General features: G+C 45.5%; 2 protein-coding genes across 3 annotated transcripts; both read right to left on the bottom strand.

Moving 5' to 3' along the window:
• Positions 1–1,589: 1,589 nt before the first annotated feature.
• LOC125521768 (patatin-like protein 2) lies at positions 1,590–15,289 on the bottom strand. Of its 2 annotated transcripts, XM_048686832.1 has the most exons (5): positions 14,904–15,289; positions 14,262–14,811; positions 13,991–14,161; positions 13,593–13,861; positions 1,590–2,113 (listed from the first exon to the last, which is right to left on the bottom strand). In XM_048686832.1, exons 1-5 carry the CDS (start codon positions 15,215–15,217, stop codon positions 1,768–1,770), a joined length of 1,650 nt encoding a protein of 549 aa, XP_048542789.1. In that variant the 5' UTR covers positions 15,218–15,289; the 3' UTR covers positions 1,590–1,767. The 2 variants fall into 2 exon arrangements, with proteins under 2 accessions (XP_048542789.1, XP_048542788.1); XM_048686831.1 differs by lacking the exon at positions 1,590–2,113 and having other exon boundaries at positions 13,020–13,861.
• A 25,597-nt stretch (positions 15,290–40,886) lies between these two features.
• On the bottom strand, positions 40,887–55,389 carry LOC125518043. Its single transcript, XM_048683006.1, has 4 exons — positions 54,781–55,389; positions 43,246–43,503; positions 41,466–42,397; positions 40,887–41,372 (listed from the first exon to the last, which is right to left on the bottom strand). Exons 1-4 carry the CDS (start codon positions 55,034–55,036, stop codon positions 40,887–40,889), a joined length of 1,932 nt encoding a protein of 643 aa, XP_048538963.1. The 5' UTR covers positions 55,037–55,389.
• Between the last annotated feature and the right edge of the window lie 5,888 nt (positions 55,390–61,277).

Here is a 61,277-nt window from a genome sequence, read left to right as displayed (position 1 = left end):
AAGACAGGTGCTTCAGAATTGGCGTTGTGGCTCGTCCCAGTTTGTGTATGTACCACTGCCCGACCCATCTATGCTTCACCGATTCATTCAATGTCCGTGTACAGTACTACATGACACATATATTATCTGCATGCAACTTTCAATGCACTGAACATGTCATCGAGGCACAACCAAACATACGCATGTGCCAAAATGTTCCAGGCATTCTCACGAGCATGCAACATATGGTTCCACAAACAATTCCCGGGTGTACATGTTTGCATAACCGTAACAGGAAGGCTTGCACGCGTCATGTTAGAAACAAGTAGTTTCTATTCTTTCTTCTGGATCAGGCACCGGCTTGTTGATGCCACGTAATACACCCATGCAGGCATCACACAGCACCAACGAGGGTTCTTGATAAAGTGCGCCAATAGCGCCGTGCGCTCAAAATCCGCTCCGTCCCTTCCTGCCCTTATATAACCGGGGAGCAGGGTTACAGGGTAGTTGTTTTACAAGTGTACTAGTTGGATTCGACTGCAGAGTCCTACTCCAAATAGGTAGAGTAGTTTCCTTGACTTCGACTAATTCCCTGGAGTCCATGTAGACTAGGCCACCCTGTACCGTAGTCTCCATGTCTTGGTAGGTTTCGGTGTACTTCTCCGTATGTGGATCCGTACAGACCTTCTGATGGGCCCATGGATGTATGCCCGACACTCGTCCCCGCTCCGGTCGCCCCTCACCTCGTGCCCGGGGCGAGGAGCGCCGGTGGGGCGAGGCATGGCGGCGGCGGCGGCTTGGTGGCGCGGCTCGGGCGGGCAATGGGCGCCGGTGGGGCAAGGCATGGCGGCGGCGGCGGCTTGGTGGCGCGGCTCGGGCGGGCAATGGGCGCCGGCGGCGGCGACTTGGTGGCTCGGGCGGGTGAAGGTTGGTAGCAGCGACTTGGTTTATTGCTTTTGTCTAAGGTTTGTTGCGTTCGTGCTGTTGTGCCTGTAGCGGCGGCAGTGGGGCCAAGAGGCAGGAGCGGCGGCGGGAGCTAAGAGGCAGGATCCCCCTCTAGTACCGGATTGCCAGTACCGGTTGGGCAACCAGTACTAGATGGGGTTACGGACCGGTACTAGAGGCAATTTCTCTAGTAGTGTAATTTTAAAAAGATTTCTTATAATTATTTAAAACTTAGGAAATAGTAAATCACTTCCAAACAATTTTGAACTCCTGCACAACAATACATATCTAATGCATATTAAAAATATATTACAAAATGTAGATAAAATTGTTGACTAGGTAAGTACTTTTGGTCCTTCCCATCGATGTAAATTGACAAAAAGCATTTGTGTTGACCGCACAGATGGAGGTTATTGAACACCATAAGATATTCCGACGCATAAAGGATTCTGAGCTATTTTACCATAAAAAATTCAATATAAATGCTAGCGGGTGGTGTAACCATCCGTGAGCACGTACAATCTATTTGTGTTGGCGGATGACATCATCGCCCGCAACCGCAAGCAGAAACCAAATGCAAGTAGATCAGTTCAAAAATTATTGAAACTTGTACACAAACATTCATACAAACGGCAGTGAGCGCTGCATGATACATTTATTCATGACCCTACACACTATAAGTAGCATGCACCCATTAATTCATCAATACTGAGTGCAGCTACACTTTTATTCAGTTACAATATAAATGTTTGTCTGTGTGCGCGCGCGTAGATAGATAGATAGATAGATAGATAGATAGATAGATGAGACCAAGACACACAACATGTAGGTGCAGGGTAGCTCTTACTGCATGGCGTAGGTAGGCTTGAGGCTTTTGGGCCTTGGCTCGACGACGGTGGTAATCTCGGTGATGCTCATCAGCAACATCGGCGGCGCAGTAGCCTCCCTTCGGCGCCTCTCTGCGATCAGCTGCTCAGCGAGCTTGGTGAGCGCCTCCTTATTGGTTCCCGCGCCCTTCACCGGCCGGTACTCCCTCGTCTCGCAGTCCGTCCGGTAGACCTGCCTGTCCAGGAGGTTCTCCCCGGTCTCGATGAGCTTCTCCATGCTGCTGGTGTCGTCCATGGCTGCAAGAGAAGGGTCCAGGTGATCCTCCTGGATGCGCAAGTAGTGGTCCTCGTAGCCCTGGGACCTGAAGAGCAGGGCGGCGTTGTAGTCGATGAGGGAGCCGGTGGCGTACATGAGCATGTCGACCATTGCCCCCTGCTGCTCGCGGATGCAGTCGGGCCGATCAGGCCGAAGACTTTTCGATTTGAGAACTTTTGGGCCTCCCTCCCGGGATTCAATGAAATTGTCTCGGGGGCTTGGGAGGAGCATTCGGAGCACTCTGAGCCTTTCCAGGTGCTGCACCACAAGCTGAAAAAAACAAGCGTCCGCCTCAGTGCTTGGAGCCGCAGACTGCTCTCCAACGCCAAGGTTCAGCACCACGCCGCCCTTCGGGTTATTCTCCACCTTGACATTGCTCAGGAGAGCAGGCCCTTATCCCAGGATGAATGTGACCTCAGGAAGCGGCTCAAAAGGAGGGTCATGAGTTTGGCTGTTCTTGCAAGGGCGCGAAAAAAGCAATGTGCTAGGCTTTCTAACCTCAAGGAGGGGGATGCGAATACCAAGTTTTTTCATCGTCGTGTCAATGCGAGGCGTCGCAAGAACCACATCCACCGGCTCAAACACAACCAAGGGTGGGTCACCGACCATGACCACAAAGCGCAAATTATTCACTCGCACTTCTCCGATGTCATGGGCAGAGATAAAGCGAGGGACTATGATTTTAACTGGGATGAGCTTGACTTGGGCTCTCATGACCTCTCGGCGCTGGGGGAGCCCATCTCGGTGGAGGACGTCCAGGAGGCGATCAATCAATGCCAAGTGACAAAGCGCCCGGACCTGATGGGTTCACAGGGCTTTTCTTCAAGAAATGTTGGGACACCATCAAGGATGACGTCATGAAAGCCATCTCTCTCTTCAGCAACCTCCGAACCGCAAATCTGCAATGGCTAAACTCCGCTAATGTTGTTCTTCTCCCGAAGAAGGAGGGAGCCGAGGGCATCCTGGACTATCGCGCCATCAGCCTCATCCACGCGGTAGCCAAGATCATTGCGAAAGTTCTGGCCATCCGGCTTGCTAGCCATATGCACTCCCTTGTCTCCCATGCCCAGAGCGCCTTGATCAAGACGAGGAGCATCCACGACAACTTCATGTATGTCAGGAGTTTTGCCCGCCGGCTTCACAAGCGCAAGATGCCTGCGCTTCTCTTTAAGCTGGACATCTGTAAGGCTTTCGACTCGGTGAGGTGGGAGTACCTGCTGGACCTCCTTCAGAAACGAGGATTCCCTAGCATCTTTCGGAATTGGGTCGCCGCCCTGCTATGCTCCTCCTCGTCGTGCATCCTGCTGAATGGGGTTGCTGGTAAGCCAATCGTCCATGGTTGTGGCCTTCGGCAAGGCGACCCCCTGTCTCCGCTTCTCTTCATCCTCGCGATCGACCCTCTCCAGAAGTTGCTTGAGGTTGCCACTCGGAAAGGGCTATTGCACAAAATCCGTGGCCAAGGTGTGGCGCTGCGCACCTCCATCTACGCCGATGATGTTGTTGGCCCCAATCAAAAGCGACGTCGACAACCTCTCCAACATCTTGCGTCTATTTGGGAACGTCACTGGTCTGTGCACAAACTTCCTGAAGAGTTCGGTCGTCCCAATCCGATGGGGGAACATCAACTTGCCGCACGTCACCCAAAGTTTACCTGCTATGGCTGCTTCCTTCCCCATCAAATACTTGGGCCTGCCCTTATTTGTTTGGCAACTCAAAACAGTGGACTTCCAGTTCCTCTTGGACAAGGCGGCAGCAAAGCTAGGCGGCTGGGACGGCCAAAATATTACCGCCATTGGGAGTGCGGCCTTGGTCAAGTCCATGCTCTCCTCCTTGGCAGTCTACTTCATCACCCCACTCATTGTGCCGACGGGCACTCTACGGCAGCTCACAAAGCTTCAGAGGGCCTTCCTTTGGGCAGGATCGGATAAGACAACCGGTGCCAAATGCAAGGTGAACTGGGATATCGTGTGTAGGCCTTCCGAGTTTGGGGGCCTTGGCATACTCAACACGGAAAAATTTGCGAGTGCACTAAGGCTGCGTTGGCTTTAGTTTGAGTGGAAGGAGCCGTCCAAGATGTGGGTTGGTTTGGGGAACCCGTGCGACGACAAGGACTATGATCCTTTTTACGCCTTCTCCACCATCACTGTTGGCAATGGTGCCCGCACACCTTTTTGGGATGCTCCTTGGGTGCATGGGAGAAAGCCCAAAGACATATTGCTCCGCTCATTTATGGTGCCGCCACAAGGAAGAATTGGAAAATCAGCGAGGCTCTATTGGACAATGCGTGGATATCCAAAATAAAGGTGTCACACAATTTCTTGATTCAGCATTTCAGCCAATTCCTCCTGCTCGGGTCTAGCATTCAGGGCTTCCAACTGCAACACGACGCGGAGGATGAGATTGTGTGGAAGCATACTGACAGTGGACTCTACACCGCGGCTTCTGCCTACAAGGCGCAATTTCATGGCATGATCCGCTCACCTCTGGAGCATGTTATTTGGAAAGTTTGGGCCCCTCCCAAAGTGAAGTTCTTCGCTTGGTTGGCCGCCCAAAACAGAGTGTGGACCGCTGACCGATTGGCCAAACGTGGATGGCCAAACTGTAGCCTTTGCCCCCTCTGTATGCGTGAGCAGGAAACAGTGGATCACCTTCTCTTCCGATGTCGGTTCACCATCCGGGTATGGAATATGATCAAGGGGTGGCTGCAGATTGAAAGCATTGATACCGCAATCTGGCAGCACTTTGAATCCGCCAAGGAGTGGTGGATCGCGCTCTCCGACTACTCCGTCCCCAACAAGAAGGCGGTGGCCTCCCTCACATTACTCACCTCTTGGGCCATCTGGAACGAACATAATGCGAGGGTGTTCCGCCACAAAAGTGCCCCGCCATTTGTTATTCTAGCCCTAATCAAAGAGGAGGCGACACTCACTACACCACAACACTTGTTGGGGGCAATTAACTGCCGGGAGAAATATCCGACCAAGGGAAAAATAACTGCCGGGAAATTTGTTTCTGCCGGTACAAGCATCTCGAGGCAGGAAAACTGCCGGGAGAACTTGAGCAATGATGGCACATGAACTGCCGGTACATTGTAGGGTGTATTGTCTGCCGAGACAACTAAACGACGACACATAATCTGCCGGGGATCAACTTTGGCGCGAGGCCAAAATATCGGGCCCAAGGGCGCGCTAGTGGGAAAAGCGCGCGGTTGACCAAAATTCTGGCCCAAAACAAGACGTGCACGCGCCGGCCCTCCACCAGATAAAAGCGCCTCAAAAAAAGATAATAGCGCCGCCCCCAAATCGACGCCCAAATCCTTCGTGCCCTCGACCAGACCGCTGCCGCCGCCGTCGCCACCCATCGTACCACCGGCCCCAACCATCCCACCGCCGCCGACCGCCCTCCATCCCGAGGACTGACACCGTCGCCCCAACCACTCCAGAGCCACGGGGGCAGCCGCCCTCCATCCCGAGCACTGCCGCCATCGCCCCAACCACTCCAGATCGCAGTGGCGTCCGGCCTCCACCCAGACCACTGCCGCCGGCGTCCGCCCACCACCGTCCCCTACCTCTCCAGACCACAAGCGGCGAACACCCTCCTCCGGCGAATGCTTTCCCTCGTCACCACTCAGGGTGGACGACACGAGCAAGCTTTTCGGCCCGCTCGTGGCCCGTTCAGGACCGGACCGTACGGTCCAGGACCGGTAGAAAATCTGGTCGGTTCGGGCTGCAATTTTCGGCCCGAGAAACTGTCGGTCCGGTCCGGTCTTTAACCGAGCCGCTCGGTCGGACCGAGAAAACGTAGTCACCGCCGCTGCCGTGCCTCGTCGTCGTGGCCACCGGCAGCCCCCGTGTGAACCATCATGTCCCCGAGCTTCCCCTCTCATCCCTTCCTCACTTTCGAGTGCGCCATAGCCTCTTGGCGCTGCTCGCCATCGCTGCCGTGCGTGCACCGGCGCCGATCTGAAGTTCTCGACCATGGAGTCAACCCCAAACCTGGCACCAATCCTGCCATGGCGACAACACGTACACCGGTTACCAACTGCCCCAGGTATGAAAACGCGTCGCCGGCACAACCAGGAATAACTGGACATGATCCGAACGCTCTGAAGGTGAAGCCACCGCTGCTGTTTGAGGAATCCCTCTGTGCTCGTGGGGATTTCTCACGCACTTCAGTTTCGTCAGTGTAAGAAGGAGCAATAGGAGAGAAGCAGGTCGTATGTTCATGTATCTGTCGAGTGTTACAAATGTACAGAGAAGAGGAGGATGCAGGTGCGGCTACTACGCTAACAAACTCCGTAACAAACTCATCTAGATAAGCTCGTGCGATCATGCATTAGAGACTAGGACTTGTTGTTACGGAGAGAGAGAGCTACGTTGGTTCAGTTTCAACAGGTTCAAAAAATTCAGTTTGTTGGTTTTGCCCAAGTTTCAGTTGTTAGCTAATTTCTCGCGCACGTAGGCGCTCGCGCACGTCGTCCACTTCGTCCCATCAGTCATGCACGTACCCCACCTCGCCGCTGCACTTGCACACATCGACGCCGGTAGTTGTTGGCCGGTCCATTCGGTCCAGTCGGTCTGGCTCGGGCTTCGTCAGCATCGGTCCGGTCCCCCAAAACAGGACCGCTCGCCTCCTCGGTCCGGTCCGGTCCGGCCCGCCGGCAGCCGGTCCAAACGACGGCTCGGACCGGGACCGGACCGGCCCGGACCGTGTCCACCCTGAGTCACCACCCATCTCGCGAGCTTCCTCCCCGAGCAGGCTTCTTCCCCCCACAAGCTTCACCCGAGCACCAATCGGGGCTGCCTCCTACGTCCTCTACCCCAAGCAGCGGAGTGTCGACCATCCTCTCCCGTGAGCAGCTCTGCCTCCTCAACATCCCGTAACCATGAGATTTGACAGGTGAGATTTCTTAGATCACTGTAGAAAAGCCTACCGTTCAAGCAACTTGAGTTCTTAGATCTAGGTCTTAAGCGACGAGATGTTGAGGACATGCCTTGTGACAGCATTCAAGCACATGAATGTGTGTAGCTCTAAAAGATGTGTATATAGTCTATTAGTTAATCTGGGAAGGGTTCCTCAAAAAGAACTGAAGATTAAAATTATTGTAGCTTGATACACTTTGTTCATTTCAGGTATCAGTTAATTGGTTGTTTCTGCTTCACACTGCTCTAAGATTGGCGAAACAGTTTAATGTGTTCTGTAGGGATGGTATGCATCTCCTCCAGTAGCACCATGCAATACTTTCTGTAGGGTTGCGTTAGCTGCATGAACAAATCAAACACCAGTAAGTCAACAGTTTGCAGTTTGAAAGAGACTTTACATATTTTTCTTTATGCTGCTCCATGTTAGCGAACAGAATAGTTTATATTTGTATGGATAGGATTTCGATCTCTTATTTATACTAGCTTCCTATATTTATCAAAATCATGTCCAATAGTGTTTATAACCTTTCTTATAGAGATCTGTACTTAAACTTTAAAACTGTTGTCGATCCAAAAGAAGCTAGCTTCATATGGATTACTGGAGATACACTAATTTTATTTAAAGATTCCCTTTGTTGTACTCCCTCCTTTCAAGATAGGCGGCACACAGTTTGAAATAGAAATCCTAATTTAGGTCGAGTGAGTGGAAGGACTCAAGCTTGACATTTTTTCATATACCATAGTTAGAAAAAGGTTTCTTACAATTGTAACCACAAAATACTTATTTGTTCGGTTTACTTCTAATAGTAAATATGATATTTCCTTAGCATCTCGAATATTGAGATTCTAAAATTTGCAGCTAACATGTACTCCCTCCGTTCCTAAATATTAATCTTTCTAGAGATTTCAATATAGACTACATAAGGAGCAAAATGAGTGAATCTACACTCTAAACTACGTCTACATACATCCATATGTAATCCCTATTAAATCTCTAAAAAAAACTTATATTTATGAATGGAGGAAGTAGTAAGGTATTCTAAGCTATAGATGACCTACCTAAGTGTACCCTTTTAGTGATTTTCACATTTAGACCAATGGATTATGTACATTGATAAAAGTCAACATATTGCTGATTAAATCTGTTTCACCAAAATAGTAGAATTATGTGTGCTTAAGGACATGGGAGAAATCAAGTGTAATTTTAACAGGAGAATTTATGAGATTGAGCAGCTGTATGATTTCGCAATGCAAATTTACATGCTCCTAGCTGTGTTTGTGCACTGATTCTTCCATTATATTCTTAGGATATGGCGAAATACAGTTTTGTTTCATGGATTCGTCCTTATTTTGTTATCCAACTCACTTGAATGGAAGGTCATGCAAAGTAATGGCTCAGAAGAAAGGTCATGTGAACTTAATTTGTTTATCCGTTTATGTTACTGACTTGACCTTTTGCTGAATGTATTAGGTTTCAGTTTGTCCATCTTTTATGAAATATAAAAAATGCAGAAATGTTGCAACAAAATGGATCCGATTCCCCAATATTTTTTATACATCATTCTCAAATTTATGATGTAGATTATTATGTTATAGTTTGAAATTCAAATATAAATATCATTACAATTGTGATCTGACACAACACCTATATACAGGAACCTGCATCCATTTTAGTCCATTTAAGTATACAATAAAATTAGGCGAAATGGGAATATAGAGGAGAAATGAAATATCACACCTAAAGATTTTCACGTATGCAGATACTGTGACTTCACTTATGATAGGAGATCTCAGGCTCCTTAAGCAAGCCCTTGATAGACATGAAGACCAATAAGTTTAACATATTTGTGTGCTGAACAAGTTTCAACCCGCTGCTGTCACTGATTGCTTCCTACTCCTACTTTTTTGTACGGGGACACTGATTGCTTTGCGTGGACACCAATCCTTTTTTTCACTTTGGTTTCTTTTGCAGCCATATCATCCAGAGGGAGAAGGAACCATCTAAGGCGCATCAAATCAAGCTAGAGGTCTCTGCATACATTTTAGTTCAGTAGCAGCTTTTCCAAAGGTGACAGTGACAACCATTTTATCCTGTTACAAGCACATTATTTGAATGAGATGCGTTTATTGTTGGTGGCTTATTTGTATGCCTAACAAGTTGGGTGCTTTTCTTCGTGGGTAGGTCATAATCTCAACCTTTAGGTTACTATAAACAAGTTTGAACGACAAGAATATCAAATTATATTTTTACTATTTTGTTACTATTAGTTGAATGGAACGAGCTGTGTATACATCGGCCTGGTTCAAATCCTTTTCATCACCAATGAACGAGCTGTGTACAACTTTAGCCTTCATTCAAATTCCATGTACTGAATAAGTTCACAGCGTGTGCTGCTACAGCCAACGCCCAACAGCAAGGCAAACAAAGAAGGCATTAGAATACTTGTCCTTATGTGATGTAAAAATTGCATTTTTATTGTGCTATCTTGTGCTTCCGTACTAGTTGCATGTTCATGTTACAACAGGTTTATTGTGCTATGAGAGCTCCATTTTGAGTTTTTGCAGGTTTCCCAAGGATACACTAGTTGATGGATGTTTGGATGATCTACAAGCTGCTGAAGGTTTGCAAGACCTGCAATTAAGTTGGTGGAGTGATAATGTAATGCGCCTTGTTTGTCGAACCTGGAGACTTTGGCAAGTTCTGCTCATTTTGGTGCTTGTTTTGGCACATAGGCCACTGTATGCTCATTTTGGTTGTGTGACACATCTAGAAACATATATACTTCTCCCTTTGTAGCACTACTTCATTGTAGTTGTGTGGCACATCCAAAAACATATATGTACTCTTTTTGTGGCAGAACTTGCTTATATATGTTCTATGTTTATCAACCAAAAGGTTTTTGATGAGGCCTATATGTTACTTTTAAGTGTATGTATAAATTGTATGATATGTCCTGATTGCATCAACATAATGGATGAATATTACATTAGGGATGCCTACAATAGTTTGCTGAAATAAAAGTACTGGCAGAATAACTGCCGGGTCAACATGCTTGTGCAGGCAATTGAACTGCCGGTAAATTTAGTTTCATGCACATGACCAATCTGCCGGGAGAAAATAGACTGCCGGCATATATATGGGCCAGGGCAGAGAAACTGCCAGCAAAAGTTTATCTGCCGGGAGAAGTGATCCCCGGCAGCCGTTCTCGTGGCGGTTCTATCTGCCGGGAGAAATACTATCCCGACAGTTTGTCTGCCCTTGTAAGTGCGTTCTCCCGGCAGTTTTCCTGTCCTTACATCAGTGTTGTGGTGTAGTGACTTTGGGTCGCCGCAGGTGCTAAGAAGTTGAGTTCAATCATGCCGGGAGAGTAGTCCCTTTGTAAGGCGGTGTTGTAATCCCTCAAACTCTTTCTTCTCTCTTAATTAATATATGAGGAAAATCTTTTGCCTCCTTTCAAAAAAAATAGGTAGAGTAGTTTCCTTGACTTCGACTAGTTCCTTGGAGTCCATGTAGACTACGCCACCCAGTACCGTAGTCTCCATGTCGGGTTTCGGTGTACTTCTCCGCATGTGCATCCGTATAGACCTTCTGATGGGCCCACAGATGTATGCCCGACACTGGTCCCCCCTCCGGTCGCCCCTCACCTCGTGTCTGGGGCGAGGAGCGCCGGTGGGGCGAGACGTGGCGGCGGCGGCTTGGTGGCGCGGCTCGGGCGGGCAATGGGCGGCGGCGGCGGCGACTTGGTGGCTCGGGCGGGCGAAGGTTGGTAGCAGCGACTTGGTTTATTGCTTTTGTCTATGGTTTGTTGCGTTCGTGCTGTTGTGCCTGTAGCGGCGGTAGTGGGAGCCAAGAGGCAGGAGCGGCGGTGGGAGCTAAGAGGCAGGATCCCCCTCTAGTACCGCATTGCCAGTACCGGTTGGGCAACCAGTACTAGAGGGGGTTGCGGACCGGTACTAGAGGCAAATTCTCTAGTAGTGTAATTTTAAAAAGATTTCTTATAATTATTTAAAACTGAGAAAATAGTAAATCACTTCCAAAAAAATTGAACTCTTGCACAACAATACATATCTAATGCATTTTAAAAATATATTGCAATATGTAGATAAAATTGTTGACTAGGTAAGTACTTTTGGTCCTTCCCATCGATGTAAATTGAAAAAAGCATTTGTGTTGACCGGCGATATAAGCGCCCACGAGCACAAATGGAGGTTATTGAACACCATAAGATATTCCGATGCATAAAGGATTCTGAGCTGTTTTACCTTAAAAAATTCAATATAAATGCTAGCGGGTGGTGTAACCATCCGTGAGCACGTACAGATCCATCTGTGTTGGCGGATGACATCATCGCCCACAAGCAGGGGCGGAGCCAGAAAGTTTTGCCAATGGGTTCACTAAGGATTTGAACATGAACTAATGATTGTCTGCAGTGGCAGAGTGTGCTAATAAATCCAGGTAAGCTCTCCCAAAATCTTCCCAACTTATCAAGGTGGGGGCTAACCCCCCCCCCCCCCCCCCCCCCCCCGGGCGTGGGATGATATGTACATAGATCTACCTTTACAACCTCATACTAACACTGAAAGGACAACATAAGGAACTGAAATAGCATAGCACATATAATTGTTACATAAAACTACATGATGAATAATTACCAGTTGAATGTAAACATAAACCCCTTTTCAAACGTTTCATAGTCAAACGCACAACTTTGTACTTTCATAGGTAGTTAGATAAGGTATTCCTTGTAAAAAAAAGCAAAATGACATGTTAATTTCTTAAGTTGTAAATAAGTACTATTAAGCGGAGCATGTAGAGTCATTGTCATTTCCAAGTTTCTTTGATCTTTCATCGTTACTACTTATTAATGGTAAGAAAACTCTCATCCATTAGCAAATTAGAAAACCACTCTTTGATTTGACCCATTTTATTACATATTTTGTTGACAACAATCATATATCAAAAGCACAGGTCAATTAATTCCATGGAAACCGGCAATATCAGTACTAGCTTTACAGGTTAATAGACCAAAGTAAAAGCAGTGTGTTTACCTGCCTTGCACCATTAATTTAGCAATATCGGTAATTCCATCAGGACCAACATCATGCAGTTTATCTGAATCAAAATCATCTCGGTAAAACTCAGCCAGTTTAGTAAGCTCCTCACATTATAGACAACACATGACTCTTCTCCTAATCTCCTAATCCCAATCTTACTTTATTAAAACTTTTTATGTACTCTGGAATTCCCTTCGGATTAGTCGTAATATGACAATTAACTTAAACTAGATTCTATCTGAATAAAAGGCTATGTGGGACTAGGAGTAGTGCATCATTTGTTTGCTTGCCTATAAGGGTGGCCTTGAAGTACATGCTTTATTATATTTATCATGATATAATGACCGTCCTTTTTGCAAAATGTTGTTCCATACTAGATCAAGGTTTGAACAAAAGAGCAATCATATAATTAAGGTTGGATAAGACTTGTACAAGCGGGACAGGATATGCTATCGCGTGTAATAATATTTTGAATAGGGATTGTCGGCTTGCCGCTGCCGTGAGGGCGGTGAGAGAAATAATACAAATATTTTCTATGCCGGCTTGCCGCTGACATATGCCGTATGTCAGCGTGAGGGCGATGAAGGTGACAAGAGTATTCAGATTTATTTTCCATTAGCGAAAATAGATTTATTTGCTTCTGTCCATTGCGGCGGTAAGCAACTCAATCTGAAGATCATGCGTCTAGCCAGCTGCAAGCTACCAAATTGATTTATTTTATTTGGGCTCGCACACTTGCACTGAATATATGGACTAAAATGCTTTTTGTCTAATGCAGCTAGGTAGTCAATGGGTTCAAATATGATTTTTTGTTGGGTTCAAGCATCAAGTACATGTAAAGCGCTACATTATCACCTAAAATTTTGTTGGTGTCATTTGCACCCAATGCTTCTATGCTAGCTACGCCTCTGCCCGCAAGCATAAACCAAATGCAAGTAGATCAGTTCAAAAATTATTGAAGCTTGTACACAAACATTCATACAAACGGCAGTGAGCGCTGCGTGATACATTTATTCATGACCCATCACACTATATGTAGCATGCACCCATTAATTCATCAATACTGAGTGCAGCTACACTTTTATTCAGTTACAATATAAATGTTTGTCTGTGTGCGCGCGCGTAGATAGATAGATAGATAGATAGATAGATAGATAGATAGATGAGACCAAGACACACAACATGTAGGTGCAGGGTAGCTCTTACTGCATGGCGTAGGTAGGCTTGAGCCTTTTGGGCCTTGGCTCGACGACGGTGGTAATCTCGGTGATGCTCATCAGCAACATCGGCGGCGCAGTAGCCTCCCTTCGGCGCCTCTCTGCGATCAGCTGCTCAGCGAGCTTGGTGAGCGCCTCCTTATTGGTTCCGGCGCCCTTCACCGGCCGGTACTCCCTCGTCTCGCAGTCCGTCCGGTAGACCTGCCTGTCCAGGAGGTTCTCCCCGGTCTCGATGAGCTTCTCCATGCTGCTGGTGTCGTCCATGGCTCCAAGAGAAGGGTCCAGGTGATCCTCCTGGATGCGCAAGTAGTGGTCCTCGTAGCCCTGGGACTTGAAGAGCAGGGCGGCGTTGTAGTCGACGAGGGAGCCGGTGGCGTACATGAGCGTGTCGACCAGCGGCTGGGTTTTGTTGCGGACGTTGTACATCCACGGGAGGACACCCCACCAGTTGCACTCGTCGGCCGTGTAGGAGTGGTTCACCACGCCGGTGCCGACGGAGAGGATGCGCAGCTTGCTGCAGTCCATGGCCGATAACCCCTCCACCGGCAGGTGCTCGCCCCTGTCGATCATCCTCCAAACCTCGTTCATCGCCACCGTGGTCTGCGTCGTCGTCCCGGGTAGTTTGCATTGTTTCAGCCAATACATAGAACGTTCGGTTCAAGTGATCAATCGAATTACATAGATAGAATAACATTCAGTTCAAGTGAATTATAATCACATATACCGTACCGGATTGTTCGCGAAGACGCCGGCGTCAATTAGGTTAAACTCCTCGAATTCGAAATTTAGTGGACAGAAGTTTATAATGTTGAACTTGTGGGCAGGGAAGAATGTTGGTGCGGCAGTTGCGGCGATGCAAATGTCCGAGAGGTAGGGGTTCATCACCCGATCCTGTCGCGCCTGTCGTACGTGATCAATGGTTCAGCAGCTCGATCAGTACATCCGATGACGATCAGTTAACTCGTTCAGAAGCAGCGCAGTAAGTAGCTAGCTAGGGTACCTTAGAGGTGGAGAAGACCACAGGCTGATTGCGCTTGATGTCGAACGTTGGCACGACGACGTTGGTGACGGTTTCCTTAAGCTCGCGGTCGCCGAGTTTCCCTCTGACCACCTTGCGGAGCCCCTCGCCGTCGTACTTGGGGCGGAGCAGCGCGTACCTGACGAAATCCGGGTTCAGCAGCGTCCTGCGCAGGCCCTCCGCGAACTCCTTGATGCCCTCCTGGAACGGCGTCGAGTCCAGCACCAGACCCTGCGCACGGCACATCGCCTGCAGGATGGCTCCAGCATGTTCCTGGATGTAGTCCTCCATATTCGCCGGCGGCGCCTCGTTGCTGTTGCTCCCTGCATCGTCAGGGTCATGGGGTGCTGCGGCTAGCTGCTGCATGCCGCCACCGTTGGCGTGGATCAGCGCGTCGAGGATGGGGCGGAGCAAGGGCTCGATGGCCAAACCGAGTGCGAGCATGTCGTGCAAGGACCGCAGGGTCTCGTTGTCGCCATCATAGTACTTGATGTAGAGGAGCACGGCCTCCAGCACCACCTGAGCCCATGTCCTGCATGCACGTACGTATAAGGTCTAGGGTTTACCTTATCACACCGATCGACATGTGTACGCGTGTATCTAAGTCGAGATGCATGTGCTTACGCATTGTGCTCGTTTCTGAAGATTCTGGCACCCTCTTCGAGGTAGAGGTCGATGATCTCCTTGGCCGTGCAGAGCGGGCGGTTGTCCTTGTCGGGGCCGGCCAGCATGGTGGTGACGAGGGCGCCTGTGCTGGTGCCGACGATGTAGTCGAAGTAGTCGGCGAGCCTCGCCGTCGACGACCCCTCAATCCTCTGGAGCTCGGCTTCGAGGTACTCCAGGATCTTGGCCGGGATGAGGCCGCGGATGCCACCACCGTCGATGCAGAGGATCCTCAGCTCCCCATCTTGCTTCGTTGCTGCAGCAGCAGGCGCCATTTGGATCGATCGCTCAAGCTGTGCTAGCTGTGTTCCTTGTGTGTTGCTGCTAGCTAGCTCTGCAAGTGTGGATGTGCTTGTTGCATTTGGTAGCTGCGGTCTCGAGCCTTTATGTAGCCTCGCGGCAGGGTGGTCGAGGCATGCAAACCTCGTTCTTGGCCGTGTAGACGTTGATGGGAACGAAGCTAGGTGCATGTGAACTAGCCTAACTCCATCTAGCACGCGGTGCGAACAGCCGCGACAGCATGCATGCAGTGTGAACGGCCGCGGCTACTGCACGCATATAATAGCCTACAGAGTCCAACCTAATCTGATGGTAACACCTTGGTCCCAAGCCAATTAGTTGATGATGGGACGTGGGGGGGGGGGGGGGGGGGGGGGGGGGGGGGGGGGGGGGGGGGGGGTGAGGCTAGCTGGGCGTTTCCACATGTTGAAATTGTCCCCACTGACTACAATTCAGTTTAGCCACACAATCGTTTCGTGTTATAGTCATAAAATTTAATTATATGGATTTTTGTCAAATTAGTACGTGGATATGTTTTGATGTTGTATGAACATTTTCAATGTAGCTTAGTTTATTCATATGTACTCCCTCGGTTCCTAAATATATGTCTTTTTAGAGATTTCAACAAAAAACTACGTACGGAGCAAAATGAGTGAATCTACACTCTAAAATATGTCTATATACATCCGTATGTTGTAGTCCATTTGAAACCTCTAAAAAGACTTATATTTAGGAACGGAGGGAGTATATTATTGATAACACATGATTATAGTTTACATAGATTTTACAAAATTTAAAAAATGCAAAAATTTAAAATGTTGAAAATGGTTGCGCTGACCGCAATTCAGTTTAGTCACACGATCGCATTGTGTTATATTCATAAAGTGTAAATTACACAAAATAAGTTGCCTTGTCAGTTGTGGTGGAATACCGGGGCACTTATTTACCCTGATGAGGCTCCTAGTTTGAATGACCGTTCATGCACTGATTTTTGGGATTAAAATTGTTCAGTCGAAATATATAAAGGATATGTATCCTTAGGTGACAATAAGTTTGCCTAGGTGTTCTGGCTAGAACTTGCTAACGCAACCAGCAGGTCGCCGGTTCAAACCTCTGGCGGACCATTTAAGTCAGAGCTGCAGGCGTATACAACACTGTACACGCACCATCAAGCCAAGTTTTTGAATCACTTATATGTACACCACAAGTTCTAGCACTAAAGCGATTATTTGTGTCAAGTTTTAGCACCAGTGATGTAATTGACTCAACCTAATTTGATGGTAACACCTTGGTCCCAAGCCAATTAGTTGATGGGACCGGGGGGGGGGGGGCTAGCTGGGCGTTTCCACATGACAAACATGCACACCTATTCATATCTCAGCTTCTATGTCCAACTTGGACGCCATGTCCGTCAACCCGTGATAAAGTAACGATGAGAGATGGGCAACTTATGTATATATCTCATGGTTCCAAGGCTAACACGTACAATGCCTTGTAGTCTTCTGACTACGGGTAGAAACGACGGAGATGTTCGATGTTGCATGAGTTCTCGACGTTTCACCAGAGAGGTGTTGTGGCGTGTACGATCCTAGGCCTGTGACCTTGGATATGATGTATGGCGCTTCCCATGGCACAACTGAGCTTGTGCAACCCCTTGGTATCATGAATATGCTTTGTTGGGATTCCTCACAGGATCGATCACATCAAATTAGAAGAACACACACAAGCGGAAGGACTTTGCCAAGGACATGTATCGCGCCCGTTTATTTTTCTGTTTATTTCTCTTGTCAACTCACGGGACAAAGTTATGTTACAAAACTCATGTCCATGATGATGCTTATATACACGCACGGCCCGGACGATTGACTAAACCGACTCGAACTGTAACTCATGTATCCTTGCCGACTTAAGACACGACCGATCCTAGATGAACTAGGAAACTCATCTTAAGTAGACACGTACAAAACTTCTCACTAGAAAACTAACAACTCATATCCGACTATACTAGGACACGTTGATTGGACCAAATACTAATCCACTAACTAGGCAAGATTATACTAACAATCTCTCTCTAATCTTGACTCGTGTACTCTCCCTAACCTTTATTTCCGTAGACTAAGTATGACCACGCAGGAAACATGCAGTGCACCTCCTTTGCTCTGCTATGCTTTGCCACCGCCATTGCTTGGCCTCTGCCTTGCACTTGGTTCGCACCTTTGTGCCACCGCTATTGCTAGGCATCCTCGCATTCGGTTCGCACCATACTTCTCTGTACTTGCTTGCAGTAGCCTTCTACTGGTCGCAGACCTCCTTGCTTTTCGGTACCTTCACCTAGCACCGTCCGCCTTCGGCATCGCACCGAATCCACACTGGCCGCAGCCAGGTCGCTTCACGAGGACATGGACATAACTCACGGAACACCGTGCACTCCTTCGACACTTGACTTGACGCCAACCACACGTGCAAACATGCACACACTTCGACACATCTAACACTCCGGTTGACGATCTTGATGACACTCCCGGCACCGCACCTCGGCACCACCGCTCCATCAACGATCGTCCACTTCCACCGCCTTGCCGACGACAGCTTCCCGCCGTCTCCTCCATGCCGCTCCGTAGAACGATGACCGCCCGCCGCAAGGCGCTAGTACGGGTCGCCTCCCCGGGGCAAGCGTGGCTAGAAATCCTCGACCTCGCTCTGATACCAATTCTTGGGATTCCCCACAGGATCGATCACATCAAATTAGAAGAACACACGCAAGCGGAAAGACTTTGCCAAGGGCACGTATCGCACATGTCTATTTTTCTGTTTATTTCTCTTTTCAACTCACGGTACAAGCTTATGTTACAAAACTCACGTCCATGATGGTGCTTATATACACGCACGGCCGGACGATTGATTAAACCAACTCGAACTAGAACTCATGTATCCTTGCCGACTTATGACACGACCGATCCAATCTGAACTAGGAAACTCATCTTAAGTAGACACGTACAAACCTCTCACTAGGAAACTACTATACTAGGACACATTGAAGGAAATATATCCTAGAGGCAATAATAAAGTTATTATTTATTTCCTTATATCATGATAAATGTTTATTATTCATGCTAGAATTGTATTAACCGAAAACATAATACATGTGTGAATACATAGACAAACTTAGTGTCACTAGTATGCCTCTACTTGACTAGCTCGTTAATCAAAGATGGTTATGTTTCCTAACCATAAACAAAGTGTTGTTATTTGATGAACGAGGTCACATCATTAGTTGAATGATCTGATTGACATGACCCATTCCATTAGCTTAGCACCCGATCGTTTAGTATGTTGCTATTGCTTTCTTCATGACTTATACATGTTCCTATGACTATGAGATTATGCAACTCCCGTTTACCGGAGGAACACTTTGTGTGCTACCAAACGTCACAACGTAACTGGGTGATTATAAAGGAGCTCTACAGGTGTCTCCAAAGGTAGATGTTGGGTTGGCGTATTTCGAGATTAGGATTTGTCACTCCGATTGTCGGAGAGGTATCTCTGGGCCCTCTCGGTAATGCACATCACATAAGCCTTGCAAGCATTGCAACTAATGAGTTAGTTGCAGGATGATGTATTACAGAACGAGTAAAGAGACTTGCCGGTAACGAGATTGAACTAGGTATTGGATACCGACGATCGAATCTCGGGCAAGTAACATACCGATGACAAAGGGAACAACGTATGTTGTTATGCGGTCTGACCGATAAAGATCTTCGTAGAATATGTAGGAGCCAATATGGGCATCCAGGTCCCGCTATTGGTTATTGACCGGAGACGTGTCTCGGTCATGTCTACATTGTTCTCGAACCATAGGGTCCGCACGCTTAACGTTACGATGACAGTTATTATGAGTTTATGCATTTTGATGTACCGAAGTTAGTTCGGAGTCCCGGATGTGATCACGGACATGACGAGGAGTCTCGAAATGGTCGAGACATAAAGAATGATATATTGGACGGCTATATTCGGACAACGGAAGTGTTCCGGGTGATTTCGGAGAAAACCGGAGTACCGGAAGGGTTACCGGAACCCTCCGGGGAAGTAATGGGCCTTATTGGGCCTTAGGGGAGAGAGAGGGCTGCGGCGTAGGAGGTGGCGCCCCCCCCCCCCCACATGGGGAGTACGAATTGGACTAGGGAGGGGGGCGCGGCCCCCCTTTCCCTCTCCCTCTCCCCCTCTTTCCTTCCCCCTTAGGGTTTCCTAATTGGATTAGCAAAGGGGAGTCCTACTCCCACTAGGAGGAGGACTCCCCCTCCCCTTGGCGCGCCCCATAGGGCCGGCCGGCCTCCCCCTTGCTCCTTTATATACGGGGGCAGGGGGGCACCCTAGAACACACAAGTTGATCATTGAGATCGTTCCTTAGCCGTGTGCGGTGCCCCCTGCCACCATATTCCACCTCGATCATATCGTTGTAGTGCTTAGGCGAAGCCCTGCGCCGGTAGAACATCAAGATCGTCACCACGCCGTCGTGCTGACGGAACTCCTCCCCGAAGCTTTGCTGGATCGGAGCCCGGGGATCGTCATCGAGCTGTACGTGTGCTAAGAACTCGGAGGTGCCGGAGTAACGGTGCTTGGATCGGTCAGATCGGGAAGAAGACGTACGACTACTTCCTCTACGTTGTGTCAACGCTTCCGTTGCGATCTACAAGGGTACGTTGCTATGCATCACCATGATCTTGCGTGTGCGTAGGAAATTTTTTGAAATTACTACGTTCCCCAACAGTGGCATCCGAGCCTAGGTTTTATGGTTTGATGTTATTTGCACGAGTAGAACACAAGTGAGTTGTGGGCGATATAAGTCATACTGCCTACCAGCATGTCATACTTTGGTTCGGCGGTATTGTTGGATGAAGCGGCCCGGACCGACATTACGCGTACGCTTACGCGAGACTGGTTCTACCGCCGTGCTTTGCACACAGGTGGCTGGCGGGTGTCAGTTTCTCCAACTTTAGTTGAACCGAGTATGGCTACGCCCGGTCCTTGCGAAGGTTAAAACGGAGTCTATTTGACAAACTATCGTTGTGGTTTTGATGCGTAGGTGAGATTGGTTCTTACTTAAGCCCGTAGCAGCCACGTAAAACTTGCAACAACAAAGTAGAGGACGTCTAACTTGTTTTTGCAGGGCATGTTGTGATGTGATATGGCCAAGACATGATGCTAAATTTTATTGTATGAGATGATCATGTTTTGTAACCGAGTTATCGGCAACTGGCAGGAGCCATATGGTTGTCGCTTTATTGTATGCAATGCAATCGCGATGTAATGCTTTACTTTATCACTAAGCGGTAGCGATAGTCGTGGAAGCATAAGATTGGCGAGACGACAACGATGCTACGATGGAGATCAAGGTGTCGCGCTGGTGACGATGGTGATCATGACGGTGCTTCGGAGATGGAGATCACAAGCACAAGATGATGATGGCCATATCATATCACTTATATTGATTGCATGTGATGTTTATCTTTTTATGCATCTTATCTTGCTTTCATTGACGGTAGCATTATAAGATGATCTCTCACTAAATTATCAAGAAGTGTTCTCCCTGAGTATGAACCGTTGCCAAAGTTCGTCGTGCCCAGACACCACGTGATGATCGGGTGTGATAAGCTCTACGTCCATCTACAACGGGTGCAAGCCAGTTTTTGCACACGCAGAATACTCAGGTTAAACTTGACGAGCCTAGCATATGCAGATATGGCCTCGGAACACGGAGACCGAAAGGTTGAGCGTGAATCATATAGTAGATATGATCAACATAGCGATGTTCACCATTGAAAACTACTCCATCTCACGTGATGATCGGTTATGGTTTAGTTGATTTGGATCACGTGATCACTTAGAGGATTAGAGAGATGTCTATCTAAGTGGGAGTTCTTAAGTAATTTGATTAATTGAACTTAAACTTATCATGAACTTAGTACCTGATAGTATCTTGCTTGTTTATGTTGATTGTAGATAGATGGCTCGTGCTGTTGTTCCATTGAATTTTAATGCGTTCCTTGAGAAAGCAAAGTTGAAAGATGATGGTAGCAATTACACGGACTGGGTCCGTAACTTGAGGATTATCCTCATTGCTGCTCAGAAGAATTACGTCCTGGAAGCACCGCTGGGTGCCAGGCCTGCTGCTGGAGCAACACCAGATGTTATGAACGTCTGGCAGAGCAAAGCTGATGACTACTCGATAGTTCAGTGTGCCATGCTTTACGACTTAGAATCGGGACTTCAACGACGTTTTGAACGTCATGGAGCATATGGGATGTTCCAGGAGTTGAAGTTAATATTTCAAGCAAATGCCCGGATTGAGAGATATGATGTCTCCAATAAATTCTATAGCTGCAAGATGGAGGAGAACAGTTCTGTCAGTGAGCATATACTCAAAATGTCTGGGTATAATAATCACTTGATTCAGATGGGAGTTAATCTTCCAGATGATTGCGTCATTGACAGAATTCTCCAATCACTGCCACCAAGCTACAAGAGCTTCATGATGAACTATAATATGCAAGGGATGAACAAGACTATTCCCGAGCTCTTTGCAATGCTGAAAGCTGCGGAGGTAGAAATCAAAAAGGAGCATCAAGTGTTGATGGTCAGCAAGACCACTAGTTTCAAGAAAAAGGGCAAAGGGAAGAAGAAGGGGAACTTCAAGAAGAACGGCAAGCAAGTTGCTGCTCAAGAGAAGAAACCCAAGTCTGGACCTAAGCCTGAAACTGAGTGCTTCTACTGCAAGCAGACTGGTCACTGGAAGCGGAACTGCCCCAAGTATTTGGCGGATAAGAAGGATGGCAAGGTGAACAAAGGTATATGTGATATACATGTTATTGATGTGTACCTTACTAGAGCTCGCAGTAGCACCTGGGTATTTGATAATGGTTCTGTTGCTAATATTTGCAACTGGAAACAGGGACTACGGATTAAGCGAACACTAGCAAAGGACGAGGTGACGATGCGCGTGGGAAACGGTTCCAAAGTCGATTTGATCGCGGTCGGCACGCTACCTCTACATCTACCTTCGAGATTAATATTAGACCTAAATAATTGTTATTTGGTGCCAGCGTTGAGCATGAACATTATATCTGGATCTTGTTTGATGCGAGACGATTATTCATTTAAATCAGAGAATAATGGTTGTTCTATTTATATGAGTAATATCTTTTATCGTCATGCACCTTTGAGGAGTGGTCTATTTTTGATGAATCTCGATAGTAGTAACACACATATTCATAATGCTGAAACCAAAAGATGCAGAGTTGATAATGACAGTGCAACTTATTTGTGGCACTGCCGTTTAGGTCATATCGGTATAAAGCGCATGAAGAAACTCCATACTGATGGACTTTTGGAACCACTTGATTATGAATCACTTGGTACTTGCGAACCGTGCCTCATGGGCAAGATGACTAAAACACCGTTCTCTGGTACTATGGAGAGAGCAACAGATTTATTGGAAATCATACATACCAATGTATGTGGTCCGATGAATATTGAGGCTCATGGCGGATATCGTTATTTTCTCACCTTCACAGATGACTTAAGCAGATATGGGTATATCTACTTAATGAAACATAAGTCTGAAACATTTGAAAAGTTCAAAGAATTTCAGAGTGAAGTTGAAAATCATCGTAACAAGAAAATAAAGTTTCTACAATCTGATCATGGAGGAGAATATTTGAGTTACGAGTTTGGTGTACATTTAAAAAATTGTGGAATAGTTTCGCAACTCACGCCACCCGGAACACCACAGCGTAATGGTGTGTCCGAACGTCGTAATCGTACTTTACTAGATATGGTACGATCTATGATGTCTCTTACTGATTTACCGCTATCGTTTTGGGGTTATCCTTTAGAGACGGCCGCATTCACGTTAAATAGGGCACCATCAAAATCCGTTGAGACGTCCCCTTATGAACTATGGTTTGGCAAGAAACCAAAGTTGTCGTTTCTTAAAGTTTGGGGCTGCGATGCTTATGTGAAAAAGCCTCAACCTGATAAGCTCGAACCCAAATCGGAGAAATGTGTCTTCATAGGATACCCGAAGGAGACTGTTGGGTACACCTTCTATCACAGATCCGAAGGCAAGATATTTGTTGCTAAGAATGGATCCTTTCTAGAGAAGGAGTTTCTCTCGAAAGAAGTGAGTGGGAGGAAAGTAGAACTTGACGAGGTAACTGTACCTGCTCCCTTATTGGAAAATAGTACATCACAGAAAACTATTTCTGCGACATCTATACCAATTAGTGAGGAAGCTAATGATGATGATCATGAAACTTCAGGACAAGATACTACTGAACCTCGTAGATCAACCAGAGTGAGATCCGCACCAGAGTGGTACGGTAATCCAGTTCTGGAAATCATGCTACTAGATCATGATGAACCTACGAACTATGAAGAAGCGATGGTGAGCCCAGATTCCGCAAAGTGGCTTGAAGCCATGAAATCTGAGATGGGATCCATGTATGAGAACAAAGTATGGACTTTGGTTGACTTGCCCGATGATCGGCAAGCAATTGAGAATAAATGGATCTTCAAGAAGAAGACTGACGCTGACGGTAATGTTACTGTCTACAAAGCTCGACTTGTAGTAAAAGGTTTTCGACAAGTTCAAGGGGTTGACTACGATGAGACCTTCTCACCCGTAGCGATGCTTAAGTCTGTCCGAATCATGTTAGCAATTGCCGCATTTTATGATTATGAAATTTGGCAAATGGATGTCAAAACTGCATTCCTGAATGGATTTCTGGAAGAAGAGTTGTATATGATGCAACCGAAAGGTTTTGTCGATCCAAAGGGAGCTAACAAAGTGTGCAAGCTCCAGCGATCCATTTATGGACTGGTGCAAGCCTCTCGGAGTTGGAATAAACGCTTTGATAGTGTGATTAAAGCATTTGGTTTTATACAGACTTTCGGAGAAGCCTGTATTTACAAGAAAGTGAGTGGGAGCTCTGTAGCATTTCTGATATTATATGTGGATGACATATTACTGATTGGAAATGACATAGAATTTCTGGATAGCATAAAGGGATACTTGAATAAGAGTTTTTCAATGAAAGACCTTGGTGAAGCTGCTTACATATTAGGCATAAAGATCTATAGAGATAGATCAAGACGCTTAATTGGACTTTCACAAAGCACATACCTTGACAAGATTTTGAAGAAGTTCAAAATGGATGAAGCAAAGAAAGGGTTCTTGCCTGTGTTACAAGGTGTGAAGTTGAGTCAGACTCAATGCCCGACCACTGCAGAAGATAGAGAGAAAATGAAAGATGTTCCCTATGCTTCAGCCATAGGCTCTATCATGTATGCAATGCTGTGTACCAGAACTGATGTGTGCCTTGCTATAAGTTTAGCAGGGAGGTACCAAAGTAATCCAGGAGTGGATCACTGGACAGCGGTCAAGAACATCCTGAAATACCTGAAAAGGACTAAGGATATGTTTCTCGTATATGGAGGTGACAAAGAGCTCACCGTAAGAGGTTACGTTGATGCAAGCTTTGACACAGATCCGGACGATTCTAAATCGCAAACCGGATACGTGTTTATATTAAACGGTGGAGCTGTCAGCTGGTGCAGTTCTAAACAAAGCGTCATAGCGGGATCTACATGTGAAGCGGAGTACATAGCTGCTTCGGAAGCAGCGAATAAAGGAGTCTGGATGAAGGAGTTCATATCCGATCTAGGTGTTATACCTAGTGCATCGGGTCCAATGAAAATCTTTTGTGACAATACTGGTGCAATTGCCTTGGCAAAGGAATCCAGATTTCACAAGAGGACCAAGCACATCAAGAGACGCTTCAATTCCATCCGGGATCTAGTCCAGGTGGGAGACATAGAGATTTGCAAGATACATACGGATCTGAATGTTGCAAACCCGTTAACTAAGCCTCTTCCACGAGCAAAACATGATCAGCACCAAGGCTCCATGGGTGTTAGAATCATTACTATGTAATCTAGATTATTGACTCTAGTGCAAGTGGGAGACTGAAGGAAATATGCCCTAGAGGCAATAATAAAGTTATTATTTATTTCCTTATATCATGATAAATGTTTATTATTCATGCTAGAATTGTATTAACCGGAAACATAATACATGTGTGAATACATAGACAAACTTACTGTCACTAGTATGCCTCTACTTGACTTGCTCGTTAATCAAAGATGGTTATGTTTCCTAACCATAAACAAAGTGTTGATATCAAAGGCGGAAGAACTTCACCTTCCCAGAGTGCATATTGAAACGGATTGCAGGGAAGTAGCAGGCAACACTAGTAGAAAACGGATCATTAGTACAGGTTTGTAAGGGCCTTTAGTGCCGGTTATGGAACCGGCACTAAAATTTCGGCACTAAAGCCCCCCCCCCCCTTTAGTACCGGTTCGGCACGAACCGACGCTAAAGTGCCACCACGTGGCGTGAGCTCGCGCCCTGGTACGGGGGACCTTTAGTACCGGTTGGTGTTACCAACCGGTACTAAAGGGTTTTTTTTGAAAATTTTGGAAAAAAAATTGATTTTTTTATTTTTAATTTTTCTAAATTATTTGATGATTTAGTCTCTAATCACCTCTCTTAATTGCTCAAGTGTGGATCACTCATTCCAAATCATCTAACTTCCCGACCGGTGACCCATCCCTCTCACTACTCCAGCCCGAGCACGCTTAACTTTCAGGTTCTATTCGTTTCCGAGTCTGCACTTGTTGTTTTCCTGACAATAGTAAGATGTCAATCCTATTAACCCTCAGGAGTTTAGCTTGCGCATGAAGTCACACATTTCACCGTTTGAGTTTGAAACTATTATTCTAAAAAAACAGTAATTATTTAGTAACGCTAATATTTCTTGAATAAGTTTGACCATAGTTTGACCACAGTTTGACCATAGTTTGACCAGATTTGACCAAAATTCAAAAAATTGAAATAATTATTTAGTAACACTAATATTCTTGAATAATTATGCACTAACACTAATATTTCTTGAATAAGTAGTTTGACCATAGTTTGACCACAGTTTGACCATAGTTTGACCAGATTTGACCAAAATTCAAAAAATTGAAATAATTATTTAGTAACACTAATATTCTTGAATAATTATGCACTAACACTAATATTTCTTGAATAAGTAGTTTGACCATAGTTTGACCACAGTTTGACCATAGTTTGACCAGATTTGACCAAAATTCAAAAAATTGAAATAATTATTTAGTAACACTAATATTCTTGAATAATTATTTAGTAACACTAATATTTCTTGAATAATTAGTTTGACCATTGTTTGACCACAGTTTGACCACAGTTTGACCAGATTTGACCAAAATTGAAATAACTAAAATAATTATTTAGTAACACTAATATTCTAGAATAACTAGTTTGACCATTGTTTGACCACAGTTTGCCCACAGTTTGAATATTTTTCAATTTTTTCCACTCTAGACCTTAAAAGCCCCGAAACTTTTTTTCTATTAGGTTTTTGAGGATTTTGCAAATGTTTAACGGGGTCCGTAACTTGAGGATTATCCTCATTGCTGCTCAGAAGAATTACGTCCTGGAAGCACCGCTGGGTGTCAGGCCTGTTGCTGGAGCAACACCAGATGTTATGAACGTCTGGCAGAGCAAAGCTGATGACTACTCGATAGTTCAGTGTGCCATGCTTTACGACTTAGAATCGGGACTTCAACGACGTTTTGAACGTCATGGAGCATATGGGATGTTCCAGGAGTTGAAGTTAATATTTCAAGCAAATGCCCGGATTGAGAGATATGAAGTCTCCAATAAATTCTATAGCTGCAAGATGGAGGAGAACAGTTCTGTCAGTGAGCATATACTCAAAATGTCTGGGTATAATAATCACTTGATTCAGATGGGAGTTAATCTTCCAGATGATTGCGTCATTGACAGAATTCTCCAATCACTGCCACCAAGCTACAAGAGGTTCGTAATGAACTATAATATGCAAGGGATGAACAACACTAATATTCTAGAATAACTAGTTTGACCATTGTTTGACCACAGTTTGCCCACAGTTTGAATATTTTTCAATTTTTTCCACTCTAGATCTTAAAAGCCCCGTAACTTTTTTTCTATTAGGTTTTTGAGGATTTTGCAAATGTTTAACGGGGTTCGCCCCATTAAATTTGGATGTAACTTTTTGAGTAGATGATTTTTCATATAAAAAACTTTTTCATCCGAGTTAGTATGCAAAAGTTATGCCCATTTTTACAAATTTCAGAGAGATTTTGCAAATAAAGTTAAAATTCACATTTGAAAATTTTCCAAACAACTAGACCACATATCACATGGGAAACTTATTTTCTTTTATTTTTTTGACATTTCCATCATTTTCGTTTATTTTTTTAAAAACTGAAAAGGCGATCAGGGGGGGTAGAGTTTGAAAATTGCCCTATAGTGCCGGTTTGTGTCTCCAACCGGTGCTATAGGTCAGACCCCGTTAGTACCGGTTCATGGCACGAACCGGTACTAAAGGTTAGACCTTTAGCACCGGTTCGTGCCACGAACCGGTACTAAAGGTGATCGTGGGGCCCCGGCCTGACGCCAGCCTGCCACCACCCCTTGAGTATCGGTTCGTGCCACGAACCGGTACTAAAGGTTCAACACGAACCGGCATTAATGCAAATCCGTTCGAACCGGCACTAATGATACCATTAGTACCGGCTCAAATACAAACCGGCACTAATGTGCTTCACGTTTGACCCTTTTTCTACTAGTGCAAGCTGCAGCAGGTGGGAAAGGACCTTTCAGCTCTAGGACCGCTGGTTGAAGAAATCAAGCTCCTCCTAGCATCAAGGGAAGAATGGAAGATAGCATGGGTTAGGAGGGAGGCTAATTATGCTGCTCATTTGCTAGCTAGGAAAGCGGTGGCAGAACAGCTATCTTCGGTGTGGCTTCATATGCCCCCGGATTCTATTTTGCATGTAATTTCAGACGAGATCCCCAGGTGGGATGACTAAATAAAGCAACGAGTTTAATTTCAAAAAAAACAATCAAAAATGATAAACCTACGAACAGCACTTATCGTAACCTATGTAATTTGCTAAAACGCTAATCAAACTGCCCCTATGATTTGAGGGTGGGCCTGTGCCCTCAACTAATGACTAATTAAAAATGGCCAAATCAGCAATTACGTAAGGTACATAAGAGTCCCCACGTAGGTGTAGCATTACTCATCAACAACGTACAGGCCGGCGAACCAACCTGTGGTTGGATGGTTAGATGATATGCCGGCTCAGTCTCTCGGAGGTGTTCATAGGGGTAGAGTGTGTGTGTGTGCACTACTAGAAAACGGAGCTTTAATCCGGTTCGTAAGGGCCTTTAGTGCCGGTTCTGGAACCGGCACTAATGGGTGGAGACTAAAGCGCCCCCCTTTAGTCCCAGTTCAACACGAACCGCCACTAAAGGCCCACCACGTGCACGACCTAGCGCCGGGGGCGGGGAGACTTTTTTTATTTTTTTGGAAAAATAATTTGATTTTTCCCTGATTTTCAATTTTCTGAATTATTTGACGATTTAGTCTCTAATCACCCCTCACAACTGCTCAAGTATGGATCACTCATTCCAAATCGTCTAACTTCCCGGCCGGTCACCCATCCTCTCACTACTCCAGCCTGAGCACGCTTAACTTCCGAGTTCTATTCCCCCTAGTTTCCTAGTCTGCACTTGTTGTTTTCTTGACAATAGTAAGCTGTCAATCCTATTAACCCTTAGGAGTTTAGCTTGAGTATGAAGTGAAACGTTTCACCGTTTGAGTTTGAAACTATTATTTTAAAAAACAATAATTATTTAGTAACACTAATATTTCTTAAATAAGTAGTTTGACCATAGTTTGACCAGATTGACCAAAATTAAAAAATCTGAAATAATTATTTAGTAACACTAATATTCTTGAATAATTATTTTGTAACACTAATATTTCTTGAATAAGTAGTTTGACCAAAATTCAAAAAACTGAAATTTGAGCATAACTTTTTTTCCTTTTAGAATTTGAGGATTCTAAAAATTTGCAAAACGGCCTACAGATTTTCGTGCTGAACATTTTGTTATATTATACATTTTTTTCAACATCGTATGCAAAAGATATAGTCGTTTTACTTTTTCATCACACTTTTTTGCAAAACATGTCCAAATTTATGTTTTTTAATTTTCCTAACTAGTAGATGTAGTAACATAACTACATCTCGAAAGATTTTAATTTTTGAAGTTTTCATCATTTTCTTTTGTTTTTTTTCAAAACTGGAATGGCGATACACAGGGGGTAGAGTTTGAAAATTGCCCTTTAATCCAGGTTTGTGTCTTTCAACCGGGACTAAAAGTTAGACCCCTTTAGTCCCGGTTTGTGGCACGAACCGGTACTAAAGGTTAGCCCTTTAGTACCGATTTGTGCCACAAACCGGGACTAAAGGGGCTCGTGGGGCTCCGGCCTGACGCCAGCCTGCCACCACCCCTTTAGTTTGGCACGAACCGGTACTAAAGGTTCAACACGAACCGGGGCTAATGTATAGCCGTTCGAACCGGGACTAATGGTACCATTACTACCAGGCCAAAATCGAACCAGGACTAATGTGTCTCATGTAAGGTCCTTTTTCTACTAGTAGTGCGTTCATAGGGATGAGTGTATGCGTGTGTATATGAGCGCTTGCATGTGTACTGTGTTAGAAAACAACATACAGGCCGGAGAGTAACATGCAGAACAGAAGGGGCATGGAACACGGTGGGCGGGCGGACGTGCAGTGCAACGGGCATGGTGCTGTGCGCCGGGGGGCGGAGCTCCGGTGCAACATGCCGGTGGGGACGGCGGAGCTGCAGTGCAACGGTCCGTACTGCTGATAGTGGTGTGGCTGCCGCGGTGCCGCTTGCTACATTGACCGCATGCAACAGGTGGTGAGATCTAACGGCCCAAGACCCGACTGATTTCTCCAGAAAATTAGTTGATTTATCTATAGCAGCCGCCGCGCCAGCACCGATGCTCCATGGCGGCCGGTGTCACCCTGCGGTTGGTGTTGCGAGCACGTCGGTGCAACGCTGCTGGTGTTGCCGAGTAGTGCTGGGACCAGTGGATGCCGTCGGTGGTGGGGGGTGCTTTCACACAGCGCACGTGGTGTCGCGTCCTCGCAGATCTCGATCGATGGAGTTGCAGTACATCGTCTGTGGCTGGCGGAGCTGCAGTAGAACAAGCCTATGAGCGACAGAGCTGCAATGCAATGGCATGGTGCTGCCGCCAGAGCGGCAGAGGGCAGGCGGAGCTGTAGTGCAACAAGCATGGTGTTGCGCCAGGAGACGGAGTTGCAGTGCAACACGCCGGTGGGGACAGCGGAGCTGCAGTGCAACGGTCTGCCCCACTGATGGCGGTGCGGCTGCCGTGGTTCCGCTTGTTGCGTTGACTGAATCCAACGGGTGACGAGCAACTGATCTAATGACCCAGGACACGACTAATTTCTCTCCATGGGATCCGACTCCTCCAGCATCACTGTCGCCTAGAAGCAGTCAGCGACATCGGTGATCCTCCCGTCCTTGTGCGCCTTCCCTAGTTCGTCGGCTCGATCCTCAAGGCCCGAGAGGATGGCCCTCGCCGCCAGGAGGTACGTGGTCCCCTACTTTGAGAGCAGCACCCCAATTGAGAGCAGCACCCCAATGGCCACCTTTCTTTTAGAAAACACTACAAAAGCAAAGGAAAATACACAATGCATTTCTTTTTTGGGAAAAAGAAGGGGAAAAGCTTGGCGTATGAGAAAGAATATAACAAGTACACAGACAGAAAAAGGGTACATGGGAATGGGACACTTGAGATTTGTTTGTTGAAGGTTTGGGCATGGTCGCTATCGCATTGGACCATTTTTGAAAGAAAAATATTATTCTTCTCCGTCGTATATCTTATATGGAAATCACACATCCACTTTACTGCATTTTGTTTATATGCAGTATTCTCAGTAGAGTAGATATCCACATCATCATTTGAATAATGGCAGTTGAACCGTATTCCTATAGCACCTTCATAAGCTTGAACAATTTTATTTATTGCCTCGGCTTGCTACTGTGTCGCCTTGAAAAAGAGTAACGTATCATCCGCAAAAAGGAGGTGCGAAACACCCGGAGCACCGCAAGGAATCTTTATGGGTTCAATAATATTTGTACGCACACCCTGTTTCAATAACTCCGAAAGATCATCAGCCAAAGAAAAAAAGACAAGAGAGGTCACCTTCCTGGAGACCTCGCTCTGGTGCAAATGATTCTAAGAGGGTTTCATTAAACTTTATTTTATATCTCACTGTCATAGTTAATTACACCCACCGATGAGCAAAACCCAAATTAATTATCATTCGCTCCAAGAAGCCCCAATCGACACGATCATAAGCTTTGGATAAATCCAACTTTTACCCACAGTATATATTCTTTTTTTTGGTGTATCAAATGTATTTAAATTTGAAAACTAAAACAACATTATCTGTAACGAGTCTCACAGAGACAAAGAAAACATAGTCCGAAGTCGATAAAAAGACACTTTACAATTATCTTGTAAATGACATTGCATAAACTGATTGGACGCAAATCTGGGACTCATTTTGGTTAATTCATTTTGCATATATTAATCTTTACTTATTTATACCAAACTTTTATTTCTCTATAACTTATAAGTTCATTTAGTATAATGTTTCCCGTTACACATAGACAAAAGGATAACGTATTTGTATACAGATCTACCCACTGGTAGAAAAGGGGCCTATAGTCCCGGTTCGTAAAGGCCTTTAGTCCCGGTTCCTGAACCGGGACTAAAGTGTCGGTACTAATGCCCCGACCCTTTAGTCCCAGTTCAATCCAGAACCGGGACTAAAGGGCGCGGCCAAGTGTCGGTACTAAAGGAAATTTTATGATTTTTAAAAAAAATTAATTTTTTTTGAATTTTTTTATTTTCAAATTTCTGAATTATTTTAACCTCTAGTCTGTAATCACCACCCCTCATCACCTCTCAATTTATCCTCTAATCACCCCTTATCATTCCAAATCATCTAACTTCCCAAACGATCACCCATCCTCCCACTCCCCCAGCCTGAGCACGCTTAACTTCCGGGTTCTATTCTCCCTCGTTCCAAGTCCGCACTTGTTGTTTTCCTGACAATACTAAGATGTCAATCCTATTAACCTTCAGGATTTTTGCTTGAGCATGAAGTGACATATTTCATAGTTTTATTTTGAAACTATTGTTTTAAAAACAATAATTATTTAGTAACACTAATATTTCTTAAATAATTAGTTTGACCACAGTTTGACCAGATTTTACCAAAATTGAAATAATTGAAATAATTATTTAGTAACACTAATATTCTAGAATAATTAGTTTGACCATTGTTTGACCACAGTTTGCCCACTGTTTCAATTTTTTCGATTTTTTCACTCTAGATCTTAAAAGCCCCGTAACTTTTTTTCTAATCGGTTTTTGAGGATTTTGAAAATGTTTAACGGGGTTCCCCCGGTTAAATTTGGATGTAACTTTTCAAGTAGATGATTTTTCATATAAAAAACTTTTTCATCCGAGTTAGTATGCAAAAGTTATGCCCATTTTTACAAATTTCAGAGAGATTTTGCAAATAAAGTCAAAATTCACATTTGCAAATTTTCCCAACAACTAGACCACATATCATATGAGAAACTTGTTTTCTTTTATTTTTTTGACATTTCCATCATTTTCTTTTATTTTTTTAAGACTGAAAAGGCGATCCGGGGGGGTTAGAGTTTGAAAATGGGACCTTTAGTACCGGTTCGTGGCACGAACCGGGACTAAAGGTCTCAATCCCATTAGTCCCGGTTCGTGCCTCAAACCGGGACTAAAGGTCTAATCTTTAGTCCCGGTTTGAGGCACGAACCGGGACTAATGGTCATCGCACCCTTTAATCCCGGTTCATGTCTTAAACCGGGACTAAAGGGCCCGAGTGAACCGGGACTATTGCCTTAGCCGCACGAACCGGGACCAATGCTTACATTAGTCCTGGTTCTAGACTGAACCGGGACTAATGGGCTGACCCGGCCTGGACCAAAGCCCTGTTTTCTACTAGTGATCACTTATCACTCAAACCATTCTTAGTAGATGTACAATATTTTATTATTATTTTGTATTTAATGCGTTGACTATTCTAAATGTTCATTCTATCCCAAGGTCCAAAAAAAGAGAAAAATTGCAAGCCTGCACAAATTGATTTGAGGAACTCGAATAAAAATCATAGTGTATATGTATGTATGATGTCCCGTTTGAGGCTTATAAATATCTTGACTAAGAGCTCTAAAGCATGTTATCTAACATATATCTAGACACAAATTTCTAGAATGTATGATTGTCTATTGATACCCGGGTTTTGCATCGTAATAGTAGTAGATAAATTGTCGGTTTTCTTTATAATTTGATTTATTTTCAGCATATTTTATCAAATTTAATTTTTGTAGAATCACACCAATCAGGTTTTGAATGTACATTTGGTGTCCCTATTAAAGGGAAATGATATATGTCAAATGTTCGGTGGGAAGGTTTTCCCAGCGAACGCCACGTTTGTCGTTTGATCTCGCGGCACGGAACTTGGTGCATGGCTGATGCCATGTCAGGTTTTTTGAACTGTTCGCTGCAACCAGCTGCCAGGGCGAACGCTCCTTTATTTTTCTCCCAAAAAACAACATGAGATCTGATTCTGACGAAGAAAAAGCAATCAGGTTTTGAGTGTACACTTGGTGTCACACACATCCTAACTTTATTGAAGGGAACTGATATCTGGCGAACATTCGCTGGGAAGGTTTTCTCTGCGAACGCCCTGATTGCAGTTTATAGTGATCCTGTAAAAGATTTTGTTGTTCTTATCTGCTTAAATGCGATGAATTTATCTGTTCTGTCAATATACATTTATTTTTATGAATTCATATCAGGTGCGTCCTTTTTGATTCAGATACGTCACCAGTGAGGATGAAGTGAAGGGCAAAGTGGGATGTGAGATCAACTCAAGATGATGAACTGACATTGACAGAGCTTATGTGCAGTGGTAAGTTTGAATTGAAGGATGCTACGGAAGACCAGATGGTAGCTCTGCTTTCTTGCTTTGCCTGGCAAGGAAAGCTTCAGGATTCTCCAAGGCCAAGCGAGGAGCTTGCTCTGCTCTTCTGCAAGTACCCCTATGCCTAGAGAGGCGGAAGAGTGGCAAGGCTCCAGCTTGAATGCCCGGCACTTTTTTTTGAGGGAAACAACAGGACTCTGCTGCGTATTTTTATTAATTTTTTGGAAAAAATATACAAGGTTCTATACAGGCTAAAAAAACGAAAATAAAAGAAACTATACAGCATCAGGAGCAAAGTCCTGAGAAAAGAACCTAAAAGAAAAGGAAAGAAAAGAAGAGAGAATCTACCAAAAGTACAGCATACACAAAAGAAATGCCTTAGAAGAGTGCTCCAGATCTCCTAATCTATCAATTACAGAGTGGCATGCCCAAGGTGTCATTATTTGAAGTCATGTGCCCATTGCTCCAAGTTTGCATATTCTGCTCTGGTTGCTCTGTGGACTGGAGGTGTGATGTTCTGGAGCAAGTCCGTGAGAAGTTGAAATTGGGCAAAAGCTTCTTCCGACATAGGAAGATGAAATAACTCTGAGATGTCATGCATGCCTGCCACTGTTTCCAAAGTGATTCGCTGCTCCTTGCAGAAAGAAAATAGATGTGGCCAGAGCTGCTGTTTGGGGGTATCGTCCCAGCTATCATACCAGAAATCTACAGTGTTACCTTTACCAGTAAGACATGTTGCATGTTCTTTGTAAAGGGGTAGTAGTTTGAGACAATCCCTCCACCAAAATGATATGACCCTGGGAGGTGTTATCTTGAATCCATGCGGGTAGTATAATTCCCAAATGAGGTTAACCCAGGGTATGTCCCAATGGTTGATAAATTTATGGAACATCTTAAGCATTAAACTGTTGTTTTGGGTGTGCAGGTTAAGGATTCCTAGTCGTCCCTCCTCCTTCGGTCTACAAACCAAATCCCAAGCAGCAAGTGGTGGGTTCTTCTTCTCCAGGTCTTTCCCCCTCCAAAAGCAGTGTCTTCTATATTTATCGAGCTGATCAATGATTCCTTTGTATAGCAATAAACAGCTCATCACGAAAGTTGGCAGGGATGAGAATACTACATTAACCATTAAAAGTCTGCCATCATAGCTGAGGTATTGGGAACAAATGCTGAGCCGTTTCTGTATTCTCTCAATGAGGTACATGAAAAAATCCATTTTTGGCTTGCTGAAACTGAGAGGAACCCCTAGATATGTGAATGGGAAAGATCCAACTTGACATCCGAGGATTTGAGATAGGTTTTGTATGTCAGCATCAGGGATGTTGATGGGCAGCAAATTTGACTTCTGGTAATTGACTTTCAAGCCCGAGGCCTTGGAGAAGATGTCTAGTATCTCTTTTAGGTGTTGCAACTGTCGCGGGCAAGGTGGCATGATGATCAGGGTATCATCTGCGTACTGTAGAATTGGGAAGTCTGGGCAGGAGTGTGAGCGTACAGGCAGCGAAATTGAATTCAGCCGCATGGCATTGTTAATAATTGTTTGGAGGAAATCAGCAGCTAATACAAATAGGAGGGCGGAGAGTGGGTCTCCTTGCCTAACCCCTCGCTTGCAAAGGAATTGCTTGCCGGGTACACTGTTGAGCAGAACAGCTGAGGTGCCAGTGGACATGATCTGACTAATCCAAGCACACCACTTGGGACCAAATCCCTTTCTTTTGAGGATAGCCATAATCATGCCATGCTCTACTTTGTCGAAAGCTCAAAATCCAGTTTAAGTACTGCTGTTGGTGTTTTGGTAATGTGACACTGAAAAAGATACTCAAATGCCCATGTTGTGCAGTCTTGGATTGTTCTATTTCTGATGAAACCATATTGATTTGTGTGGACCAGCTCCAGAATGATGGACTGCAGCCTGTTTGCTAGAAGTTTGGTTAGGAGCTTTATTGTGCAGCTGAGTAATGATATAGGCCTATAGTCATTGACTGTTGCTGCCCCAGATTTCTTTGGAAGAAGAGTAATAAAGCCACTGTTTATGCTCTGCAAACATAGGTTCCCTTGGTGGAACTGATCACAAAGATCATAGAAGTCCTTTTTAATGATGTGCCAGCATTTTTTGATAAAGTCAGTGTTGAAACCATCTGGCCCCGGGGATTTGTTGGAGGGTAAATCGTTGATCACATCATCAATTTCCTTATGGGTGAATGGTTGCTCAAGGAATTGTAATCCGGAGTGTGGTTCTATTAGATTCAAAAGCTCTGTAGGAATGGTGAAGGATTCAGACTGCCCCAATCTGCTGAATGCCCGACACTTAATATAACAACCATCTTTTTTGTTTTGAGTTGTAAACAACCATCTGAATTTGACAACAGCCCCTGTGCAGGGCACATGTTTGAGTCTGAAGAAAGCACAAACAAAAAAGCATCAGCCGCCCTACCGCGGCATACTCCCGGGTGAATCCTTGTTACTCGTGTACAATTCCCCAGCAAAGCAAAGCAAAGCAGCGAGTCCTACATTATTACTGTGCTACAGAAAACCAAGCCACCCAACAAGATCAACACAGGGGACTCTTCTTTGCCATTCAATTCCTTCAGCTCACTGGAGATACACTGAACTACCGAATGACTAAGCAAATTCACTCTAGAAACTACTGCATACCGTTCACACCAAATGACTATTGACATGAAAAAGGTCAAACTCACCGAGTTCATGATTTGGAAAAATAATTTGATGCTTTCTAGTAGGTTCCTTTTATACTACTTTAACACTCAGACCAGAGTTGATTACACACACATGCATGTATGACAGTCACTGCCAAACAGGTATACAAACAAAAGACTTTTGGCAAGCAACAGCAGAAACAGTTTCATCCAATTTGAATCTGATATCCGAGTGAAATTCAGGTAGCATTCTAGTAGTTTCCGTTTAAAGGGGGAAAATGAAATGGACACAGATAGCATCCTTGGGACCAACTCTAATCGATTTAACTAGAAGTTGCTGATTCTACAACCTACAAAACTGACGAAAAAATTATCTGCCCTGACAACACGCCGCTCAGTGTTATGGTACACCAGGAACAGTTCTATTATAAAACAATATTTCAGGGAAACAGACAAAAGAAAACAATTCTTGTAATACATTGTTAACAGGGCATGGATTTTACTCCTACAGTATCAGCATGAGAGATGCGGAAAAAATAACAAACAGTTTCATATAACTAGTCCATCAAGGCACCAACCCCCCCTAATATTTGGGAACTGAACACAAGTATACCAAGTCACTAACAAGCGCCAAAAGAGCTAGGTGCGAATATATCCAAATTTTAGTTAAAGCACTCCATATACAAGCTAAATCATGCTTATTAGCTGGCCATATGCAGCAAGAACAACCACCCTGGGAGAAACACATGCTCAAAAATCAAAAGCTTCTGCAATAAATAAATAAAGACAATTTCCAAAACTTGCTAGTAAAATAGTATGTGTACTAGAGGAGTCTTGTTAGCACACAGATGCATATTCAGAATTCCATTTTACTGTAATTTTATCATGACTAGTTTCAAGATTCTTTGATATCTATTCCACCAAGGCATCAACTGCTTAATATTGCAAACCCAAATGCCGATTATAACAAGTCACAACTAAGCCACCAGAAAATACAATTAGAACCATAGTTTTAAATAGCGCTAAGCATCTTAGCGGCGGACCTTTTCCAAATGCTATAGCGTGCTATAGCGGAGCTATAGCGTGCTATTTAAAATGTTTATTCATTTATTTGGACCAAAGTCTCTTAGCGCAAGACCTTTTATAAATGCTATAGCGGGCTATTTAAAACAGTGATTAGAACAAGTCGCAAAACTGAAGAGATTGCGCAATAAAAGAAATGGGAAATAAGAAAAATTGCACTCTTAAAAGGAAGAGGTTGTGCAGTAAAAAAGAGGAAAACAAGCAAGTTGCTATTGACGGTTAGAATACATATTGAGTTTAAAGATAGAGATAAGGAGATAGAGATCGAATAGGTTTAAACATATTATGTCTTATCTTGTACTCCAAGTCTCTCCTCCCCTCACGATGTACTCTATATATACCCCTACGAGGGTCAGATCACAACATGATATTAATCATCCTATATTTTCCACATGGTATTAGAGCGGTTAGTCTCACAACGCCGATCCTAGGTTCCTCTACCACTTCCGCGGCGTGCCGCCTCCGGGGAGATTAATCTTCTCTCCTCGGGGGCGCGGCACCCGATCAGTCAAAGATTTGATCAGTCTCGTAGTTTTAGATCCAATTTTCGAGTTCATCATCATTAGATTGATTCCTTAGATTAGATCAACTTCAAATTTCGAAATTCTATTAGATTAGGTTTTCTTTAGCCACCAAATAAATCTTTGAAGACCCAAATTCCAGTGAAAAAAATCCTAGCAGATCGGTGCAGCAATCTTTATCCCAGACGGCGGCCAAATCACTTGATGCATCCTCGATCCCTGTGCTCCAACAGGCGATGGTACGGTTCAACCAACTCCGTCCGCCTGAAGACGCACCGGACACCAGCGCTGGAGCACGGGAGGGACCTCGACAGCCAGTACCCGGCGAGCTACATGGAACAAGATTACATCCACGGACAGGTGTGCTTGTTCAGCAATTACTATTGGCTAGTTCTTACATGAACATGCATCATGCCAGGGCAACATGGGATGTGGAATACATCCACGATCCTAGATCGATTCCCGCCGGTGCACACGATGGCCTCCATCATCGAACCCACGGCCAGACGGGCCTCCATCGCCAGTCGTCATCTACGTCAAGACGAACAACTACACCGACCGATCTGCAACTGCATCGACTACAACATCGACTACAGGGCTCTCGAGGGATCCGGCTACGCATTCTTCGACGACACGCACCGGCCGGCTACGAGCCGGCTTTGGCATCTCCACGCGACGCGACTCCTACGAGGCTACGATCTACATCAAGCGCCCCATCGTCGAACCAAGCGACTGCACCGACCCATCTGCACTGCATCTAGCCGAACCACTTCATCAAGCTGTACGACTACATCAAGAAAAGAAATAAGTCTAAGCCGAGCACATCTACGGACCCGACATGCACCATCCACACGCCAAGACAGTGTGGAAAGCGTGCAATTCTTCATCGTCTTCTTCAACACGACACGGCATCGACACCCGTCGCCACGAGGGACGCCTCCAAGCGACGCATCATTGTTGACACGCCGTTGCATCGCCGACACTTCATCGCCAAGGTCTTCATCAACGTGGTCTTCATCACCATCATCGTCAACACACTGCCGCCGCCTCGTCCACAAGATGGACACTTAGCGTCCTCTGACAGATTTTTCTGCAAGACGCGACCTCGACGACGGCAATGACCGCGTCACGACGACGGCATCTTCCGCGTCATCCACGACGGCACGACTGCATCGACACGGCGTCACTACAGTGACGACCCTACACGGCCACACGGTTCTGGCAAAACCGATGTGTGCTCGATGGGCTTCCTCCGGTCTTGGCAAAATCGGTGGACTCATCGCCGACGGCACCCTCTGACATCCGCAAGGTGCATCGTCCACGTCTGCAGCTCCGTCATAGTGCATTTTTTTTTGCGCCTCCGGCTTTGTGCGGCTTCATCATCCACGACGACCACACCATCGACCATGACTACCTCGACCACGGCTACATCATCATGATCGGCTACCTCGACATTAATGGCTACGTCTACAGCAACTCATCAGCAACAACTCCAGTCAACAGCGTCCGCCTCGTCACTTGCGTCCACGACACTCCCGCTGTGACTGCGGGAGGGAATAGAGGAGAAGGCAGGAAGGCACCAGAAGGGGACGCAGTCACCGCCTAGGTGCCAACCCATTAGAGACGCAGTTGAAGATGGCGCAACGAAGAAGAAGACAGAAGCGCAAGACTTTAATTCAGTCGCAATCTTCCGCTTCATTCCCGCTACGACTGATGGGGGATGTTAGAATACATATTGAGTTTAAAGATAGAGATAAGGAGATAGAGATCGAATATGTTTAAACATATTATGTCTTATCTTGTACTCCAAGTCTTTCCTCCCCTCACGATGTACTCTATATATACCCCTACGAGGGTCAGATCACAACTTGATATTAATCATCCTACATTTTCCACATTGACAATTACCAGATCTTTGCTAGATGTATGTATAAAGGGATTCTTGTTAGAAGTGCACGTTCAAAATTCAGTTTATTCAAAGGTCGGTCATTATAGATACTTCTCTAGGCACAAAAAGTACATACAAACTAGGGAGTCCTCTCTCAACAAAGGATGAACACAAACAGAATAATGAGCCCTAGCAGCCAATGTAACATAGCAGTATTCCACACAAAGTATGAAGAAGATGAAAATCCAAACTTGCATCAAACTCATTAGGTTCAGCATCGTGCCGTTTGGCCCTTCACCCTGGTGAGGAGAGTGCGTGCAGTGTCTTCCTGCGAAACATGTACGCATCGGCGATGTTAGAGATCAGAACAACGAACCATGGAAGAAGGTATTCGTTGAGCCAGCAACGCTTAACGTTAGGGCTCGACATCAGCCAGTGACGATCTCTAGCCCATGAAAGGGGCAGAGCGGCTGCTATGATGTGCACCAGGACGCGGCTCTTTCTCCAAAATGACATTGGCCGGCGCCAACGTGAAAGCGGATGATGGTGGCGCTGTTTGCCCCGATGCTAAACTTCGCTTGACGGCCTCAATTAGATCGGGCCACATTTCCATGACCTGGGCTGTCGCCATGGCTTTGGCTTTCACCTCGACTTCCTCTCTCATTTCTTCTTTAAGTTCTTCTCTCATTCCAGCCAATCTGGATTCGAAACTAGCTCGGCCGGCTCTCCTTCTCTGCCTTGCAAGCTCGCGGTCTTCGGGATAATGCGTGTCCCATTTTTCGTTGAGCCCGACGCCGTTCACACGACCATAAGCCGGCCTCGTTTTCGGGTCCTTGCCGAGCACCACGTTGATCGACCTGTTCAGAGGGTCATCCCACATTGCCGAGCACTCTGACTCCTGGGAGCTTTGAGATTCCACATGATACTGCCTCTACAATACGGAGGTGACAGTTTAGAAATGTGACTACTTGGAAAGGAATCTACTTAATTAGCATAACAAAAAATAAACAGGTTAATCAATTACCAGGAGTTCCTTGACTTTCGCCGTTTTCTCGTCCAATACCCATGCCTTAGTCGCTTCATCATACTTGCACCGGCCCCTGATGTAATCATTTTCACGTGGGTTTTCAAATTCCTTGAAGGGGTTTGATATGCCTGCTGCAGCAAACTCAGCGTCCTGCTTGTCCCACTTCGGCTTCTTCCCTAGGTAACCACGGCTTCCAAGGGTGTGGTGACCAATGTTCCTTGCCCGCATTTCCTTCCCCCATTTTTCCATCTCCTTGACTTCAGGGGTCTCGCAGTGCTGCTTGAACAGGTTCCAGTCCTCCTCAGAAACCGAAGGCCACTTCTTTTTTATCTCGGTTTCGTAATCTTTCTCAAGGTATTCGCTTTTGGCTTTGGATTTCCATGTACTCAAAAGCTTGGTCCACTTGCAGAGGGCTGTGTTATTTACCGGAGTGGTCTCGTCTAGGGACTCATCCGGGAACTTGTAATGAGTGTGCAGCTTCGATATGAGGAGTGCTCGCAAATTCTCGTTGGCTTTCGACCTGAGATTGGTTTCGTTAATGCTCACGGTTTCGCGAAGGATGCAGCCTAGGCCATTACTGTAACCTTGTTCGGCCTTCTTGGGACTAAGAGGTAGACCCGCCTCAGACACTCGGTTGATGACAATCCTATCGGTGCTAAGCATGTTTGGGCGCCTAGGTTTCCGTTGCTTTTTAGGTTGTCCAGCTGCCTGGTCCCCTTGGCCGGTCCCTTCGTCGCGATCGGTCGCATCTTCAGGATTTGCGGCGGTGCAGGACTCATCATGAACAGTGGATGTGTAGTCGTCCTGCCCATCTGTGTATGTGCCCAAGGCGTCTGGGCCACCATGACGTGATGACGGTTCTACAGCTTCATCGCCCGCGCTTATCGTCCGCGAAGAAGAGGCTGCAGCGGAGTCGTTTCCAGACATATCTGTAAATTGTCAAATAAAAGAATTAAGCTACACAAAATGTAACTACATATAAAAATGCTATAGAATTACTAAAAATATCTATAAAATCTATAATTACTGAAAGATTCTATGAACTAAATATTTGCTAGGAACTAGAATTAAAAATCCCCCTGTTAGACCTTGTACAATGCAAGACGCTTAGGGGAGGTGCTTAGAGAAATAAACCAGTCTTTTTTTAAGCACTGGTGCTTATTTATAGAGGGTAGACACTTAATTAGGCGTCTCTCCTGTAGAAAGAGGCACTGGTGCTTCGAAAAAACCCGGTCTATTTTTCTAAGCACCTCCCTAAGCACCTAGCATTGTACAAGGCCTTATGGGATTCGATTCTTCTTGGGTTATCAATGGCTTAACCATATAATGCTCTGCAGGTGTCACAGCTGGGACAGATAGCAATCAGTTGGGCTTTGGGCTATAAGGATGTTATTCCATCTAGTTTCAGTAGGCTACTAAGACTTGTCATGTCCATATCTTTAGTTGAAGATTTATCTACAGCTTCAAGTAGTGGGACCTAATCATGAACTAGATAATCTCATTGCAAGAGATTTTCTGGATAACTCCTGAGGAAATAACTAGCAGCAGTTATGATAGCCCTTTTCACCAAAAGTACGAATTAGGGGGGGACTTACAATCTAGTGACGCCTCCATGTGAGTTGGTTTTTTGTCACCCTGTAACCCTAGACATCTATGCCTACACCTCTACCAGTGTACAGCTACAGGTCTCTAGGTAATCTATTTGGTGATTACTACTACCGATGCAATGCGGGACTAAAAAGATTTATTTACAGTGGTAGTACAGTCTTCCACTTACCGGAGCGGCCATTGGTCGGGGCCTCCCCCCTGCTTCCACCGCGTGTGAGTTGAGTGCGCTGCAACGACGGCAACGCAGTCTCCAACGCGCATGCCTCCCTCGCCCTCCTCCTCGTCATTCGCGGAACGACGACAACAAGGTCTTGGATGTGCACGCCTCCCTCGTCCTCTCCGTTCGCTGCCTTTAACTGCATAACATCATTGTGTACTGAACTTGCCAAATGCTGGAATCTGCTCTCGACATCCTCATTAACCTGACCTGTAGAAACACCATCAATTGGGCATTTCAGTAGAACATATACTTCTGAATATAGATCATGAAAATTTGTTAGCTTAAAGAAAATCTAGAGTCCACGTTTTCAACTGACTCGGGAGCACCATCACTTACAAAAAGCACAGACCAGCCGACCTTGCGTGCCCAGCAAATTCTGTGTGACACAAGGGCTTGACTTAATGATATAAATACCAATACATATTCATACATAGGACCCCTCCTTGATGCTATAAGCACCACTAACCACACTGCCAGAGAATACGTAGCTTCCTCATGTTGACACCTGACTTTTGGCATGATACAGAGTGAAAGGGTTTTCAGCATGAGAAAGTTTCATATCGTCGAGTGGAACGACTTTGATGTTTAGGCTATCGCCATTCAACCTCATCTCAGTGGCCGAAGCTGTATTCCGAGTGACAAAATTTAATGTTCCGAGTGTTTTTCAGCCGATTACGTCCTCAATATGACCTTAGATGAAGGAGTGCTCTAAAGGAATTGTCTTCGTCTCGTCGAGACGATCGATTTTCATATATAATTTGTCTCAATCCGAGGTCATATGCAAAAGTTATAGTCAATACGGTCTGGACAGGCCAGAGACCAAAATATTACGCTTGACACCAGACACATGTTGATGAATGTCTGATGCAATGCGTGAGCAATTCGGCCTTCAAGACGGCCTTCAATTGAAAAACCTTCAACACGGAAAAGTTTCGTCTCGTCGAGCCGATTGATTTTCGTATATAATTCATCTCAATCCGAGGTCGTATGAGGCCTGGAGAGACAAATCAAGATCAAGCTATGTTTTCAGTTGGAAAATCCGAGTGAAGAGTTTACCGTCCGAGTGAAAGTTTACGGTCGAGTGAAAATATAGTCATCCAAGTGGAAATATGGTCATCCGAGTGACATTGTCCTCCAGGTGAAAATATTCCGAGTAAAAAGTTTACCGTCCGAGTGAAAGTTTACGGTCGAGTGAAAATATAGTCATCCCAGTGGAATTATGGTCATCCAAGTGACATTGTCCTTCAGGTGAAAATATTCCGAGTGAAAATTATATTCCGAGTGAAAAACTCTAAACATCCGAGTGAAAAGTCCAGTCAGATGATCCAAGTGAATGACTCCGAGTGGATGAGCTCGGATCCGAGTGAAATTGAACATATGCCTGAAAGTTTATCAAGATGACCTCGGATGAAGAAGTGTTAAATACAGAAGTTGTGCGTATCATCAAGATGGTAAACTTTGATTTTGGAGTCGTCATCATCAGAGATAGTATATGCCCTACAAATTCACTACGAGACTCGGATAATCCAGTCTACCGCAAGACAAAGTCCAACTGGAAGATAAAGATGACCTCGAAAAGTATTCAAGATGGCCTTATTTGAAGAAGTGATCAACATGAGAGTTGTTCGTATCGTCGAGGCACACGAGTTTGATATTTGGGCCATCTTGATCGGAGATCATATGCAAGCCCGGTGGCCCGCGCAAGAAGGAAGACAGAGTTTGGGCCAGATTCAGACTTAATCCGAGTTGGAATATAATTAGGACTCTAGGACGTGAATTGATGTAATTTTTTCTTATAAGGAAAGCCTAGATGAATCCTTTACTTGTACGGGAAGTCCAGCCGCCTCTTATATATGTTGGGGGTAATGGCCGATTGAACAACACACAATCGAACAAATCAATATACTACTTTTTCATCTACGTTTTATCTCTCCACCGTTTTTCTATCTCGTTCTTCGCTGTTCTTCGTGTTTGAGAGCTGCGAATCCCGAGGCTCTAGGGGCGAGCGAATCGACCTAGGGCAACCCATAGCCGCCGCACTCCCTGACGGGGTCCCTCCCGGGGGTGTGGGGTTTTCGGGTCTGCAAAAGCGCCCGTCAACTGTCTTGCGTATCGTGCTGTCGGTCGGGTCTCCTTCGACGTGAGCTACGGTGCATCACCCCCGGCGTCGAGGGTACACGTGACGTGTTCGTGTGTCAACACACTTTTTGGCGACTCCGCTGGGGAACGAAGATCAATCGTCATCATCCACCATGTCTGATATTCCCAAGCCATCTGAGGTAGACGCCGATAACATCATTAAGCCCAGTCTTGATGAGATATCGGCCGATCATCGCCAAGTTTATGAGGAGTAAAAGAAGGCACGCGAGGAGAAGGACCTGCAGGAGTTCCTTGCAAAATTCAAGAAAGATCGCCAAGGCAACATCACTCCGATTGAAGAAATCAAGTTCCCTCCTCTTCAAACTGAACAGGTTAAACCTTCTGTAAGTACTGCCTTTTCTCCTAAGCAGTGGGCTGAGATTGAAAGTCGTATTGCTGATGGTAACAATCTAGTCTATCAAACTTTCATAGAAAATACTAATGCTCAGAAGAATATATCTCAATCGTCTAGTGGTAATGGTGGTGTAGCTGCTAGTGTGCAAAACCCTAATCTGTCTTTGCCCATCTCATCGGCGCCTCCCGTGCCGATGACTTATTATCCTACCCAAACAAATCAGATTGTGGTTGCACCCATTAATCCTATTATGAGTATGCCAGGTTCGGTGGCAACGCCGAACCAAACCCTACCTACAGCTACATCCACTCGACCATTACCAAATTATGGGTCGACGTACATGCCACAATTCCTACCTACAGCTAGTAACCCTGCTCCTCCTATGCCACTGCCACAAGCTTCATCGTCCACTATGGATGATGGTCTAGCTAATCTTAGAGAGGAGATGGCTAAAATGCTTCGAGAGAATTTTGGAGTTGAGTTACCTCGGAATCGGATTTACCAAAAGCCGTACCCCGAGTACTTTGATGCCATCCAGTGCCCTCCAGGATATAAAATTCCAGATTTTGTTAAATTTAATGGAGAAGGCACAAAAACCACATGGGAGCATGTTAGTCAATATTTAGCACAATTGGGTGAGGCAGGCTCATTGAATGAATTGAAAGTGCGTTTATTTCCTTTATCATTAACTGGTACCGCATTTTCATGGTTTTCTTCTTTACCCCATGGTTCCATTCGGGTTTGGTCGCAGCTAGAGCAGAAGTTTCATGATCACTTTTATAGTGGCGACAATGAACTCAAGTTGTCACATCTAACATCGGTTAAACAGAAGCATGATGAATCGGTCTCCGATTACGTCAAGAGATTCAGAGAAACAAAAAACCGGTGTTTTAGTTTGGTGATAACCGAGAGGGACTTGGCAGACCTAGTGCTGAGTGGTTTGAGAACTCCCATTAGAGAAAAACTAGAAGGCTACGAGTTCTTAAATATCAACCAAGTCTTACAAAGGGCTTTGGCTCAGGAAAGCCGAAGCAAAGACCTCAAAGAAGTGCATAGGTACAAAGCCGATCGTCCAAAGATGAATATGGTGGAATATGACAGTGATCACTCGGATGATGGGGGTGATGTTTTTTCTACTGAATTTGTTTGGCCATCTAAAGCCAAACCCTTTACTTGCAATGATCTGAAACCGATTCATAAGAATCGTGATGAAGATATGAAGTTTACTTTTAACATTGCTAAGTGTGATAGAATATTTGATGCTCTGTTGCAGGCTAAGATTATTAGAATATCTCATACTTTACCGCCGTTTGAAGAGCTAAAACGGCGTGCTTATTGCAAGTATCATAATTCTTTTTCTCATGCTACTAATGATTGCAATGTTTTTCAACGACAGATACAATCGGCCATTAATGACGGACGATTGAACTTTTCTGAGATGCAAGTTGATAAACAACCTTTTCCAATGAATACCATGGGTTTGGAGGGGAAGAAACTACTCATTCGGCCGGAGGTAGCCGAATCTGCTAATAAAGCTAATGTCATTGTTGGTGAGCCCAGGAAAGACAAGGAGGACAGCAAGGTCTTGGGGAGACAAGTTGTGCTTGATAAGCAACCCGATGGCAAGGAAGTGATCAAAATCACCATCAAGAACCCTACACTCGGGGGGCAACCGCAAGTGCAAGAAAATGCTCGTGTTAAATTTGTCAAGCCCAAGAGTCCGGAAGTTGGCAAGTGGAAGAAGAATGAAGCTAAAGTGCAACGCAAGCAGATCAAGCCAACTTTTGATATGTTGTTGTCCAAGTATGCTAACCACTCGGCCGGTTCTAGTTTCAATCGACCGACTCATCTGAAACGACCAAGGTCACCATCAGCTGATATGTTCAGTCAGTATACAAAACCGAGTGGACCAAGGGCGCAATTTCCAGGAGAGTATACGCAATCTGTTTGGGATCGACTTGACTACTCATATAATGGCCGACTCAACATCGGTGACTATCAGTCGGCTGGTCAAAATATGCGACCGAGTGGAAATTATCCGAGTGTAAGAATGCACCCAGGTGGAAGTCATCCGAGTGAATTCCATCCGAGTGGATTCCATCCGAGTAAAAAGGTGCGCTCGAGTGGAAATTTCATGCATCTGGAAAGTCGAAAAGAATGGCGTGTTAAATCACCAAGTGTTGCAGCAATTGAGTCGGCAAAAGGCAAGGAGAAAATGGATGCCGACTCACTTATCTTGGGCACCGAAACATTCGCCATACAACAGCCGATTGTGCATAGCAATCCGACTGAGCCGATACTTGCTATCGCGCCAAAGCACTCGGCCAATGACCATGAAGCAAGCACCAGCCAGGTAAAAACGAGAGATCCTAAATACACTCAGCCAAAGTGGTGTCCTCCAGGGCTAACAAAGACACAAAAGAGGAAACTACAGAGGTTAAGGAGTCAAGAGATGGCAGAAAAGGAGGCCGAGAAACAAAGGGATAAGTTGTTCAATGACACTCGACCCATGGTTCCAGCAAAACAAGTGTGGAGGCCTAAACAAATAAAAGATACAATAGCTTCTACATCTATCACAGCAACACCTACATCACCAAAGGAGGACGATGCAACAGATATCACATCGTCTGTGACACTTCTGACTTCTCCTTCACTCGGACAAATTTCAGAATCGGTGGATGCACTCGAAGAGGAGGCTGATATGTTGGACTATGAGTCTACGCCGGTTCATGAAGGTATGGATATCAATATGGTGTATTACTTACCTGCTGAGTTTCGTGCTGTAGATGAAGAAGGGGAGGTGGCTCAGCTGGATTTTGGCCCTAAAAACGCAATATTCGAGAAGCCACAAGAACCAGTAACGCATCTGAAACCATTATATCTTAGAGGTCATATCAATGGATCGCCGCTCACTCGGATGCTTGTTGATGGTGGTGCTGTGGTAAATCTTATGCCCTATTCGGTATTCAAGAGATTGGGTTTGCCTGATGAAGAATTGATCAAGACCAATATGGTGCTCAATGGATTTGAAGGCAAAGAGAAAACTGAAGCCAAAGGTGTGATGTATGTGGAGCTTACAGTCGGAAGCAAAACTTTGGCTACTGCATTCTTTGTCGCTGAGGTGCAAAGTAACTACAACGTCATACTAGGCCGTGATTGGGTTCATGCAAACCAGTGCGTGCCATCCACTATGCACCAGTTTTTGATTTAGTGGGTTGATGATGAAGTGGAAGTTATTCACGCGGATAACTCGGCCTGTGTTGATTTGGCCGATGCATCGGTGGATTGGCAACATCCCAACGCTACTTGCTTGACGGGACGTGACTTATCAGAATTTGATTTTCTCAGCGCGACCAAGAATGGTTTTGTGCCTGTCTCTTTAAAGCTGAGTGAATGCAATCGGCTCCAATGTATGATATGTTTAAATGGATCCTAATTCCGAGTGGTTACAAAAACGTCTTGTAAAGTATCGGTCCAATGAGAACGATATGTATGAGTCTATAGAGGAGTTGGATGACATGGATAAACTTGGACAAGGTTTTACATCAGCCGATCCGTTAGAAGAAGTAAATATTGGAAATGGTTCAGTCACTCGACCGACATTTATAAACAAAAATTTAAAAGCCGATTGTAAGGCTAAGTTAATCGAGCTACTGAAAGAATATGTTTGTTGCTTTGCATGGGAATATCATGAGATGCCAGGGTTAAGCCGAGAGCTAGTGGAGCATCGGTTGTCTATAAAGGCCGGTTTTAGACCTTATAAACAATCGGCCAGAAAATTTAATCCAAAAACATATGACCGGATCAAGGAAGAGATCGGTCGATTGCTTGAAGCTAATTTCATTCGACCTTGCAGGTACGCCGAGTGGATTTCTAACATTGTCCCAGTGGAGAAGAAAGGATCCGGCAAGTTGAGAGTGTGCATTGATTTCAGAGATTTGAATAGGGCTACACCCAAAGATGAGTATCCTATGCCAATAGCCGATATGCTTATTAATGATGCTTCTGGGCATAAGGTTATTAGCTTTCTAGATGGTAATGCCGGATACAATCAAATTTTTATGGCCGAAGAGGACATGTACAAGACTGCTTTTCGATGCCCTGGTTTCCTTGGTTTATTCGAGTGGACAGTGATGACATTCGGATTAAAAAATGCTGGAGCCACATATCAAAGGGCTATGAATTTGATTTTTTATGATTTACTCGGTATCATACTTGAAGTTTATATTGATGATATTGTTGTCAAATCGGATGCTTTTGAATCTCACTTGGCCGATTTGCGTTTAGCTTTTGAAAGAATGAAAACGTATGGACTGAAGATGAATCCTTTGAAGTGTGCTTTTGGCGTGTCAGCTGGCAAGTTTTTGGGTTTCATTATTCATGAAGATGGCATAGAGATTGATCCCAAAAAGATAGAGGCTATACAGAAAGTGGAGGCTCCAACATGCAAGAGAGATATGCAAAAGTTCCTTGGCAAGGTCAATTATTTGAGAAGGTTCATAGCTAATCTGTCAGGGAAAGTTGATGCATTTACTCCTATCCTTCGGTTAAAGAATGATACTAATTTCACTTGGGGGGCAAAACAGCAAGAAGCATTTGATATGATCAAGAATTATTTGTGCACTCCTCCGGTGATGAGAGCACCCAAGCATAGGGAACCCTTCAGACTTTACATTGCAGTAGAGGAAGGAGTTATTGGTGCTGTTCTAACTCAAGAGACCGAAGGAAAAGAGCATGCCATCACTTATTTGAGCCGCCGCTTATTGGACGCAGAGACAAGGTATACATTTATTGAGAAATTATGTCTATGCTTATATTATGCTTGTACAAAACTGAGACATTATTTAGTGCCAAGTGCTTGTGTAGTAGCTTGTCAAACCGATGTCATTAAATACATGTTGCATAGGCCAATTCTTAGTGGTAGAATTGGCAAGTGGGCTTATGCTTTGATTGAATATGATTTGGCTTATGAATCTCTAAAATCCATGAAAGGCCAAATTGTTGCTAATTTCATTGTTGAGCATCGGATTAATGACAAGAATGATGATGATATGAACCTTGTTTCATTAGTGCCATGGAGATTATACTTTGATGGTTCAGTTTGTAGCAATGGCCAAGGTGTTGGTATTGTTTATATATCTCCTCATGGTGCTATTTTTGAAGCCTCATGCCGCTTAGAATATTTTTGCACAAACAATCAAGCCGAATATGAAGCATTGTTATTCGGCCTAGAGATGTTACTTGCTATAGGTGTTACGCATATTGAGGCTTACGGTGATTCGTTACTAGTAGTGCAGCAAATATCTAATGTCTTTCAGTGTTTGGACGAATCACTTAATGTTTATCTTGATAGATGTCTAGATATAATTTCTACTTTGGATTGTTTTAGCATTGCACATATATCTAGACATGACAATTGGAAAGCAAATGAGTTGGCACAGCAAGCATCTGGATATCATGTTGATCATGGCATGTTTCATATTTCTCAAAGTCCGATGTCTTGTCTTACCAGTATAGAAGAGGCCGAACCAGAACCCACTGATTCGGTCATTAACAAAAAATCTAGTGCAGATGACAATTCCGACTGGAGGAAGCCTATTGTTGCTTACTTGCGCAATCCGAGTGAAAGGGTGGACAGGGCTGTTCGGCGTATGGCTTTCAAATATACTATGAGGGATGGTGACCTTTATCGCCGAACAGTTGATGATGTTCTTTTAAAGTGCTTGGATGAGGACCAAGCAAGAGTTGCTATGGGAGAGGTACATGAGGGCATTTGTGGTACTCACCAGTCGTCTCCCAAGATGAAATGGTTATTACGATGTGCTGGGTTTTATTGGCCGACCATGATTAACGATTGCTTCAGATATTATAAAGGGTGCGAAGCTTGTCAAAAATTTGGTGATATTCAATTGACTCCTGCTGCTATGTTGCATCCTATTATCAAGCCGTGGCCTTTCAGAGGATGGGGTTTAGACTTTATTGGGCAAATTCATCCATCTTCCTCAAAGGGGCATCGGTTCGTGTTGGTGGCAACTGATTATTTCACTAAATGGTCTGAAGCAGTACCTCTCAAGAACATGACACATACGGAGGTAATTCAATTCATAACCGAGCACATTATTCATAGATTCGGTATTCCTCAAACGTTAACTACAAATCAAGGTTCATCTTTTATGTCACACCAAGTCAGAGAGTTTGCCGAATCTTATAATATAAATTTGCTCAATTCCTCTCCGTATTATGCCCAAGCTAATGGACAAGCCGAGTCTAGCAATAAAATTTTAATCAAACTCATCAAGAGGAAGATTGAGGATAATCCAAGGAAATGGCATGAGTTGTTGTCTGAAGCTTTATGGGCACATAGAATTTCAAGGCATGGTGCTACGAAGGTGACTCCATATGAGCTAGTATATGGTCAAGAGGCTGTTTTACCAGTGGAGGTAAATTTGAATGCTTTGAGAATAGCCAAACAAAATGATTTATCGGCAGTAGACTTTTATAACTTAATGATGGACAATATTGATGAGGTTGCCGATAAACGTTTGGTTGCTTTAAAGGCCATAGAGAGAGATAAGTTGAGGGTGGCAAGAGCTTACAATAAGAAAGTCAAGTTGAAGAATTTTCAAGTTGGTGATCTCGTCTGGAAAGTGATTTTGCCGATTGGTTCAAGAGATAGAAAATTCGGGAAGTGGTCTCCAAGTTGGGAAGGTCCTTTTAGGATTACAAGAGTTGTTCCCGGAAATTCATATTTGGTGGAATCAAAACAGGGGGCATTGTTACCTCGAGCTCTCAATGGCAAATATTTGAAGAAATACCACCCGAGTGTGTGGCAGGAAGCCTAAGTAGGCAATGGCCGATATACAATTATCGCCCTTAGCACAAACATGGCCGATACATAATTATCGCCCTGAGAAAAATAAATGGCCGATGGAGTGTTGACATCGTCCTTAGAACGAACACCATGCATATTATTTTTCGGCATGCAAGCTTTGCCGAAAAACAGGGGGGCATGTGTTGACACCTGATTTTGGCATGATACAGAGTGAAAGGGTTTTCAGCATGAGAAAGTTTCATATCGTCGAGTGGAACGACTTTGATGTTTAGGCTATCGCCATTCGACCTCATCTCAGTGGCCGAAGCTGTACTCCGAGTGACAAAATTTAATGTTTTGAGTGTTTTTCGGCCGATTACGTCCTCAATATGACCTTAGATGAAGGAGTGCTCTAAATGAATTGTCTTCGTCTCGTCGATACGATCAATTTTCATATATAATTTGTCTCAATCCGAGGTCATATGCAAAAGTTATAGTCAATACGGTCTGGACAGGCCAGAGACCAAAATATTACGCTTGACACCAGACACATTTGATGAATGTCTGATGACAATGCGTGAGCAATTCGGCCTTCAAGACGGCCTTGAATTGAAAAACCTTCAACACGGAAAAGTTTCGTCTCATCGAGCCGATCGATTTCGTATATAATTCAATCTCAATCCGAGGTCGTATGAGGCCTGGAGAGACAAATCAAGATCAAGCTATGTTTTCAGCTGGAAAATCCGAGTGAAAAGTTTACCGTCCGAGTGAAAGTTTACGGTCGAGTGAAAATATAGTCATCCGAGTGGAAATATGGTCATCCGAGTGACATTGTCCTCCAGGTGAAAATATTCCGAGTAAAAAGTTTACCGTCCGAGTGAAAGTTTACGGTCGAGTGAAAATATAGTCATCCGAGTGGAATTATGGTCATCTGAGTGACATTGTCCTCCAGGTGAAAATATTCCGAGTGAAAATTGTATTCCGAGTGAAAAACTCTAAACATCCGAGTGAAAAGTCCAGTCAGACGATCCAAGTGAATGACTCCGAGTGGATGAGCTCGGATCCGAGTGAAATTGAACATATGCCTGAAAGTTTATCAAGATGACCTCGGATGTGAAAAGTCCAGTCAGACGATCCAAGTGAATGACTCCGAGTGGATGAGCTCGGATCCGAGTGAAATTGAACATATGCCTGAAAGTTTATCAAGATGACCTCGGATGAAGAAGTGTTCAATACAGAAGTTGTGCGTATCATCAAGATGGTAAACTTTGATTTTGGAGTCGTCATCATCAGAGATAGTATATGGCCTACAAATTCACTATGAGACTCGGATAATCCAGTCTACCGCAAGACCAAGTCCGACTGGAAGATAAAGATGACCTCGAAAAGTATTCAAGATGGCCTTATTTGAAGAAGTGATCAACATGAGAGTTGTTCGTATCGTCGAGGCACACGAGTTTGATATGTGGGCCGTCTTGATCGGAGATCATATGCAAGCCCGGTGGCCCGCACAAGAAGGAAGACAGAGTTTGGGCCAGATTCAGACTTAATCCGAGTTGGAATATAATTAGGACTCTAGGACGTGAATTGATATAATTTTTTCTTGTAAGAAAAGCCTAGATGAATCCTTTACTTGTACGGAAAGTCCAGCCGCCTCTTATATATGTTGGGGGTGATGGCCGATTGAACAACACACAATCGAACAAATCAATATACTACTTTTTCATCTACGTTTTATCTCTCCACCGTTTTTCTATCTCGTTATTTGTTGTTCTTCGTGTTTGAGAGCTGCGAATCCCGAGGCTCTAGGGGCGAGCGAATCGACCTACGGCAACCCATAGCCGCCGCACTCCCTGACGGGGTCCCTCCCAGGGGTGTGGGGTTTTCGGGTCTGCAAAAGCGCCCGTCGACTGTCTTGCGTATCGCGCTGTCGGTCGGGTCTCCTTCGACGTGAGCTGTGGTGCATCACCCCCGGCGTCGAGGGTATACGTGACGTGTTCGTGTGTCAAGACCTCAATACCTCTTCGGTACATTACTATACGCATGAGAATTTCCAACCATGTATAAAAATGCCCCTTTTATGGGATTGGATTGCTCTTGGGTTATTCATGCCTTTATTCGAAGAACTATCTACTCGACGGTTAACTACCGATGTGGAACTAGAGAGTCTTGTACTTACCGGAGCGGCCACTGGTCGGCACATCCACCCTGCTTCCAGCGCGCGTGAGTCGAGGGCACTGCGCCGAGGACAACACGGTCTCCGATGCGTGGACCCTCCTACTCCTCGTCTCTGGCACCATGACAGGATAGTTGCCTGCTGCAGCAAACTCAGCGTCCTGCTTGTCCCACTTCGGCTTCTTCCCTAGGTAACCACGGCTTCCAAGGGTGTGGTGACCAATGTTCCTTGCCCGCATTTCCTTCCCCCATTTTTCCATCTCCTTGACTTCAGGGGTCTCGCAGTGCTGCTTGAACAGGTTCCAGTCCTCCTCAGAAACCGAAGGCCACTTCTTTTTTATCTCGGTTTCGTAATCTTTCTCAAGGTATTCGCTTTTGGCTTTGGATTTCCATGTACTCAAAAGCTTGGTCCACTTGCAGAGGGCTGTGTTATTTACCGGAGTGGTCTCGTCTAGGGACTCATCCGGGAACTTGTAATGAGTGTGCAGCTTCGATATGAGGAGCGCTCGCAAATTCTAGTTCGCTTTCGACCTGAGATTGGTTTCGTTAATGCTCACGGTTTCGCGAAGGATGCAGCCTAGGGCATTCCTGTAACCTTGTTCGGCCTTCTTGGGACTAAGGGCTCATTCGGTTTGGAGGAAATCTAAACGTAGGAATTTGGAGTAGCATAGGAATTTGATAGGATGGCACTTGCCACCCTAAGGAATTGACTTGCCTCGTTCCTACGCACAAAATGAGCTTTGAGTGGATGTGTAGTTTCCTCCAAAAGCATAGGAAATGAATAGTATTCCTATGAAATTCCTTTACGCATTTCCTACAAACCGAATGCATATATAGGAAATTTTCCTCTGGAATCCTTGTTCCCATGTTTTTCCTATAAAAATCCTCCAAACCGAATGAGGCCTAACAGGTAGACCCACCTCAGACACTCGGTTGATAACAATCCTATTGGTGCCAAGCATGTTTCGGCGCCTACGCTTGCGTTGCCTTTTGGGTTGTCCAGCTGCCTGGTCCCCTTGGCCGGTCCCTTCATCGCGATCGGTCGCGTCTTCAGGATTTGTGGCGGTACCGGGCTCATCATTGTTATGAAGTGAGCCTATATTCCATCGGGCCAACAGGCCAGCACATATACATGAAGGGAAATAAGCAAAGAAGCCCCTATACAATATGATAACTACACATACAGCACAACCCTGTTCTAACACCCCCCCTCAAACTCAAGGGGGATCTTGGACACCGAGTTTGGACAGGAAAAAGCTGTGTTGGGACCGTGTCCGAGCTTTCGTCAGAAAATCAGCAAGCTGAAGCTCCGAGGGCACATACTGAGGGGCCACAATTCTGTGTTGCACCTGAGAACGCGTGTAGGAGGCATCAACACCGATGTGCTTGGTGAGCTCATGCTTAACAGGATCACGGGCAATGCTGAGTGCCCCAGTGCTGTCGGAGAGCAGAGGGGTCGGTGTAGCAGTGGAAACACCAAAATCCTGAAGAAGCCATCGTAGCCAAGTAATTTCTGCAGTCACGGACGCCATAGCTCGCAGCTCAGCCTCAGCACTGGAGCGAGATACAGCAGTCTGCTTCTTGGTCTTCCAGGCAATCAGGGAGGAGCCAAGAAAAACACAATAGGAAGAGAGAGAGCGGCGATCAGTGGGATCGCTAGCCCAGGTAGCATCACAGTAGGCCTGAAGCTGAAGAGAGCTGGAGCGAGGGAAGAATAAGCGACGAGTCACGGTACCACGAAGGTAACGAAGAACACGAAGAAGGTGACTGTAGTGAAGTTGAGTGGGAGCAGAGACAAACTGACTTAGAATGTGCACAGCATAAGAATGTCAGGACGAGTGATGCCTAGATAGACAAGGCTCCCAACAAGATGGCGGTAGCGTGTGGGATCTGCAAGGGGTTCACCCTCACCAGGACGAAGATGGAGACCAAACTCCATAGGAGTGTCAACCGTGCGCTGATCAGTGAGGCAGGCACGAGTGAGAAGATCTTGGATGTACTTCTCTTGAGAGAGATAAATACCCTCAGGGGAAGAAATGATCTCAAGTCCAAGAAAGTAGCGAAGAGAACCCAAATCAGTCATCAAGAATTGCTCATGTAGACGTTTCTTCACAAAATCAATGAATTGGTGGTCAGCCCCTGTGATAATCATGTCATCAACATAGAGTAGTAAAAGGGTGCGACCGCGAGGAGAAGTGTGAATAAACAGAGCAGGATCATGAACACTAGCAGAGAACCCAATCCTTGTGATGACGGTGGAGAAACGCTCAAACCAGGTACGAGGAGCTTGTTTCAGCCCGTAAAGAGCGCGCTGAAGGCGACAGACAATGCCATCAGAGACAGTATAGCCAGGAGGCGGCTGCATATAGACCACTTCCCGCAGCTCACCATTCAAGAAGGCATTCTTGACATCTAATTGAGAGATGGACCACTGCCGAACAGCAGCAACAGCCAAAAGAGTGCGAACAGTGGTCATGTGAGCAACAGGAGCAAAAGTCTCATCATAGTCACGACCATACTCCTGTTGGAAGCCACGCGCAACAAGACGAGCTTTGTAGCGCACGAGAGAACCATCTGAATGTGTCTTAACCTTGTAGACCCATTTGCAAGTGATGGGTCTATCGCCTGTAGGCAGGGGTACAAGGTCCCAAGTGCCTATGCGCTCAAGAGCATGAATTTCCTCTGCCATAGCATGCTACCATTCAGAACGAGCAGCAGCCTCACGATACGTAGACGGCTCAACAAGAGTGGTAGCAGCAGCAACATAGTACGCAGGAGGCTGGAGAGTGTGGCGATCACGCAGATTATACCGAGGAGCAGGAGGGGTAGGTGGTTCTGAAGGAATGGGACCCAACAGGGAAGGAGTGGAAGTGGAAGTGGGCGCATCCGAGGGAGAAGGGTGCCGAGCACGACGGGAGTAGACAAAAGGAAGCGGAGAGAGGGGGGAAGTGGAAGGTGGCGCATCAGAGGGAGAAGGGTGTTGAGCACGACGGGAGTAGGTAAAAGGAAAAGGAGAGAGAGTGGATGGCTCAACCCGAGTTGGAGAGTCAGGAATAGAAACCTCATCCTGTGTAAGCTGAAGCTCATGAGCAAACACGGGTGAAAGGCTAGTAGTGGACCTACCAGGTGACGATAAAGGTGAAGAATCAGGTAGAGTCAAAAAAGAGAGAGGCTCGACTAACGACTCGGTTGTGGCAGTAGAAGAATGACGAGGGTAGAAGGAGCGAGACTCATCAAAAGTGACATCTTTGGAGATTCTCAGTCTTCGAGCAATAGGGTCCCAGCAACGGTAACCTTTGTGCTCCAAACTGTAGCCAAGGAAAACACATTCAACAGATTGAGCAGTCAATTTGGTGCGTTCTGAGGGTGGAGAAGAACAAAACAGGCACAACCAAACAGGCGTAGACCACTATAATCAGCTGGACCATCACCTAGATGATCAACTGGTATCCCTCCCTGAAGAGCAACAGAAGGCTGAATATTAATGAGATAAACAGCGGTAGAGACAGCCTCAGCCCAAAAGTGCGGGGGAACAGCAGAAGATAAAAGAAGAGCCCGAGCAGTCTCAAGGACGTGACGATGTTTGCGTTCAGCCACCCCATTTTGAGCATGTGCACCAAGACAGGAATACTGAGGAAGGGTACCCTGTTCAGCAAGGAAACCACGAAGCGCACGAGATAGGTACTCGCCAGCCGAATCAGCACGAAAAACTCGAACAGAGGAATCATACTGAGTGCGAACCATGGTAGCAAACGACTTGTAAATTTGAAGCACTTGACTACGAGATGACATAAAGTAGATCCAAGTGTGGCGAGAAAAATCATCAATGAAAATTATATAATATTTGTGACCCCCTTTCGAAACAAAGGGGGCAGGACCCCATACATCAGAGTGAACAAGTTCAAATGGTCGTTGAGAAACAGAATTACTAGAGGGATATGGAAGTTGAATCTGCTTGCCAAGCTTACAACCCATACAAGTTAGTGAACTATCACCAGATACAGACCCTAGAACACCACTCCTAACCAAAGAAGACAAGCGGGAGCCACAAATGTGACCCAATCGATGATGCCACTGAGCGAAGGATGTGGTGGAGGTGGCAGCTGAAGCAAAAGGGGTGGTGATGTCCGACTGGCTAGAGGACGCAGCGGAAGGAAGGCGCAGCCAATCGAGCTCCCAAAGGCGCTGAGAGTCATGGCGCCGAGGACCGATCCCAACCAGAGTCCCCGTACGACGATCCTGAACACAACAAGAGTCAGAATCCAGAATAACATGACAAACCAAGTCAGTAAGTTGACCAGCAGATAGAAGTTGCATAGTCAGTTTAGGAACATGAGAAACTGCAGGGACATGAAAAGAAGACGTGGAAAGAGTCCCTCTTGCGGCAACAGAAAGAGAAGTGCCATCTGTAGTCTGAACTGTAAGAGAAGGCATGGAATTGACAGCACAAAGATGATCTCTGTGTGGTGTCATGTGGAAGGAGGCCCCAGAATCAAGAATCCAGGGCAAAGATGTACCTGACGAAGAGTGCGGTGGTGGACCAGACGTCTGACCAGCAGAACCAGCAGAACCTGAGGATGGTGCAGAAGCAGTAAGGCGGCGCAGCAAGGTGAGCATCTCCTGGTGAACCTTCTCAAAGGAGCCCTCACGAGAATTAGAGGAGCCTCCCGAGTCCTTTTGAGGACGGCCACCACAGCGACCCTGTTTCCTCCTCTTGATGCACTCTGTGATCATGTGACCATCCTGCTTGCAGTAGTTGTAGAAAGCACTAGTGGAGGTTGCTGCCACCTGTGTAGAAGAGGGCACACCAGGCAGCGGTGGTGGAACGCGGGCAGCCAGGACTGCTGAAGAGGATGGCAATAAGCCCGTGCTCCGTAGGCGCACCTCCTCAGATCGCACCTCAGCAAGGGCCTCCAGAGTAGAGAGCCGAGGATGGCGTGCCAATAGCTGAGCACGACTCTGCTCGAACTCCGGCCGGAGGCGAGTGAGGAAGTCGTAGAGGCGACGAACCTCCAGCTTAGCTTGTTGCCGCACACAACACTGACATCTGCGACAAACATCAGCTCCCAGAGAGTCCAATTGGCGCCACACCGCCAACATCTCCTTGTAGAAATCATCCACAGTAGCATCTCCCTGTTGTAGTTGTTGCTCTTGACGAACAACAGAGAGATACATGGCATCCCCTGTAGACTCATAGCGATGGCGAAGGTGCTCCCACATCTGATATGCAGTGGTAAGGGCCACCACATCCATGGTGAGATCAACATCCATGCTGTTCACCAAGATAGAAGAGGCTCGAGCATCGTCATTTGTCCATTGCTTGTATAAGTGGAGTTGATTCTGATACTCTTCAGTGGCCTCTTCAAAAGCATCTAGCATCTCACGTTGCTTGGTTTCATCGGCATCAACAGGGAAGGCCAACTCAGCTAGAGGAGTGGGCAGCAGGGGACAAGGCAGAGCACCAGAGAGGTGCTCCACTTATACAAGCTGGCCCCTCATGTGCAGCTTCATGTGCTGCACCTAGTCCCTGTAGTTCTGTCCGTTGAAGATAACAGGACATCGTGGGACTGGGATAGCACCGGTGGTGGTGGAGGGCGCCATTGCAGCAGAGCAGCAGCAGCAGCTCGTTGAAGACCACCAGCAGACCAGGAGGAGAAGAGCAGCAGCAGCCGCACTTTGAAGAGCAGCAGCAGCAGCTCGTTGAAGAAGAGCAGCAGCAGCAGCAGAGAAGAGGAGCAGCAGCAACAGCTCGTTGAAGAGCAGCAGCAGCACGTTGAGGAGGCGGCGCCGGCCGGGAAGGACGGCGGCAGCAGCGGCCTGGACCAGCAGGCGGCAGCAGCTACCAGGAAGAAGAGGGGAGAGGCTCGATGAAGAGAGGAGCGGCTGCCGGCGGCGGCTGCGACCAGAGGCGGCGGCGGCGGCTGGGGAACCTAACCCTAGCTCTTATACCATGTTATGAAGTGAGCCTATATTCCATCGGGCCAACAGGCCAGCACATATACATGAAGGGAAATAAGCAAAGAAGCCCCTATACAATATGATAACTACACATATAGCACAACCCTGTTCTAACAATCATAACCAGTGGATGTGTAGTTGTCCTGCCCATCCTTGTATGCGCCCAAGGTGTTGGGACCGTCATGACGTGACAACGGTTCTACGGCTTCATCGCCTGTGCTTATCATCCGCGAAGAAGAGGCTGCGGCGTAGTCATTTCCAGACATATCTATACATTGTCAAATAAAAGAATTAAGTTACACAAACTGTAGCTACATATAAAAATGGTATATAATTACTAAAAAAATATCTATAAATTCATAATTACTAAAAAGTTCTAGGAACTAAACATTTGCTAGGAACTAATTACCTATGAACTAGAATTAAAACCCCCCCTTTTATGGGATTGGATTGTTGTTAGGTTATCTATGGCTTGACCATATAATGCTCTGCAGGTGTCGCAGCTGGGAGAGATAGCAATCAGTTGGACTTTGGGCTATAAGG

The sequence above is a fragment of the Triticum urartu genome, chromosome 7, assembly GCF_003073215.2.
Source record: "Triticum urartu cultivar G1812 chromosome 7, Tu2.1, whole genome shotgun sequence".
In the NCBI taxonomy this organism is placed as follows: domain Eukaryota; kingdom Viridiplantae; phylum Streptophyta; class Magnoliopsida; order Poales; family Poaceae; genus Triticum; species Triticum urartu.
The sequence above is the reverse complement of the archived record's forward strand: the minus strand, read 5'-3'. Positions and strand labels throughout refer to the sequence as shown.

What these genes read in the sequence shown, in the direction of transcription:
- LOC125521768 (XM_048686832.1), bottom strand. Translation starts at nt 15,217, where the DNA reads ATGGCGCCTGCTGCTGCAGCAACGAAGCAAGATGGGGAGCTGAGGATC. An exon ending in TTCAGAAACGAGCACAATGC is followed by an intron (nt 14,812 to 14,903) that starts GTAAGCACATGC and finishes ACGTGCATGCAG; the next exon opens with GACATGGGCTCAGGTGGTGC. An exon ending in GCGTCTTCGCGAACAATCCG is followed by an intron (nt 13,862 to 13,990) that starts GTACGGTATATG and finishes ACGACGACGCAG; the next exon opens with ACCACGGTGGCGATGAACGA.
- LOC125518043 (XM_048683006.1), bottom strand. Translation starts at nt 55,036, where the DNA reads ATGGAAAAATGGGGGAAGGAAATGCGGGCAAGGAACATTGGTCACCAC. An exon ending in GCCGACCAGTGGCCGCTCCG is followed by an intron (nt 43,504 to 54,780) that starts GTAAGTACAAGA and finishes GTGTTTCTACAG; the next exon opens with GTCAGGTTAATGAGGATGTC. An exon ending in CGAAAGTCAAGGAACTCCTG is followed by an intron (nt 41,373 to 41,465) that starts GTAATTGATTAA and finishes TCCGTATTGTAG; the next exon opens with AGGCAGTATCATGTGGAATC.